The following is a 72,089-nucleotide window of genomic DNA, read 5'->3' as shown; positions in this document are numbered from 1 at the left end:
CTACAGTATTAAAACAGCCTCTTTTCTTTTTCTTTTAGAGGCTATCGCTTCTTTCGTTATAATTTGTGCATTGTTAAAATCTATTCTGTGTCCTGAGTCCCATGAATGCTGACAAATCTTAGATTTTGGAAAGTCGCCCTTTCTTAAATAATCTTCATGTTCTTTAATTCGAACATTTAGGGGTCTAGATATTTCACCAATATAAAATTTATCACATTCACGGGGTATTTTGTATATTACATTTTTTGTTTGTTGTCCAGTGTTGATTGGTTTAGTGTGTGGTAAAATGGATCAAATTGTATTTTGTTTTTTGAAAGATTTTGAAAGTTCATATGTTATATATTGTTTTCCTATCCTTCTTATTTTTTCCGAAACTTCTTGCATGTTTTGTAATATAATATAATTGGAAGTTGTATATATTGTGTAGTATTATCATTGTGTGTATACCATAGATAAGATACTATATAATACATAAAATAGATAGGAAACTCAATACATTTTGTCCGGACCGAGCGGTGGCGCCATCTCGTGGGTCTAGTAACGAAATAAAACATAAATTTAAAACGGATAGTTTCTATTTTATTGGATTTTTCCATTTATTCAAGTAAATTGATTCAAGAAAGAACCAGTTTACTCGAATAAATGGATTTAAGTCAAAATGACAAAGGGGATATATAAAAAACACAAAAAAAACTATAAGAAACCATCTTTATTGAACTGAATATAATAACAAAAACAATACAAAACATTATAACAATAAAATATATCTAGATCTATAACAATTAGGGCAACCTATTTTACAATTAATTAACAATCTTAAAGGAAGGGAAACTATCTTGGTTTATACTATGTAACACGTGTTAACACTTACTATTTGATCCTTCGGAAACATATGCGTTTGGGCATCTTTTTGGCAATTCTTACAGCCAGTAACACAACACTTAAAAACCATTGTCTACAGTTAAAAAATATGAAAAAACACATGAACAGAGCCGTATAAAAACAAAAACAAATTTAAAACACGATCTACGGATAACGGGCAAAATAAAATATAAATTGACAACTGTTGACAGGTTAAATTTTACATTTGACGGTAAAAGCCAGGTAAAAACAGGTAAAATTTTAAATTTTGTAATTTTGTTTGCTAATTGCGCCCCCTCGTGCGTCTGGTACTGGACTATCGGCTACAACCTGTCACTTCCATAAGAGTTTCCTAGGCATGGTGTATACTGTGTATTATTTGGGGTTTGTATTTCGTTTAATATTTTGTCAATAAAAGATGGTAGCTGATAGTCTTTTTTTATTAATTTATTTTTCTATGCGGTTTATATCTCTGTTTAGTCGTCTCTGTGAATTGTCGTCTGGATATATTATTTTTATTTAGTATGGCCTCTGAAATAAAAAAACCTTAAGTTACTCGAAGCTCCAGAAATGAACTTTTGGAGGCGCGCGGCCGGGAAATCGGAACACGATAGAGTAAGAAATGAAAGAATTCAGAACATCATGGGAGGTTAAGCACAGAATAACAGAAGACGTCAAAATTAACCAACTCAGGTGGTACGGGCACGTACAAAGAATGGAACAGAACACCAAAGAAAATAGTCAATTGGACACCGCAAGGTAAAAAAAAGAGAGGGAGACCTAGACGGAGTTGGAGAGAAGGAACAGACGGGGACATCAGAACAAGAGGAATAGAAGGAAACCTCTGGACGGACCTCCGGAGACCAATGCAGACTGGAAATCAGAAGACTCATTGAAATCTCAGAAGAGTGATTTTTATATACCGGGTGCGTCTCAAAAGTGGCTCACCCCTATAACTTTTTTATTTTTTCAGATAAAAAAACGAGATTTGGTATGTCAGTATATGACATAAATAGGGATTGATTGACGCATTCACCTGTTTTTGGTCACTTCCCGTTTCACCGGAAATGATTACAATTTTTGATTTTTAAATGGCAACCCCGGTATATTTTTACTTTATTCGATAGAAAATGATATTTTGAATAGAATGACGTATCATATGTCAACTTTTGACATTCTCAATTGAGACTTTTGACATTCTCAATCTCTATCGAATAAAGTAAAAAAATACCCAGTGTACCATTTAAAAATCAAAAGTTGTAGTCATTTCCGGTGAAACAGGAAGTGACCGAAAACAATTGAATACGTCAATCAATCCTAATTTATGTCATAAACTAACACACCAAATCTCGTGTTTTTTAACTGAAAAAATAAAAAAGTTATATGGGTGAGCTACTTTTGAGATGCACCCAGTATATACATATTATTTTTGCCCTATCATATAAACTATTTATGATTATTTAAACACCTTTTTTACACTTATACTGTGATTAGATGTGAAATTTGAGTATCTGTCTGTATTTGTGGGTTTTCTGTATACATTCTGGTTATACTACCATGTCTTAATTCTTATTTCGAGATTATATCTTCTGAGTTTTGATCTCTTTTTCTTTGGTCAAACATTTTCTAAGTAATTAACCCGAACAAAAACGACAAACATCCTAGTTTTTAGATTATGGCCTTATCGGGACGTGCCCGCAAACCTAAATCCTCCAGATAAACGAAACAATACTAAACTATTTCATATTTTTGGCCGTAAATCTGACACCAGATCGAAGTATTATATGGGTCAGAGGAAGTTTTACGACCGCAAAATAGTTTTGCGAACGCGATGTTTCTTCTCGTGGCAGTTTCCGGCCCCGTCGTAACACTTATCTTCTGTGGCGCCGCATTTTACAACAGGTCGCCGCCAGCGCAGCCCTAAAAGCCACTTCGCCTCTTCCATTATTAAAACCTAATTTTATGATAAGCTCCAAAGAAAAAATTAATTAAGTTTAAATCTCTGCTTCATTATACAAAGTTCTGTTACTCAAATTTATGTCGTGTTCTTTAAAATAGAAAATTTTAGTTATTAGGTATACAGACAGGGTGAGTGCAAATATTTTTCAGGGCTCGATAAAAGAAACATATTTTCTTTTTTCCGTTTTTCAAATAATTTGAAAATAAACGAAAATGATGTTTTATGTTTTTAAGCGAATATATCTTCAATAATTTTCAAACGAGTCGATTAAATGGAAATTCACATCAGACCTTCTTTGAACACCGTTCAATTTCCTATAAGAACGTGTATTGATTTTTACTAAATGCGGATTTGTTCGAATGCAAAAAAATGTTTCCTCCTGTTATTTAAATGGGAATCACGATGAGACGCCTCTTAATATTAATATTAAAAGCTCAAACTTTACCTCAATTTTTTTTTGATCAACCTGAACGATATTTTTAATTTTTTAAAACAAAAAAATTGACGCCGGGAGGCACGTTTAGCCGCCCATACTAAAATATGTTAAAAAAAAGTTGGTAGGCAGTTCTTTTAGTTTCAAAGTAAAGGAATTTTTCCAATTTTGGTTCGCGGTTATTTCCCCTATCCGCCACCTGGAGTCGCGTCCGATAGGAGTTTTGAGTTCTCCACACGGATTTTCTCAAAACTGACTACGGAAACACGGAATATCTCAAAAACTTCGACTTTGACTGATTTTGATTTTATTACAAATTTTGTTGCAAATATTATTCCTAATCTTAAATTGAAAACCGCGTTTCGCTAGCTATTGTAATTTTGGAGTTACGATTTTTTTAAATTTTTAACCCCCTCCCATACCCCCTTACCAACCCCCCACCCCCACCAAAAACTAATGGCCAGATTCTCTGGTGCCACAGTATTTTTGTGCCAAATTTGGTTAAAATCGGTTTAGCGGTTTTTGAGTTATCGTGTTACAGACGGACAGACAAAATCATGAAAATATTTTGTATTTAGGTCATTTATGACCTAAATAACTCATTTTGAGTGAAATTAAAAAAACTCTTTTTTGCCGATCTTAATAGCATTAATCTTAATAACCTGTTGGTATGGTCGGCTAAAAATGAAAACAAAAACGGGAAATTTCAATTTTTTAAGATAAGTTACAATACTAAACGGATTATCACTGGGCTCACTAACAGGCAACTTTGCTACTATTTCCCAGCTATCCCGTATCTGTAACCGTTTCCAAGATCAAAATGGTAAATGCCGAATTTGAAACACCCTGTGAATGGCCATCTTCACTGATGGTTTACAAATACTTTATTGTTAGTTCCTCAACAACAAAGTAAGAAATTTTTTCGAATACACTGATTGTGAATTCTTTCAAGCACTTTCAATTACTAGAGTAAAGCTCTGAGACAAAATTAATTCTAACTTGAAATAAATCAAAAGGTCCAATTTATAAGATTCTTTTAAAGCTGTAACCATCAGTCTTTAAGATATTTTATAATTGGATTTCATAATTAGCCCTTGAATACTCGGGGTATGTTTGAATGAAAGATATCTCAGGTCTTGTCATAAGCATTCATTGAGTTACAAAGCGTTTAAATTGACGCGATCCCTAACAATCGTTGGTGTACAATTAGAAAAATAATAGAAGGTTTTGAACAGTTTATTCTTAGGTAACCAAAAAAGATATTGAAGTAATATAATTTATGAAAAGTTCAAAAAGATTACTGGTTTTGTCATCAATTATCCCTCTGTGCAATGCAAACTAATGGAAATTGAAGTTTTTTAGTTCAATATTAAATAAAAAATCTGTCACTGATTCTTAAAATAGTCCTGAACACTGGGACATATACACTATCGGACAAAAGTAGGGAAACTTTGTAAAATTGTGTCTTTTTTTAATGCAGGGACTGAGACCATTTTATGCATTGTTAGAATTAAAGATACTTAAATAGTTTTTATTTAAATGAAATAATCACATATCTCACAAAAACGAAGACTGGGTGAAAAAGGTAGTGGGTGAGACTGGGAAGAAAAAGGTATCAAAATCTGTGGACAATACTTGAATCACCTAAGATATGCGGATGATATCGCCTTAATAACAGAAATGCTGAAAAAACTGGTAGAAATGCTGTAAGAACTGGATACAGTAGCTAGAAGAATAGGCCTAAATATGAACTACACTAAAACTAAAATCATAACAAACACAGATGAAAACATAACAACCAGAATAAACCAAGAAAAAATAGAACAAGATGAAGAGTATATATATCTGGGACAAATGATTAATCTGAAAAAAGAAAACGAAATAGCTGAAATAAAGAGACGAATAAGACTGGCCTGGGCAGCATTTGGAAAATTAAGTTACATATTAAAAAACAAAAGATATCCACAGTACCTCAAGACCAAAGTATATAATCAATGTGTTCTCCCTGTACTTACTTACGGATCCCAGACCTGGACACTGACAAAATCAAATATGGATAAGGTAACAAAATTTCAAAGATCTATGGAACGACAAATGCTACATGCAAGGCTGGCAGATAGAAAAAGGAATGAGTGGATCAGAGGAAAAACTAAAGTAAGGGATGTTACAAGTGAAGTAGCAAAATTGAAATGGAAGTTTGCCGGTTACAATGTCAGACAGAAGGATGATCGATGGAACAAATGCATCGTAAACTGGAGGCCCTGGGAGAATAGAAGAAGTAGAGGAAGACCTCAGATGAGATGGGCGGACGATCTGAGGAAACATGCAGGCACAAGTACATAGTTGTTGCTAACCTAATAAAATTAATAATGGGTAGAGTAACTGTGATTAGTCCAATAGTTTTCTTATGGTATAGGCTTCAATGGAATTCCAGGCCTCTTTCAAAATTCTTATCAAATCATTCTTATTGCTAATGTGACTTCGTCTTACCCCGCGGTCTTGTTCCTCCCACAGATTTTCAATGGGGTTAAGGTCTGGACTTTGGGCAGGAAAGTCCATAACCCTAATTTGTTCAGACAAAAACCATTCTTGTAAGATTTTCCATTTATGTTTGGGATCATTATCTTGCTGAAAAATCCAGGTTAAAGGCAAATTATCATCAGTAAACGGAATCATCACTTTCTTTAAGGTCCAAATATATAAATCGATCCATTTTTCCTTCTATCACATGCGGTGGTCCCATGCCATAGCCCAAGAAGCATCCCCACACCATGCAAGATCCACCACCATGCTTTACAGTGGCCTTGGTATACTTTGGATCAAATATTTCCCCTTCTGGGCGATGTATCTACGATATGCCATCGGAATCCAAATATATATTCACCTGAAAACAGGACCTTTTTCCAGTCATTCGTCGACCAGTGCAAATATTTTCTTCTTACTGATGAGTTTTTTTGGCTGCTCTTCTGCTAAATAATCCTGCTTCCCTTAGCCTTCTTTGGATGATCTTAGAGCTTATATTGGTAGTTCACCAGGTAGAGCTTATATTGGTAGTTCATCAGGTGGTAACACCAGGTAGTTCACTCAGAATTTGATTTGCCTATTTATGCGATTAGTTTGCGATTTTTTTTTATTTTCATTTCAATTTTTTTCGTTGTTTTCCTTTGCCGATCACTTTTTTTAATTGTTTTAAAATTGAAAATCGTTTTGCTAATGACAGACTTATGCAAATTAAACACTGTGCTGTCCATTTGTCGTACACCATTCCGATGTGCGTTGATTATTTTTTCGCGAAGATCCTCAGACAAATATTCTCTGCGTGGCATATTTAGTAAAAATGTAAATTAGAATAGCAGCAGTTTTCACCTTAAACAAATAACTACTAAGTATGGTCCATTTTTATGTTGGTTTCTTTATTTATGGGCCTTCAGAAACATTTGTGTCCATATTATAAATAAACAGGTTACCAGATAAGATAAATTTGGAATGTGGCGAAAAATGATGGTATTGCTAAAAGAAAATATGTTTGAAACAAACATTTTTTTTAAATATTGGCGGTTTTTAAAATCCGAAGAGTTTTAAAAAGTTTCTCTACTTTTGTCTGATAGTGTAGCTATAAAGTTAGCCGAGGAACATCTTGTCCTCCAAATATATTAATATTTTGAATTTTATTTAATTTGAAATTTGAATTCGACAGAGTAAAGTAATTATGAGCAAAGTTTTAAAACAGATCGCAGAAACCAAGGGCCATTCCGGAATTTCCATTATTAAAATCGAATTTTACGGGAGGTAAAATTTAATTAAGCTTAAGTTGCTGCTCAACATTGTGCAAAAAAAATCCTGTTCGAATTTTCGTTAGTCGGTTTTCAATAAAAATATGTATTTAATAAACTTGCTAAAACTACAGTTGACTGTTATTATAACACGAAATTTTGTTGTACAATCTTTTTATCTTTAGATATTTATTTTCTTCTTAGAGAAATTTGTGATTATTCATCGATTGAGTATAGCAGCACCCTCTGTATTATTAATTAAAAGAACCAAGCTGTGTATGAAACAGTTTAATTTTGAAAATATAAACATTTTTAGACATATTTCACTGGTTTGTGTAATAATGTCGTTTTTAATACATTTATATATGTATGTGTACAGGGTGGGTCAAACTGGACGCTTTTAAAGGGAAACACCCTTTTCTACAGGAGGACGAAAACTAATATCGGTGTTTGGAGCTCAATTTTTATCAAAAACATGATGGTGAAAACCGCACATCGATATCTGCTACCGTATCGGAATTACGGGGTGTTTTTCAAAAATGTGCATTTTTAACAAATCCCTGTAATTTTTTTTCATGGAAAATTTTGTATTTTTATGAAAACATTTCCAAGGCACATATTTACAAAGAATTTAATGGTTTAAGTGATATTTTTTTTTAATTAATAATTTTAATAATTTAAGAATAATTATCAACAGAGAATTTGATTTTTTATATAGGACACCCTGTATATTTTTAATTCATTGAAAAGAATTTAAAGTTACCTTTTCAAAAATATAGCAGACTTGATATTTTGCTTGATTGCTCTTCGAGATATAGATTTTTTACAAATTCGCCACTTTGAATAAGTAGGCTTTGAGCGGCGTTTTTTTAATGCAAAAAAAATCTAGCTGTGAGCAGCAATTAACACGTAAATAATATTTGCAACGAGAGACGCAGAATTTTATAACAATTAATTCAAACTAAATTTAACAACATCAACACATTTAAACTAACACAATAAAAATTAACAGCAAACCAAGACATGAGATTTTGCTACAGATGTTCGACATGTTGACCATGTTTTGTTATGGACAGACGGGACCGTTTTTGAACAGTTCTCGCGGAATTTATTAACTCAGTGGGAGTGAAAGATAACCTTACATAACCGCTAAGTACATCTAATTCGTGTCTAGATTATACGGGAAATTTAAAAAAAGAACCTTTATTCTTCCTCAAAGATAAAAATCCATAGGCACTAAGTCCGGCGGCCTCGGTGGCCAACGGCTGGGATCTTGGTTAGCTATTCAATTATTCTCGAAATTGCCTGCAAAAATTTGCTGATAACTTATTTTTTTTTAAACAGCGTTTTGAGGCGGTGCCTTGTCTTGGTGGAAAATATGTTTTCGAGTTCTATTAGGAGCATTATCATCAATAAGGGGTCCAAAGCCTACTAGTTAAAAGTGGCGAACTTTTAAAAATTCTGTATTTCAATCAAAGATATTATCTTTGATTTCAATGGAGACTATAACAAAATATCAAGTGTGCTAATTTTTTGGAAAGGTAATTTTAAGTTCTTTTCATTAAATCAAAAATATACGAGCCCTAACAACTATATGTTAGGACAAGGTAATATTTTGGAATTATTGCCCTGGTTTTTCAAAATGACTGAAAAATATATGTTTAATTTTTTAAATATAAACATAGCCATATATCCTAAACAACTTGACAATATTTTTATGAATTTGTAAATCAATCCATATTTACAGTAGAGGATGTTGTTCATAAAAGGACAAATTTGCTGAGAACTAAATGTTGGGACAAGTATTTTTAAATAATTAATATCATCATAGGCGGCTTTGCTATAAACGTCACAAATGTCGCAAACTGTTTACTTCAACATTGACAGGTTGTAAGTGACTCGATACTTTAAGTAGTGAGATTTACTGTAAGTAATTTTAATTTTTTAATTTTCAATTTTGTTAATTATTTAATTCAAAGTAATGGTCCATGGAAAAGCTACAAATCAAAAACTACGCGAAATTATCATTCGTCAATATGATGATTTAAGTATTCCAAAAACCACGGTCTTTAATATAATTAAAAAATACGGCGAATCTGCCAATGTAGACGTTAGAGGTAAAAGTTCGGGAAGGCCAAAAGTTGTATCTCAAAGAGATTTACGAAATGTAGTAAAAATTTGCAAGTCTGCTAGAAGAAGTACTCTTCGCGAAGTAACAGTTAAATGGAATACTGTAACTGGTTTAAATATATCAAGAGAATGTTCCCGAAAATATATCCACAAATGCGGTCTGAGGTTTTACAAGGTAAACTTTATTTTGTGTGGATTGATTAACCTGAAGATTATTGATACAAATTCTTATTTAGGCCAAAGAAAAACCGCTACTGACAGAAATTCAAAAGAAAAATCGCTAGAATTGGGCAAAATCTAAATTATCGTGGACACAAAACGGTTGGAATAAGGTCATATTTAGCGATAAGTCTAAATTTGATATTTGCGTTGGAAATCATCGAAAACGAATAATACGAAATAAAGCAGAAGCCTTTCATAAAGATTGCTTAAAGAGGGTTGTTAAATTTCCTAAGGGGATAATGGTTTGGGGTTGCATGTCAGCAAGATGTTTGGGCAAATTAAATTTTATAGATGGCACTGTTAACGCCCAAAGATATCAATATATACTTGAGACCTCACTTTTGCCTAGTGCTCAAGAATTGTTTCCAAACGAAGACTATTCTTTCCAACAAGATGGAGCATCGTGCCATTCAGCAAAATAATCTAAAAATTGGTTCAGTAATAATAATATAAAAGTTCTATCCTATCCTGCAAGTAGTCCGGACCTCAATGTGATAGAAACTGTGTGGCATAAAATGAAGCAATATTTAAGAAACCACCCTCAATGAACAATTTTTGATTTGTGGGTAAAACTGCAGGAAATTTGGGATACTTTTTCTCCTGAAATGTGCCAATTTTTGGTAAATACAATGTCATTAAGAGTTCAGGCAGTTGTTAAGGCGAAAAGTGATGTAACTCCGTATTAAACAAATTTCTTGTTGTGCTGTCCCAATATATAGTTGTCAGCAAATTTGGCTTGATTTTAGCAAAATAAGCTATTATCAAAAGTGATTTGTTTGCAAAGTTATAAAAATATAGTAAAATTGTCTAGATCATATTGTAATGTTTGAATTTAGAACAATAAACAAAATAAATTGAGCCGTTTTAACAAATTACTATTTTTTAGAATTCAATAAGGAAACTCTACGTAGTATAAAATTTTTTCAATAAAGTAGGAGGGTCACTAGAGGATATAGTTTACAGGACGGAAGGTTCTGATAACAAACATGATTTACAGAAAGATATCCCCAAACGCAGGCCTCATAGCCTCAACTGGATCTAAGCTGATTCTATAATATGCGGTCTTTATCATCTATTCAAAATCATTTTCTTCTTTGTCATTGTTTGTAGCAGAGAAAAAAGATTTTCAGATGATATATGATACATATGATCAGTAAAATCGATCAAGAACTCTAGTACTAAGTCCTTAAAGCATTAAATTTATTTATTAATAATAAATTGTCAACATATTTATACATGTTTATAAATAAATACTTATTTAACAATAATATTGATATATTTTGATATTTGCGGTTATGTTACAAATTTCCCAATTATTTGTTTATGAATTTTAATCAGATTATTAAGGTCAATTAATTTTAAAATAAATTTTATAAAATACATAATAATTACTGTACATTATTAAACAATATAAATCTATTTTGCTAGTAGTAATAACTTCGATTTATTATTTAAAAACGGTCATGAATTTTCCACAATGTGGAAAGCTATAAATTTTCATATAATTTCTCTATTAATATTGTATAAGTTAATAATACGGTTATAAACTGGCTAGCAATAATTACGTTCGTTATATATTTTCCTCAAAAAATTAAACATGCCTAAATAATAAATATGTCTCTTCAGGCAAACTCGTTTTTATGGTTTGTTAGACAAACTTTTAAGGGCAAAAAGTTCAACTTTATAAATTCTGTAAACCTTGCGCCATCGCCAGTTTTAAAACCTTTCCGTAAAAAGAAAACTTTTAATTTTTACTATGACAGGAAATTTCTAGTGCAACTTGGAAACTAATTTTTGCTGTAATAATGGATTACAAAGCGGTACAAAAGTTTAAATAAGCCAAATAAGCTTAGTTGCTTAACTAGCTAAAGGTAACTGCAAAAAGATATTCTAAGCATTTTAGTGATTTTAGTCTTTTAGTAAGTTACTTTAAAAATAATTTAAAATTTTATTGAATTTTTTGTTCCTAGTTTGCAGAAAAAAATCACAAGAATTTTCACTTTACTTCAGTTCTCAGTTTACTTCAGTTTACAGTTAGTACAATTATCAGTTTACTTCATAGTAAAATCAACCATTGAATCATTCTCTTTTTATCCAGAGTACTGCTACTGCCTTTTTGCTATTATGCATTTTTGTTGTTCTCTTTTAAATTGTTAATATCATAAACTTTATTAGGTTTTTAACAGTATACTATAAATATAATAATACACATATTATGGTATAATCATCATCATCATCAACCAGCCTGAAGTGTCCACTGCTGGACGTAGGCCTCCCTCAAATATTTCCAGGTCTTCCATTCTTCTCGGTCCTGTGCCACTTGGATCCAGTTTCCTCTTAATCTCGTCAAGCCTCTGTTTCTGAGAGCATCCTGTCTGGGCCGCCATTCTAATATTTGCTTGGTCCATCTATCATCCGTTCATCTGGCAATATTCCCAGCCCAGTTCCATTTGAGATTTTTGAGATATATAGTATCTGTTATTCGTGTACGCTGTTTTTTAACTGTATTTTGTATCTTGTCTCTTAGAGATACACCAAGCATTGCTCTTTCCATAGCTCGTTGGGCAACACGGATTTTTTCTATGGACTTTTTACTTTTTCGTCAGTGTAAGTGTCTCTGCGCCATATTTAAGTACTGGCATGACGCACTGATGGAACACCTTCCTCTTTAAGCACATTGGTAGATCTGATTTTAACACATATCTTAGTTTGCCGAATGCTGCCCATGTTAGTCCTATTCTTCTTTGTATCTCGTGTGGCTGGTTATCGCGACTAATTGTTATTTCGTGGCCCAGATATTTATATGAATATACTTGTTCTATAGTTTCTCCGTCCACCGAGACATTTCCACTAATAACAAGATTGGTCATTAGTTTTGTTTTTGAATAATTTATGCATAGTCCAATTTGATCTGACGCCCGTTTAAGTGTTTCTAGCATATTTTGTGCTTCGTGTATTTTGTCTGTAATCAGCACTAAGTCATCAGCAAAACGCAGGTTATTGAGCATTTCCCCGTTAACATTAATGCCCATTTCCTCCCAGTTTAGTCTTTTGAACATACATACTAATAGTGCTATGAACAATTTGGAGGAAATGGTATCGCCTTGCCGTTCTCCTCTTTTAATACGGAATTTATTTGTGTTTTCATGTAGTGATACAGATGCTGTTGCATGGTCGTATATATATTTTAAAAAGTTAGTATAACGGGTGTCTATACGACATTCGGCTAGGGCCCTTATGGTATGAGTCTCTATTATTCCTTGTAATGATAATAACATGTGTCTTTATTGACAAGTGTGTAAAAAAATGTGTAGTAGATGTGAAAATACACAATGTTTTGTGACATTTATAAATTGAAGTTTGCTAATTATGTTTTAAACGTAATACAGGGGCACAGACTAAAGACATTAGAAGTTTCTAGAGAATTACAATATCTAGATCGAAGATTTTTTGCCCATCATTGTTTTACAATGAGATATATCAATTAAAAATATTTTCAATATGGCGGCACTTCCGGAAATACAGGAAGATAGCAGCAACTTTTTTATTAAATAAGGTAAATAAGTACCCATATTTTTAATTACATATTTAAATTTTCTATATAATTTTATGAAGTTTTTGTAATATCAAACACTCTATACATAATATATACCGTTTTTGAAAAAAATGCCTGTCAAAATAAAATTTTATAGCCTAAACCTCAAATTTAGTGATTACCCCAGCTACTGTGACATAAAGAAAAGTCATATGGCTATTTATTTAAAAAACTAAATTGTTTCAATGTTATATAATATTGGCCGTAGCTATCATAGAATTGAGAGATTAAAAAATTATCATAAATATTTTTTTTACAAATGTATACCCATTTTTTTCTTCTGCTAATGAATCTGCGTTTCTATGATAATATAATTTTGATTTCATTCTTTAATAGATAGTTATAATTAATTTTGATTAACGTCATAAATTTTGCTATTGTTAAAGTATCACATTTTCTGATAACTCCTTATGGCCCTTTCCATAGCATTAAACTAAATAAATTTTGTGCTTCCTAAAAATTACAGTAAACAAAAAAATATGACGTTAATTAAAATTCTATCAATAACAATCATGATCTATGATCATGATAAAAAAAACTAGGATGATATTGCGCATGTTGGTCACTACGTCACAGGTGATAACGGCACCATTGGTCGGCAAGCTCCGCGCGCCAATTTCAAATCGTCAAACTGATGACACATAAAAATGTAAAAATTATTTTTCAAATGTCAAGCTCAATGGTTTGATATAACTTTTGAGGCTATGGCCTAATTCTTCCCTATTTTAGGGGTCTTTTTTATTAGTGGCAATTGAACAATATGGATATTTTTTTGTATGGCGTATACAGGGTTGTTCACCACATACGACACGGAGTATTGTAGCTAAACGATTAGATTTTTACAAATTTTAAGTTTTGGGTTCGTTGAAGGACCATTAGAGCTACAATTTAGAAATAATTGTACAAGATACAGAGTGTCCCAAATAAGTAAAAAATATTAAAGTTGTATTTCTTTAAATAGAACACCCTGTATATTATTCTATTTTTAGATTCTACGATTGAAATAAAGGTAAATTTTATTAAAGTTTATCACACTTAAACCTTACCGTTTTTGAAATATTTTCAATTTTGTGAAATTGCAATAACAATTTTAAGGCTTTATTTCTCCAAGGGTATCAAAGTTTTTAATACTAAATATTTACTGAGGTTTATTTATTGATCAGTTATTGTGTTGCAATAATAAAAATTATACTACCTTATACAGAGTGTCTAAAATTTTATTTTAAATAATTACTAGCTTTAAACAGCAATAACCTGTTTAATTTAAATGGAACGCCCTATATATTTTAGGAGAATCAGATGCATAATTTAATTGTCTATCAAATTGTATTATACCACTTTTTACCTATCCCTTCAAGTTTTCGTAGAAAATGCATTTTCTTATAATTTAGACCTCATTTATCAATATACCCATGGAATATTGACATTTTAGATTGTTTTTAAAGCAACAAATGTACAAAATGTACAGGCTAGTAATATTATCGTTTTTAACAAAATGATAATATTACTAGCCCATTTGTATGCAAAAAGAAAACTATTTAAATCTTTATAAAAGAGTACACCATTAATTAAACATACCACCATTATTTCCGCCCAAATACTAATTAATTACATACTTAATTATGTTCGTGAATAAATTGTTCTAAATAAATGTGGATTTGAATCAGAAATCAATATAATAATAAGTTATAAAAAATGTCTCTGTTGTTACAAATAACCATTTGTCAAAAAATGAAATATCATTATTAAGGTGTTACTTTAGAAGAAAATTATTTTTTTTAGTTTTTGGAGCAATTATTATTAATCAACGCAAACAGTCAATTAATGTAGTTTGAATACTGGAATCATATTAATTGGTCCTCTTTAACAAATATTTAAACAGTTTTTTTATTTTTTAATGAAATAAACAAACTATATCGACAATATTAGTATCTGTACTCTTTAAAAATTTGGTACATTTTTAAAAATAATCTAAAATGTCAGTATTCCATGGGTATACTGATAAATGAATTTAAAATTACAAGAAAATGCATTTTCTACGGAAACTTGAAGCTATAGGTAAAAAATGGTATAACACAATTTGATAGACAATTAAATTGTGCATCTGATTCTCATAAAATATACAGGGTGTTCCATTTAAATTAAACAAGTTATTGCCGTTTAAAGCTAGTAATTATTTAAAATAAAATTTTAGACACTCTGTATAAGGTAGTATAATTTTTATTATTGCAACACAATAATTGATCAATAAATAAACCTCAGTAAATATTTAGTATTAAAAACTTCGATAGCCTTGGAGAAATGAAGCCTTAACATTTTGACTGCAATTTCACAAAGTTGAAAATATTTCAAAAACGGTAAGGTTTAAGTGTAATAAACCTTTATCAAATTTACCTTTATTTTAATGATAGAAACTAAAAATGTAATAATATGCAGGGTGTTCCATTTAAAAAAATACAACTTTGATATTTTTTATTTATTTGGGACACTCTGTATCTTGTAAAATTATTTTTAAATTGTAGCTCTAATAGTCCTTCAACGAACCCAAAACTTACAATTTGTAAAAATCTAATCGTTTAGCTACAATACTCCGTGTCGTATGTGGTGAACAACCCTGTATATGATATGCGCAAACTGAACGAAATTGGAGCCGCTATCGATCATACGTTGTTTTCTTTGTATCATGTATAACAATCTATCAAGGAATGAAAATGAAATTATATTACCATAGAAACGCCTTTTGATTTCTAGGACTTCTGGAAAAAATTCAACTGTATTTTCATGTTTTTTTCTTCAAAATGTCAATAATAAAAATGTTTTTCCCCTAGTAGAAATTGCAGTTAAAATTTTATAAAAAATATGCGTGCAGGCATAACTGGTACGTCAGGTTTAAGTTCCTTTTAAGCTGTTATAGAAAAATATATTTTTGCCCAGTATACAGTATTGTTCATGATTCATTGTTCATATTCAGTATTGTTCATTCGGCTATTATTTAAGCCTTCGGTCAAAATTGGACTTCGGCAAAGGTTAAGCCAAAGTTTCTGCCGAAGATGAAAGTTTGAATATTGAGCTTCTAGCTTTTATTTATATATATATATTATATATATATATATATATATATATATATATATATATATATATATATATATATATATATATATATATATATATATATATATATATATATATATATATATATATATATATATATATATATATTTTAGAATATTACTTATTTTTATTATTAGCATTTGAAATATCTTGTTTTTTTTAAATTATATTACATAATATTCAATAAAAACCTTAAGTTGTCAATCTATGATTTTAGCATTGTCAAATGTAATTTGTTGTGCTATCTACACTATTACGTTATAGTACCTATGCTTAGGGTCTTAGGTTTTGCATTGTTGCCTGTTGCCTGTTCAGTTTTAATCTAAAAATAGATGCAGTTTTTCATAAATTACTTAAAATCGGCTTGTCCAAAATTGTTCACCCGAGGGTAGACCTTTAAAAAAACTGTTTTCGACTTAGCTGTAAACTTTATAGAGGAGCCAATATTTAGACAAAATTTGCATGATATTTCCTATGTTTCCAACGACAATGCACCACCCGGTATATGTAAGCTTATTATATGTTCAGTAAACCTCATTTAATTTTATTCTGCAGTTAATGCAGTTAAAATAACGCGTGCACGAATCAGTGCTCCGTCAGATTCAAGTGTATCAAATATATTTTTTTATTATACAGTATTGTTCATAATAATTTACTACACGCTACTGATAAATTCATATTTCTATCTACATTCTATATATAGTACAGAGTCAATGATGCCTGTCTCCGTTGCACAATGGCCCAAGTGTACGACCGCCGACGGTTACATCTCCAACAGATCCTCGATAAGAACTCGATTTTTATCGCCACTTTTATTACGAAGAATTACATCACTATTATAAGAGAAGAAGATTGTTCAAAATGGATATTAGTCATTTTTATGGGTCGTCGCACCAGATTTAATATTAGAATGTTGTTTTTCTGGCTGTTGAAAGATTAGAGATTGCGACACTATTTTAATGCTATTATTATACAAAGACATTGAAATATTATTTGTGTTTTTAACCCATTTCTGTGCACAATATCTCTTTAATTTATTTAAGAACTTTGTTTTTTCTGGTCCGAACAAAATAAGTTTTATTGTTCTTGTTGTGTAATTTTGGTAATATAAAAAGCATGTACATCTACACGAAATTTTTGTTTCATAAGACTTTTTAAGAATTTCGTTTTAATAATGACAGAGCCTTGTTTTTAATTATTTTTTTTTTGTGTGTGTAGTTATTTTAAAAGGATTATCAGGAAAAACTGTAATATGGTCAGGAATAAACCAGCAGAATCTTAATCTAACATATCTTATTTATTATCTATTACGAAGTCCACTGATGTCTTTTCAATCATGTTTATTAAGCAAATTGTTCGCATGCACTACATCAGCATTTTGACTTCTTTTGTACCACTACATATTCATTGTACATCACCCTAAAGATACCTAGGTTTCTTCTTCTGAACCTTTTGTTAATGGAACTGTTATCAATAATTTTGTTATCAAAAGGTAATTGCTTCAGAATTCACATGATGGTAAAGTTTCTGTTCATGTCTAATTGCAAACTTTAAAATTTCTGTTGAAACTAATAATTCAATCCATCACCTCATGAAGTTTCTTGTTTTTATGGTAGGTACCAAGAAGGCATGAACTAGGGAATATTCTTCGGGCACGTTATTTTTAAATATCTATATTAGACTATGTAGCTTCTGGCGGTGTAGTATCCACAAAGTTTTGGTCTATATATCCACATTGGTTTTAATATATCTGTATTTCAAAGTATCTTATTTTGTATAGATATATTTTGAATTAATAAAATAGTACCACAGATAACATATAATCCAGATGGCCATTGGCCAGATGGATGAGACAGTTCCCTATTAATGACACAGAGGGCGCCTATAGCCAAATCTAATAATATTTTTAAAACGAACGAATTTGGAGCCACACCACGGCCACGCGATGTGAAGCGACGTAGCCGGTTGTTCACATTTATAAGCAAATTCCCGGTCAAACCCAGGGAAAATGTATATTCGGACTTTAATACTAGACAATTGGATATGAAAATACTAGTCGCAGTGGATGTTTGAAAGTCAGAATTTCTAGATGCATATATATTCTATTTATAGCCATGAAATTTATAATTTAGATTTTATTTTTATTATTTGTCTCTTAATATTCATTAGCTGAAAATAAGGGTAAAGGTTATCTATATAGTAATAAATAAAATTTGGCACATAGGTTCCTTAAGTGATGTAAATGAGCACTAAGAAGGGATTTTTTGAAAATTCGACCGCTAAGGGGGTGAAATTAGGGATGAAAAGCTGCATAAAAATTTGTTAAAATCTGGTTTAAGAGTATGAAATTTTTCACGAGTGCTCCTTGACTGACGTAATTGAACACTAAGGGGCAATTTTTGGAAATTCGCTCGTTAAGGGGGTGATATGGGGGGTACTTTTGTATACAAAAAAAAGCATGTCCTAGGACTACGAAATTTTGCACAGAGGTGCCTTAAGTAGCGTAACTTAACAGTTCGATTATACAAAGCGATTTTAGGAAATTCTTCTACTAAGGGGTGAAACTGGGGGTGAAATTTTGCATACTTTTTTAAAATTAGTCCGAGGAGTTTGAAATTTGGAAATTGTTAATTAAGTGACGAAAGTGAGTACTCAGAAGCAAATTTTGGACATTCATCCCCTAAGAAATAAGGGATGAAAATTGGTATAAAAATTTGTTAAAATCGGTTTAAGAAGTATGAAATTCTGCGTAGACGTTCCTTATGTAACTTAATTTAGCACTAAGAGGCAATTTTAGGAAATTTTCCCTCTAAGGGGGTGAAATGAAGGGTGAACGTTCTGAAAAAAAATCTGTCCTAGAAGTATGAAAATTTGCACAGAGGTTCATCAAGTGATGAAAGTGAGTACTCAGAAGCGAATTTTGGGCATTCATCCCTTAAAAATTAAGGGATGAAAATATGTACAAAAATTTGTTAAAATCGGTTTTAGAAGTATAAAATTGTTCGCAGACGTTCCTTATATAAGGTAATTTAGCACTAAGAAGCAATTTTTCGAAATTTTCCCTCTAAGGGGGTGAAATGAGGGGTGAACTTTCTGAAAAAAATCTGTCCTAGAAGTATGAAAATTTGCACAGAGGTTCCTCAAGTGATGAAAGTGAGTACTCAGAAGCGAATTTTAGGCATTCGCCCCATAAGAATTAAGGGATGAAAATTTGTACAAAAATTCATTAAAATCGGTTTTGGAAGTATGAAATTTTGCGCAGACGTTCCTTATGTAACGTAATTTAGCACTCAGGAACAATTTTTGGAAATTCGCCCTCTAACGGGGTGAAATGAGGTGTGGACGTTCTGAAAAAAAAATTGCTTGTTATTGCTAAATTACGTTACATAAGGAACAAACCGAATTTCATACTTCTAAACCCGATTTTAACAAATGTTTGTACAAATTTTCATCCCTTATTTCACTCTCTTAGGAGATAAATGTCCAAAATCCACCTGTACAAAATTCCACACTCGTAGGACTGTTAGTTTTAACTAACAATTTATTAAAGTGCAACTATATAAAAATTATACAGGGTGGCGCCTCTCATACGACTCGGAGGCTCCAAGGAGAACGACCAGTTCGTATTAAAATGAAATTTTGTGAGCATATGTAAGTTAATTCTGCGCACGTTTTAAAAATATAGAGCGTTCTACAGGGTGTCCCCAAAAAAAGTTACACATCAAATTTGTGTTTTTTTGTAACGGAATACCCCCTTTATTAATTAATTTTTAGATTCTAAGAGAAAAATAAAGGTGTATTTTATTAGGGAAGTATATGACTGAAATGTAAGGTTTTAGACTTACTTAAGATTTTGAAGAACAATTTTTAAATTTCAAGAAAAACTACCTAAATTGGAATTTACTCTATTGCACTTTAAATCAAATTAAACCCTGACCCATAAAGTTATACAGGGTGGGGCAAAATTAATGCTGAACATTGGTATAACCTGTATAACTCCTTTATTACCCACCCTGTATAACTCCTTTAGTTTAATTGAATCACCCAGAATATTATTCCGATATTCAATGGGAAATTCATGTCACTTCCAAATACTATTAAAGTTGCCGGCCTACCCCTCAAACAAAGATTTTCCTAGATATTTTCATTTCTATGATTTAGTGTGAATAGATCTTTATTATTTGATAAAATCTAGGGTGGCTGTGATATGTCTGACGTTACTTCAACATAGCTGTCAAATTAGTTAACTTTAGCGACTAGTTATCATTTTGTGTCAGTTCGTCAGTTGAAAAACAAAAAAAAAATCTAAGAAATTTTCCGAAAATAGAAACTTATCCTACATCAGAGAGAATTGATATGATTCTATTAGTTAGCTCCTGATTTTATCTAGTCTGGGCTTTTTTTGGGATTAACATATATCAAATAAAAAAGCCCAGACTAGACAGTGTTAACAAAACTCGACCAAACCAAACCAAACTATTGTCTGAAACTGCATTTTTTTACTTACTAAATATGAATTTTACTTTGTTTTGTTGATCTTTGAAAGGTGTATAAAGTCGAATCATTTTAGATTGGACATTTAAATTTTATGGGATTTTCGGGATCCCGGAATTTAATATCGGGATTTCGGAGATAAACATACACGCCGCCGGGATCCTGGGAGTTCGGGATTTCAGGAAACTCTAGTCGTGAGATTAATGATGTACAGATGCATGTCATGTTGATTTGGAAGTGACAATCGATAAGATTTATCATATAATTTTACATACCTATTAAACGACAGCGATCTTCATTTCCAAGCCCACTCCCATGCCTTTTTTTTCTATCGTACGGTATATTCACTAACTGCATTACCTACTTATAATTTATAACAGTTTATATTCACTGATTCATTTATAATTTGTATCCACTTAATATTACTTGATTTATCCATCGTAAACTTTGCATAGATATAGAAATATAACGATGGACAACTCTTAATGTGTTAAATTATACCCTACGATCGAAAAAAAAACGGCGTCCGATTGGTTTGGAAATGACGATCGATGACATTCCCCATATAATTTTACATATCAAATGACAGCGATCTTCATTTCATAGCCATCGCTGACGCCGTTTTTTTTTCGATCATACGGTATATGGTAAAAGCCATCGATCACCATTTCTAAGGTAACTTAACGCCGTATTTTTACATACAAAATGTGCAAAAAAATTCTATATGAATGAACTCACAATTTTCTATCCACTTTGTACATAAATTAGGATCTCTTGACGCATGAAACTTAAACACATGTACACCTGATTTCCGAGAAATCTCACAATTGTAAAATTGACACTTATTACCAGATATTTTAATAATAATTATCACTAATCACACAGTTGTAATCAAAGACAGTCAAAGGTATATAGTATATTACCATCACAGATTACCATATATTACCCGGCTTTTAAAATATCCATTAAAAACAAAAAACAGTAACGACATATCTAAATATTCTATCCTTGTCGCATATGGTTCGTTCCTGTATTATTCTGTGATAAGGGAAGGAATAGAGATTTTCTGTGATAAGTGGTAAAGCTAGGTTTTCATATGTACAAATTTGGCAAACTTTCCAGGAAATTCGGTCATATTTTTATTATAAAATTATTTATCATAAACAAATTTATTGTAAAAAAAAAATTTGAACGTATATTCAAATTTTAAACGTTTCAATTAATAAATAACGTAAATCACTTTTAAATTAAATTTAAGAAAAAAAAATCAAAATTAATAAAACGTAAATCACTATAACAAATCATTATTTTAATTTCAAATTTATATTTCGAAGTTATATTACAAGTTATTTACTGTTGTCTTATACAGAGTATATCAAGACAAATGCGAAACTTTAAGGGGTGTATTCTTTGTTATTTGTCAACATTTTTAAAATAAGCTGAAGAGGTTGAAATAAACTATTTCTAATATTCGTTAATTTGACAAAAAACTGGAGCAACGGTATGGAAAAAATGGTTAGATTTGTATATTTAGAACGTTTTTATGACTTGCAATTTTTCCATTAAATTCATTATTTGAAGTTAAAAATAAAATGTAAATCATTATGTATTGGGACCAAAAAAATATTTTAGCAAAGAAGCTGTTCGCCTTAAAAACAGTTTTATTTTCTACTACTGTAAAATATTTTTACAAACGACATATAAAGATAATTGATCGACAAACATGTTTTAAGCTACCCTTCCTAAATCTTCCTTAAAATAAAAAGATTAACAGATGGGAATACATATTATACCGTATGATCAAAAAAAAACGGCGTCCAGTTGGCTGGGAAATGGCAATCGATGACATTTCCCATATAAATTTACATTTAAAATGACAGCGATCTTCATTTCATAGCCATCGCTGACGCCGTTTTTTCGATCATATGGTATATCAAATAAAGTATTATTAGAAAAGCTCACTAGATTGTTTTCTAGTAAAAAAGACCTTATTTTGTCACAACAGGTGACATTTTTTTGTTTTAAATCAAGTAGGTTTTAAAAAAACTACAATAGGTAAAAAAGTTTCTAAACAAATAGAATATCCAAATTAATTTATTTCCAATGACAATAATGTGTAAGTTTGTAATTAAAGTTAGTTAATAAGAATAATAGGTGTAGTATATTTCAACATCATTCACTGGTTTTAAAAACATCAAAAAATATGCATGTGTTTTCATAGTATAAATATGAATTGTTCCTTACGTTAGTTCTTATTGATATAAAAGCAAAAAAGTATAAAAATTAAAAGCTGCAATTTTATTAAAAATATGTTATTCTAACACATATTTTTTTAACTGTAATGTTCTAAATTGATCAAAATATAAATGTTATTTTTTTCCTAGGAAAAATAAAACTTCATAACTTAATTTTCATAAATAAATTTATTTCTATTAAATTTTATAGAGCAATTTGTATTACAGTTTTATTTCACATATTTTGTAATACTGCTTCGGTGCAGTGCCCCATTGCTATCTGTGAGTTCATTTAAATTATGACGACATTACTGATCTAGAAGATAAAAATGTACCTAAGTACCTTAATATTATAATCAAAAATGGCTAATTTTGTAAATGATTACCTATTATTATAATGGTTAGATGAGTTATGAATGTAAACTTCTTTACGTTGGTTTCTTGAAGTTAGGTGATATTAATTATCTTCGCATCATCATGGGCTCTAATCAACTGTAGAGTATTCGTCAATCAACCTGAAATATGTAATATTATTTACTTTATATTTACGAAAAATTATCATTTTCTTTTTATGAAAATTTTGAGTTTAAATTTAAATGTGATTAGAATAAATATACATCAGTATTTAACATTTTATCATAGGTAATATTCTAGATATTACCTGTGATTTTATGCTAAAATGTTTAGTTTTGTGAAAATATTACTTACCTATAATATTTAAACGAGTTCCTGAATGTACAATTTGTTTATCACGATGTCAAGTTCTAAATCTTGTATTAGTTGTCTAAAACTGTTTGATTTTGCTTAGTTATATTGTATCCTATATTTTATTAAACAAACTCAAAATAATGTTTATAATTACCTTCATCAGCCTTCATATCATTAAAGTTATTATTATCACTTATCATTATCAGTCATTATGTAGTTATTTGTTCATTTGTTGCTCTGTTTCTTGTTGTTTGTTTTCAAAGATCATTTTTGAGGTTAATGTCATATGAAACTTTTCGTAATTAGGCAACTGGTAAATGACGTGTGACGATAAATTAATAAAATAATAATGAACGTATTAAGTTAAATATTTATATATTAATTTAACATATCTATTTCATGTTTATAAATTACATAATTTTTAATTTGGTATATCTTTAATTTTATATATTCATAATGAATTGAAATATATTTCGATATAACGTTTGGCAACCACGCAACTGAAGTGCAAGCGACATCTGTGCAAGAGAAGCAAAACCTCCCAAAAAAGTGAGAAAAGATATCTAAAAATTTCAGATTATTGAAATGTCACTCCAATATTTTTCCAAATTGGAGTGAAATTAGGGTGACAATTTTTAACACGTAAGGAGCCATCTGGATTATGTGTTATCTGTGATAGTACTAACAATATCTTGTATTATTCAAATATTAAATAATATTAACTTTGTACATTTATCACCAACCATCAGTTCATAAAACAGTTTTTAGTAATGTTTATTTCTTTGGGTATGAACTACAATAATTACCTTCATACCTACAATAAGTACCTTTAAATACCGAATAATATAAAACACAAACAATTAAAAATTGCAGTATCTTGGTATCTATAAGCTGAACTGGGACCAACTAAAGACATTTAGAGGCTTTACTTGAACAATTTAGATGATACCGACACAGATACCGACGACACTTAAAATTTTATGCTTCTAATAGCTTCTCAGTATATGTATACCGATGATTGATTCTAAATACAATTAATTAACAAAAGGCGCATTTAGTATTACCACAAACTTAAAGATAAATAATTAATTAACCCTAAAGCCAATAAAATAGAATATAATATGTTTATTTATATTTTACATTACTATAATTTATTTTTGTTGTTTAAAAAATATGTGTTTATTTTTACAAAGCGAACTACGTAAATTAGTTTAATTCTTTATATCCAACTTTTCTTCAAATTTAGTTCAATTCAATTTTATCTGTTAAAAAGTAATTAAAATGTTCTCGAATTGATTTATATTTTTCTATTTTTTCTTCTCTTTGTTTGCGGCGACGCACAGTGGTTCCAAATGGTGAAAAAGTGCCGCATGTGATTTTATTGACGTAATTTTTTGGTTAAGGGATACATTTTGTAATTGATTTTGTGGAGCACAAAGTTAAGGTTTCAAGGTATTAAAAAACGTCAATTGTGAAGTCCTTAACATCCGCAAAACCAGGACGACTGCTCTACATCCACGCGTCAGCTGCACTCGTCTATTTATAACTGCCCTCTCTAGGCCACAGCCGCCGGCATTTATACCTACAGCTAAAGATTTTAGAATAGTCCATAGATCGTTAGGTGCATAGAGAAGGTTTCGAATGTTCTCGTATGTACTACTCCATTCCAGTGGGACTCGATTCTTCTCGAATCTTCGAATGAATCATTACGGTGTCTATTCTTTAATGCGATGTTAAGGTCATCCGAGGGCGGGTCATATAGTTAGGTTAGGTCGAGTCCACACCGGTCCGCAACAATATGAATCGCTAGTTAAAAAACGCCATCTTCAAACTCATTAGTAATTTCGTCATCTTCATCATTACTTGTAGAATTGTCCTCGTCAGAACTCATATCGTACCCCACACCCATCATGGCATTGTTAACAGAAGTTTCCTCATTGAGAAAATCTAGAGGTAGGTGTACATTTTCATCCTTTTTTGTTGTCTTTGATGACAACTGAAATTTCTTGAATAAGAAAAAAAATAGAGGATCAGATGTTAACATAAATCTGTTAAAAATATCTTCTAAAGTGTCTTTCCGAGAAATCTTTCTTGAGAAGTCTGTACGATATCTTTTAAAATCTTTGTTGCGGGCTTCTTGTGGTTCTTCACTCAATGCTCCTAAATTAAAAAAATAATTATTGTTTGGTATTAAAGTTTTATAAGAAATATTACCTACTGGAATGAAAGGAAATTGTTTCATGTACTCATGTCCATGGTAAAGAATTTTATGAACTGTTGGTGAAAACGTGAATTGAGGGTAGGTTTTGTGAAAAAGTTCAGCAGTTTCACGTGCATAATTTTCATAAGATCAGGTGAAATAATTCTGTTGCATGATATCGCAGCTAGGACATTCGAGAACCTTTCAATAATAGGTAACTCTATCCCTATAATTTCAGATGTAACTTTCGAGTTCTGAAAAAATCTCCTAGCTGTATTTCCGTCATGGGAAATACCAAACCCTGGTTTTGGTTTACCTATGTTTAAACCAGTTTTCTCTTTAAACTGCTTTTGTATTATTTTCTTTTTAGTTTCTTGTTCTTCCTTCGTAGAGGCCAGTCTAAAAATAAATTAAATATAGATGGATAATGCTTGCTGACATGACAGCAACTTCTCATCTAACTAACAATGTTTAATTCTCTCATCTAATATACATACTTGTATGAACATCTCAGTAAAAATTCCATGGAGTTAATTTTTGCATGCAAAGGGGATATTCCAAATTTCAAAACATCTGCATTGGTTTGGCTCGGCAAATTATTCAAAGTTTTTGGTCCAGCTAGACAAACAGGGCATCTCTAAAAGTACAATAGGTTTAAACATTATGCAGAACGTTTAAAATATTATATTTAACAAAAACTCATTTACCGAAGTTGCAGCATTTTTGCACACCGCATTTATTATTTTTCCATCTACCATTGTACAGTAGAATCTATGTCTTACAATGACTTCTACGCTATTATTAATTTTTATTTTACTGTCCTGTATTTCCACAATTTCCTTCATCACTCTAGAATACTCTGTTAGAATTGTGTTACAGTCTTCCTTGCAGAAAGCCATTCTCATTGGTCGACATAAGCTAAAATTTGAAAATGTAATTTATCAAAAATATAGATTAGGCTCCTCCAAATTTTAGTCTAAGTCTAATAACTCGACGAAATTTAGATAAAATTTGATATGTAGTAACATATTGATGTAGTTGGTAGGAAAAAAGGCTCATAAATTTCAGGTTTCCAATCTTCATACCCTTTTTCTTCAGTATTTTTAATCATACCTTGAAGAATTTGGATTTTTATTTCTCCAAATAACATCTTTCTGAGAATCATCTCTATATGTTAATGAAATAGGCACCAAGTTAGTACAAAATACAGTAGAATCGGAATTTTTTGGATCCATAAATCGTTGCTTAAATTCCGAATGACCACTGCTTCCATCCATACCCCATTTATGTGTGGCAATAATATCACATGTACTATTCAGATCAGCAATATTAATTAAAATTCGTTCTACTGTGGTATCAACTAAATTCTGAAGAGTCACTTTGGCTTCAGTTTCAGTAAAATCATCAGGATTTAAAACAGGATAGCTCAACTTTTTATATTTAAGTATCTCCTGGTATGAAGGGTACAGATCCGTACCTGATGAAAAACATAATGAAAAAAAAATATTTATACAAATTGCGAATTAATGAAATTACCTTTCCAAAGTGTAGCTGACCGCATGTTTTGGTACTGTGCCTTTGTTTGCTTGCTGTTGATTATAAATAAAGCGATGGATTCATTAGGCGTAAATTTTTTGGGAATATTTTTTTCAAAGCAGCCAACACTTCATCCGGAGAAGAAATAGCGGCTGAAACTGCTTTAGCAACATCATGTTTATGTTCTTTTTTAAGAACAGAAACGGTTGCGTAAGCAAGGATGTCTGAAGTATAATTATCTCTGACGTCTATAATGAAGTAATTAATATATGGTAAATACAGTGCACAAAATTGAAATAAAAAAATCACCTTTCGTAGTTCTGTCTTTTTGAGATTTGGATAAATCGGAAAAACATTTTCTTTTTGATGGACCGGGTTCCGATTCCCCAGTGCATTGCGAATTTTCGTCTATAGCTACGTCACTGAATACATTTTTTTCTAACCAATCAGCATTTTTCAAACTAAATTTTTGCCAAGAATAAGATGAATCTCTCCATCTTTTGGTCCATTTTTGAATGAATGATTTGAGTATTTTCTTAGCGGATTCTTGCTCCGTGTTCTAAATATCACAATAATTTGTTAGATATAGGGTAATTTCTTCCAAAATTTCAGCTTCCGATTTTCCATTGAATCCATTCTTAAGAAAACGTTTACATAAATTCATACGACTGATGTTACCTAAAATGTCAGGTGTTTTTCAATTGATGAATAGACGCCAGAAGAAATCACCAAATGGTTTTTTTTCTATCTGGCATCAAAAAATTTAGTTTAGTGTAAATTGGGAGTCGCCAGTTCGTATTTTTTTTTAAAACGAAAACAATATTAGGGAAAATTCTATTTCGGCGGGTCATGGTGGGTCTAGATATTGAACTAAAAAGTAGGAGGGGTTCTACAAAGACTTTAAAAATAAAAACTAGCGTGGTGTTCGGTGGTGCTTTTAAGATATTTGAACTCGAAAAACAAATACAGATTATTAAAAAAATACTTACCTGAATGGCCTTCCTCCATGGTTGTATTACTTTTCACACGTATTATTGTTGATTTAATAAAACACCAAAATTTATCTTAATGCTGACCTCCGTTCGATTTACAAAGTGTACAAATGATAAAAATCTTAAAAATGCTCGCCATCAAAAAATAATCAACAAAAAACATAGACGAGATAGTGATAAATGGTTTATCGGGTGCGTATTTGAAATATGTTATTAAAAGTGAGATTTATCAGATATGAATTTTAACCGATATGCGTCACTTTTTGCCATATCGGAACCACTGTGCGACGTTGGCGACGGAATCTGAGTCTATTTGAATATCTTTTCACAACGTGCAATCTTTCATTTCCTTTAAATACTTTAAAGTTTCTTGTTTTTAATTGTTCTATTTTTCTATATCTTTGGTGAGAGAATATTTGAGTTCATTAATGGTTCTTATAAAATTGTTATCAATAATATATGTGTTTAAGTATGTACTGTAAACTTTTTTAAAAGTTTATAATTGTGTACATCTAATTAGATAAGTTGTTACAATTTTTTACGTTTACGATTTTTGTCACAGCTCTGCAAAATTAGTACCATCGGTGTCTCCAATACTAGCAATGTATTCTGTTATCACATTCAATATACTAGTCATAATAAATATAATAGTACGCACATTAAAAATAATCTGCGTCAAATTTGTAGTTGAATCGATGACAATTTTTAACGTGGTGAACCTGATATGTCATTCCTGTCAAAAATTAATGTTTGAAGAGATAAAAATTGAAAAAATTCCAGAAACGCCAATCGTTCAACACAAATGTATAATATATCTAGTTATTGACAACTACCTGTTGAAAATAGGTTTGTCTCTGGGAAATGTTAATTTTTGACAACATTTTATGTCAAAATTTTGAATAAATGAGATAAATGTTAGCTTGCCAGAAATTATCATTATGAGCGAGAGTGCTCTTGATTTTGGTTTTGCTTTTTGTGCAAAACCTACGGTAAAATCTACCATTGCAAGACTTATGCAAGACTCTTCCAAAAGTCATATATGTTCATTTAACAACTTCTATAGTCTGATATCCAAATAGGTACCAGAAACCTATCATAATACCTATCTAAAATTAATTAGGTGATTGGAAAACTGATGACATTTCCATGATTTTTCTGCCATGCCCTTCACATTGAGGAATATAACAATATTAAATTACCTCTGTTTCTTTTCTAGAAATACCCCTGGACCATAGGGGATTGAGGCTTTAGTGATTGATGTTATTATACGACTTTTTTAAACTAGTTTGATAATAAATTATTCACATGAAGGCCGACGATCCATTGATATAATTGGAATGTTCTTGAAAACTTTGAATCTGTCTAGACCATATACATTATTTAGTTATTTTTACTAACTCAGTCTCTAAAACAGTTTCTGTAAAATCATACAGAAAATGTCAATGTATATTGTTAGTTTGAAAAGGTTTAAAATATATAACATCAAACAATCTTGAATGATGAATCATCGAAAGAAATAAAAAAGTGCTAGGCGATTAGGCAGAGGTTACCCTTATAAAAATATTTTGCATGGGGATTGAAACATTTATTGATTGATGCATATATCTATACATGTTTAAACAACTTTCACGATCAATTATTTACATAATGGAAAATCCATTTATGTAATTGAAGTTTTTAAAAATTTAGAAGCTTTCATCGCATTATTATGTTTTTTATCTTGGTAATCTAAAAAGTGTTTTCCGAACAGGTAGGTAATTCAGTATAATATTGATTTTGTCAACTGGGCTCTTAAGGGAAGGAAGAACATAATATAATACAATTTTAAAATTTTCATGGATAATATAAATGACACTTTTGAATTTTTATTTTGCAAATGAAAAGGTAGAATGGAAGAGGGGTTTAATATATTGTGTGTCCCCTTTCTTTGGTTATAATGAGTTATAACTCATCATACAGTCTCAGGGTTTTGACAAAAGTCAGTACCTGAGACGGTTTTACAGAGGCTAGTTCTCCATCTTCGATATCAGTCGTACCAAACTTCACAACACGAATGCTTATCGTCCCGGCGCACTCAGTGACGAGGTGTTCTAGCGTTCCTCCTTTTTCCCCTTGCATTCGCCATTCTTTCTTAGTTTTAATCTGCTGAGGTGTTCGTTGGAGAAACATTGTCCGGTTAAAAAAGCTCGTGACAATCCAATGATTGTTCTTAAGTAGTAGGTACTTAAATCAAGGAAAATCTTGATTTTTTCGGTCGTAAGTTCTGAGACATTTTTTCGAGTTTCTTAGACCGTTGGATGATTCCCGTTCCAGGGTACAGTTTAGTCTTCAAGATCCTTGAGTTCCGCTTTAAGTTGGTTACCACTTGGAAAGCAGAACGGTTCTAGTCCAGTTAGTGGAGTGTTTGCTCCTTTTCTAGCTAGATCGTTTGCTTTTTCATTGTCTTCTATCCCTTGGTAGGCCGGGACCCAGAGTAGGAACTTCGAAATGATGGTTACTGAGTTGATCCCTTTTAATGCTGCTTGAATATCGGATAAGATGGACATCAACTATGCATTAGTTTTTTTTAATTTTAATTTAAAGCATTAGATTCATTGCTGGTTTTGCTTTCTTTACATAAAGCAGTTTTCAACCCCATGATATAAATATTTCCAATTTTTTGTTGTAATAATCGTGAGTGATTTACTATGATTAGGTATTAGTTTATTTTAAAATTTAGAAGCTTTTAGTAGGCATGTTCGGTTCTCCGGTATACCGGTGTCAGCGCCGGCATTACTGAAATATTTCTGTACAGATATATTCACTTATACCCCGCTGGCAAGCAAACATTTAGGTCAGCGTTACATGTATAGGAGTGAGTCGTTATGGCAATCTAGTAAGTTGGAGTGAGCAAAAATACGAAGTATTTATTACATAACGTTAGATTCCATGCGCTGGGAAAATACTCGCCTTCTGTCTTTATTCAGTACATCTTATTTTACTAAGCGTGTTGACCGTACTCTTCGTACACATGAAAACCGGTACCCAAGACCAAAAATGCCGACCCTTAGTATATCCAGAAACTATGGTTACGGGGCTCGTTGAATTTGACACTTTAATAATATATTTTCGGATTTTTGCGCTTAGGCGTAAAAGTGCTTTACTTTTATGCCTAGGCGTTAAAACGACTTTTTTATATTGTCAATTACGTCGCAATAATTAATAGTTTTGTGCCGTTGGAAAAAAATAAATTTATCTTGATGAATTTTATCATAAGTATTTTCTCACAGAGCGAAATACGTGTATTTTCTTCATGTACAGTTAAACCACACAAAAAAGTAAATGTTCCTCTTCATAAAAGATTTTTCCTCATAAAAGCTACAAATCTGTTAAGTGCTGCAGCGTACCTCGTCAGTTATTCTTCCCGTAAACGAACAGCAAGCTTATTGAGTCACTGAACAATTTCCTTGCCCTCGCTCTAACGAAGGCGTTCATTTCCTTTAAATCTTCGGATACAGTCCTTTATTTCGCAATAAAATAACCATCCCACGTGTAAAGGTTTGCTGCCCCTGCGACACTTTTCCATCAAAGGGTCTTGCATCCCCCATAACTAAGAAGCGGACGCTTCCAAACTTGTCCGCTCCAAGAGTCATAATTTTGCAAAATAGTTCCGTTTCAAATGATGCCTGTCATACGTTACAGATAATAGAATATATAGATTTTTATATTATTTATTTATTTTTGGTGCCGTCTAACGGACAAACGAAGCACTTTTGTATAGAGGTAAATTATGCTCAATGGACTTATTTTATATTCCAAAAAAACGTAGTATAGTCCGGCCAACGACAAGATCCTTGACAGAGATAGATTTGTCTATCATTTTAATTTCAAATTAGTTTATTTTATTTTACAAAGAAATAAGTTGGTACAACTGGAACACATAACAGGAGATTAATATATTTAAAATTTGACTGATAAAAGTGAATAATTCAAAATATTGTGAAAAAAAACTGTATAAAACTAAAAAAATGTAATTGAGTTATTTTATTTAAAAGAAAACGGTAGGTATGTGTTAATACAAAACAAACAAGAACAAAACACCACATAAAAACATCAAAAAAATATAAAAAAAATATTTCTTACTTTCAAGCTTCAAGAAACTTCCCGCATTTGTTATTATATTTATCAATATAACTTATGTACGAATACAAATTTGTAATATTCCACAGGAATAAATAAAACATACTATTTTATTAATAATAATACTTACCAAATTTTATACCTTAAAGGTTGATTAACTAACTTTAATCTTAATTTTTTTAAACCAGTACCTTTTGACATTATTTTTCTGCACTACTAAAATCCATTATTTACCTATCGTGTAATGTCGATATTTTACAGCTACTCCAGTTTTTAGTACCTATATGTTTAATACGATAATCCTTGTACCATATACGAGATACACTTATCTACGATGAAATGGTATACAAACCTTATTGATGGTAACTTTATTGGTATAAGACTTTCTGCCTGGGCAGCAAATATTAACTATAAACTGTGCTTCTGGGTCTACAGTTAATTTTCCTTCGATTTTTCCTCCACTTGACTTCAAAAGAAACAAAACACACATAATAACACGAATCAAAATGCATCATCTTCCAAAACGCAGATATTTGACATAAGTTGACACGACATTATAACCTATAATTTGGCAAGACTTTGACAAGCCTTAAAAATCTAAAGGCGAGTTCATACGCATCGACGTCCGTTTGTCGTTCGTCGTTCCGTCAAACCAATAAAATTGAAATATGATCTGTCATTTTTGAAATAAACTAATAAAACTTGTTAAAAACAACAAGAGACGACGCATGACGGATTTATATTTAAACCCATCCATAGTTCACACAATACATCCAAAAACACAACACATTTGAGAAAATACATCCAAAAAATTACAGAAAATGGTATTCATTTGAGAATTTATATAACAGGCGCAACTGTCACAGTCATGCACCCTCTCTTTGGACAAACCTTATATTATATTACGTGCGATTTAAATACGACAATGTTTCTTGCAATTTTCAATTTGTATTTGAGAAAAAAAAACAAGTTTAATTACATTTATTGCCTCGTGATAAAACACAGTAAATTAAAGAAAAATAAAAACTGTACACGGAAAATATTTCCCGGCATTTTAGATGTTACATGTTCCTTTACACACCTTCTATTTATGCAGAAAGTCTATAAAATTTTATATTTCTTTTATTACAGGCATATATTACCATTTAATTGTATTATATTAAGTTTCTGATAAAATTTTATTTCCAAGAACTAAAAACATGGGGAATTTAATTAACGCTTAGAAATACAGAAAATGAATATTAAAGTTGTTTTTAAAGAAATACGCTTGGAACTATCTGTGCTTTACGCCTTTATTACCAAATAAATGAAATTACGGTTCTCTACTTCCTATTTAAGTCGAGTATTAAATTAATGAACTATAAAGCAAAAGTACGAGCCCTAACAACTATATGTTGGGACAAGGCCTTTTTTTGCAATAAAAATAGTAATTTGTTAAAACGACTCAATTTATTTTGTTTATTATTCTAAATTCAAACATTACAATATGATCTAGACAATTTTACTATATTTTTATAACTTTGCAAACAAATCACTTTTGATAATAGCTTATTTTGCCAAAATCAAGCCAAATTTGCTGGCAACTATATTGAGACAGCACAACAAGAAATTGATTTAATACGGAATTACATCACCTTTCGCCTTAACAACTGCTTGAACTCTTAATGGCATTGTATTTACCAAAGATTGGCACATTTGAGGAGAAAAATTATCCCAAATTTCCTGCAGTTTTGTACGCAAATCAAAAATTGTTCGTTGAAGGTGGTTTCTTAAATATTGCTTCATTTTATACCACACAGTTTCTATAACATTGAGGTCGGGACTACTTGCAGGTTGGGATAGAACTTTATATTATTATTACCGAACCAATTTTTAGTTGATTTTGATGAATGGCACGATGCTCCATCTTGTTGAAAAATATAGTCTTCGTTTGGAAACAATTCTTGAGCACTAGGCAAAAGAGAGGTCTCAAGTATATGTTGATAATTTTGGGCGTTAACAGTGCCATCTATAAAATTTAAGTTGCCCAAACCTCTTGCTGACATGCAACCCCAAACCATAATCCCCTTAGGAAATTTAACAACCCTCTTTAAGCAATCTTTATGAAAGGCTTCTGCTTTATTTCGTATTATTCTTTTTCGATGATCTCCAACGCAAACATCAAATTTAGACTCATCGCTAAATATGACCTTATTCCAATCATTTTGTGTCCACGGTAATTTAGATTTTGCCTAATTGTAGCGATTTTTCTTTTGAATTTCTGTCAGTAGCGGTTTTTCTTTGGCCTAAATAAGAATTTGTATCAATAATCTTTAGGTAGTTGATTATCCACACGAAAGAAAGTTTACCTTGTAAAACCCCAGAGCGCATTTATGGATATATTTTCGGCAACATTCTCTTGATATATTTAATCCAGTGACAGTATTCCATTTAACTGTTACTTCGTAAAGAGTACTTCTTCTCGCAGACTTGCAAATGTTTACTAAATTTCGTAAATCTCTCTGAGATACAACTTTTGGCCTTCCCGAACTTTTACCTCTAATGCCTACATTGGCAAATTCGCCGTATTTTTTTTATTATATTAAAGACCGTGGTTTTTGGAATACTTAAATCATCAGAAATTTTTCGAATTGTTTTTCCCGTACTGTATTGAGGAATGATTGTATTGTAGCTTTTCCACGGACCATTACTTTGGATTAAATTAACAAAATTGAAAATTAAAAAAATTAAAATTACTTACAGTAAGTCTCACTACTCAAAGTATCGAGTCACTTACAAGCTGTCAATGCTGAAGTAAACAGTTTGCGACATTTGTGACGTTTATAGCAAAGCCGCCTATGATGATATTAATTATTTAAAAATACTTGTCCCAACATTTAGTTGTCAGGCAAATTTGTCCTTTTATGAACAAAATCCACTACTGTAGATATGGATTGATTTACAAATTCATAAAAATATTGTCAAGTTGTGTAGGATATATGGCTACATTTATATTTAAAAAATTAAACATATATTTTTCAGTCATTTTGAAAAACCAGGGCAATAATTCCAAAATGTGACCTTGTCCCAACATATAGTTGTTAGGGCTCGTAGGAAAATTCTATATTATTTTAAAATTTTCTGTTATCTAAATAAATATAAAGAATGTAATTATTATTTATTTAAAACAAAAAAAACACGTAAAAATGCTTATAAATTTATAGTTGGATAGTCGAATAAATCCTATTAATATATAAAAACAAATTAATTAATTATGTTTATTATTGATAGAATTTATTAATCAGTGTACGTATATTTCTTCTACCAAGTTGGAAAATATTATATACAATATATTTATTTAGGTATAGAAAATTTGATAAAGATTTTAATTAATTTTAACTCTCAAAATACAATAAAAAATGAAAATTTACATTTTTTATTGTTCATATTTATAATTATTTTTTAATGTAATTTTTATCACGAACACCCTATACAAGCTTAGTCTTAAATAAGTGCAAACATTTATAGAGGTGTTATATTTCGACCCCAGAAACACGAATGTGAGTTTTTTTTTCATATAAACTAAAAATTTGGAATGTTTTAAAAAAATTATTTGGATTTTTTTGTTCTAAAAGCAGTTTCTTGATAATATGGCAGTATAGGTAGTAGATTAAATTTATAAGAAAGAAAATCCAGAAAAGATTCAGTAGTTCTAATAATTTAAGCAAAAGATAATTGTTTTTGAAAATTTTCCAAGTAAAATAAGTCGGATATTTTGAACTTATTTGAAAAACGGTAAAGAGAAAATATGTTTATTTTATCGAGATCTGTCAGCCCTGAAGATCTACCAGCACTTATTTAAGACTCATCCTGTATAAGGTTTATTCAAAAACAATAAATAATTAATAATCTCTCTCTCTCTCTCTCTCTCTCTGTCTTTATTCCTACAAGAGGAATGTGTGTCTCCATAATTCGATATACCACGCTGGTACATAAAGCACAAGAGTTTCATATAGCAGCGTGTGCAGTAGCTTGTAGGTGAGCTTTGATAGCTGGTCTATGCATCGGGTGGGCGAGTGGCCTCTTGATCTTTTTTCTAGAAACTTGCCATGTATAATGAGTCTTTCCATACAATCAGTATGCCTCTTCATAAAGTGACCGAAATATTTAAGTATACGTGACTGTATAGAAGGTGAGAAACGTTCTGTGATGTTCAGTTCTTGGATTATAAATTCATTAGTACGTCGGACAGTCCAGCAAATTCTGAGCATTCGTCGCCAGCAGACATCTCAGTGGCATGATTTTTTAGTCAGCACAGTTTTGCCAGTCAGCAATAATGCTGACTGTCTCATCGCCCAAGAGACGGAGTCATACATTAGTACAGGCGTACAGGAAATACTAGGCTGTGAACAAGCCTATTTTCTAAATGTTTTGATATGTTTTTGTTTCGCCATATCTTTGAGAGTTTTCATACATTATAATTCTACACTTACACAAATACACAAATTTTGTTGAACATTAAATTATGAAGCCTTTATTTTTTCTTCATTTCCTTACTTCTTACCACATAAAAAAATCGTGGTACTCAGAATTTTGTCCCAAAGTAGGGTACAAAGTAGTGTACAAAGTGTCCCTAAAATCACCCTTTATTGATTTTGTGGAACAAATTTATGTAAATTTTGTTCAGAGTACGAGTAGATAGGGGATACTTGAAAAGAGATGTTCAAAACCTAGACTAAATCACTAACATTAAAAATATTTCTCGTCCCAAGACCACATGACTTTTATTATATCGATGTTCTGATACTTTGGTTCAAGTAACTAATTTCTCTAACAGATATAACGCTTACTTAATTTTAAAAAAATACTCTTAAATGGAGGATAAATAATATTGTTCCAAGGTCATAGAGTTAAAGACCCATACTCTTGGAATTAAAGAGAGTATTTCTATCCGTGTAGACACAATGCTTTGTTAGCTTTAAGATCTAGGTACTTTGATGTACAGAAAGCGTTGACAAATATCATATTGACATCCAATAAGAAAACAGAAGTAGATGAAGCTAAATCCAGAGGCTGAATCTATTGAACAATATTACAGATATGAGAAATAGTATTTTTATGTATCTTTAGTATACCTTTAGAAAGTGCGATTTTAATCCCTCAGATGTTGTTCCAAAGGGTTAAGTTGTAACTATTTAACTATTTTAAAGTATCTCGAAATTCACTGATATCTATGTTTCAATCCCTTATTAAAAGAGTAAAACAAAGCAGCAAAGTTTTAAATGAAAAAAAAACAAACAAAAAAGATGCCTTCTTAAAAAATAAACTCCTCTTTTTGCCAGACCAGTTCGTCCGTATCGTAAGAGGGGAATAATAATATATTTCAATCCGATTGCACAGATAGATTTCTATTTTATCGACATGTGTCCCTCCAATGCCAATAGGGACTAATCACCGGCTAGGGCGAGGCCAAATTACACAGGATTAAAAGAAATAATAGTCGGCTGACGAATAATTCGATTTTTTCCTGTCACGATGGGAACGTCTGAGTTTGATTCGCACCAGTATAAAATTATACTTGTCGCCGTGGTTGAGACGATATTTTCGATATGGATTTTGATTAGGTTGTCTTCTGGAGATTATATGTTGTTAGATCGGAATGATTCTTCAGGTTGATATGGGAATTTCTGACGTAGACATTCATATTAGATTCGGAAGTATCGTGTGGAAAAAGAACAATACAAATAAAAGTCAGTTAGTCCAACTTTTATTTTTTCCTTGTCTTTATCTTCCATGTAGTAAAATAGGTAATATTAGCTGTGTCTTCGTCCATTTTGGAACTCAGATCATCGCACCATCTTTTTCTGGCGCATTATATTTTTTTTGAATGGATTTGTTTGTAGATTTTATGGGAGGGGGACTTTAATCACAGCGTCCTTATAGATCTATTGTGTCTCCCTTCGTTGAGTTATAACTAATCATACAGTTTCAGGACTTTGACAAATGCCAGTATCTGAGACAGTTTTACAGAGGTTAGTTCTCAATCCCCGATTTTAGTCGTACCAAAGTTTATGGCACGAATGGTTATCGTCTCGGCGCACTCAGTGATGAGGTGTTCTGGCGTTTCCCGATTTTCCCCACACAATCTGCATTCGTCGTTGTTTCTTAATTTCAATCTTTATACTAAGGGCTGGCAAAGGATAGTCTTGGTTCGAGATTTCCGTATGTAAGAAGAGTACAATGCGCTTATAATGTACTGAACAAAGAGAGGACAGTAAACACGTTGCCAAACGTATGAAATAAACCAAGAAACTGTGCACATCGCTAAGAGACGTGGAAGGGGATATAGCAGATTTGTCGCAGTTGACCGGTCGATCCAACCTCTGTCAGTACTTGAAGTTCTAGGGAAAGGTGTACGTCATGCGTTCAGCTTCACGATTTAATTACGTCTCGTCATACTTAATTTGTTTATTTATTAACGAGTCGTTGTAATTTTCACTATAGCATAATTTTTTTTAAGTGCAAGCTAGAAGCACTTGCATTTTTGGTAAAAATAAGTGGAATTGAGTGGGTGTTCGATAGTGGTCGCGCTATTAGAACTCTGAATTCAAAAATCGATATCTCGAAATCTATTAGAAATAATAGATTGTAGTTTTTTCAAGAACTTTGTTAATATTTCTGCTGTATTTTCTTTGTAGACAGTATGTGAAAATCTTTATCAATAAAAAATTACACGATTGCTGAAAATTGCTATGCTGTAAAAGTAAATGGATGGATTGTTTACAATTTTTGAATAAAAACTAACTCCGCCATTGTCTAACTCCGCCATTGTCTGGTCCCAAGTACAGAATGAGAAAGGAGGAGGGTTTATAAGTCAGGCTAGCTCCCTACCTATTGTAAAAAAAAAACACAAGGCTCACAGAACTACAAGTTTGCCTCGGAACAGGATTGATTTAACGGTAACGACAAGCGCGAGAAATAGGACTAAGATTTGGAAAAAGAACAAAATAAGGATAGCCACTTGGAATACTATGTCCTGGAACAACAAGGACCAAGAGATCATCAACGAACTCAAAAGCAACAACATCGATATATGCTCCATCAGCGAAACCAAGAAGAAAGGAAAGGGTAAATACGAAATCGATGACTACACTCTAATATACAGCGGTGTTTCACGAGACAAAGGGACATTCGGGAGTAGGTCTATTGATCGACCGAAAATATAAAGACCATATTGAAAAAGAGGAATACATAAGCGATAGAATATTGCTGGTTATACTGAATGTCAACAAAGAAAACATCCATCTAATTAGCGTATACGCCCCGGACATAAGTAAAGACAGAGCCGAAAGGGAAAGCTTCTACGAGGAGCTACAAGAAGCTGTTGACAGAATACAGGCCAAAGATAAAATAGTGATCATGGGAGACCTGAATGCGAGAGTGGGAAATGAGCCACTAGGTGGGGTTACTCAGAGATTTAATGAAGAGGTGATGAACGATAACGGTGACTTACTTAAAGCATTCTGTGCAGTTAACGCGCTGAGAATTAACAACACTTTTTTGGACACGACATGAAGTACAAGTACACATGGCAGAACACAAGGGGCCAGCAATCAGTGATTGACTATATTATCACTAATAGATCAATAACACCACAGACAATATTAGACGTAAGAACACTGAATGCGGCTAACATAGGCAGCGACCATAAATTACTACTATGTAAGCTAAGATTGAGTATACCCGCATCCTGGAAGACAACAACACAAAACTACTCTTTGAAAATAGACTAACAAACAAAATAAACGAAAACCCAACAAACAGAGAACATGACATAGATGAACAATGGAAGACAATAAAAGACAATATACTTGGTGCCGCCGAAGAAGCCATAGGAAAAGAGAAATTAACATCAACAAGGTTAACAACACGCCATGGTTCACGCCAGAAATAAAGGAATTGTCCAGCCAAAAGAAAGAATTTTATATACGGTATCTACGAAACAAAACTCCAGAGAATTGGAACAGCTACAAAAATGAACGAAACAGAGTAAACGCGACGATAAGAGCGATTAAAGAAGACTATTGGGAAAGATTCACGAAAGGAATGGAAAGGGACATGTATGGAAGCCAGAGAAGAATTTGGGGAATGTTAAGGAGAAACAAACAAGAAATAAAAGATACAGTACAAACAAACAAAATTACTATAGATCAGTGGGAAACGTACTTTAAAAATCTATATAGGGAAACAGAACAAATCGAGCAGCCTATAATAGACACGGAAGACGACAACAATATAGAACTAACGATTGAGATGATAGAAGATAATTTTAAATCCCTCAAAATCGAAAGAGCCCAGGTCCTAATGAAATCACGAACGAAATGCTCAAATACGGCGGACCCAACCTGCAGAAAGAAATATTAGCATTTTTTCAGAACATAATTAGTAAACAGAAAATACCCGCCGAATGGAAGAACAGCACAACGATACCCATATTTAAAAAAGGTCAAAAACAGTCCCAGAAAACTATCGCGGAATAACATTATTAGACAGCACCTTAAAAGCATTCACTAAGACAATACTACAGGAAATCAGTAAAACTATACAAATTAGAGACGAACAACAAGGATTCCGCAAAAACCGCTCGACTATTGACGCACTATTCATTATTAGAAAATCGTTGAAAAGTCCCTGGAACTTAATAAGCCAGCGTATATGTGTTTTGTAGATATGACAAAAGCTTTCGATAGAGTACGCCTGACAGATATATTGCAGATTCTAGAAACAAAAGGACTAAACCCGAGACTAATCAACTTAATATATGACATCAACACCAACTGCAAAACAGCAATAAAAGTTCAACATCTGTTTACTAACGAGATACTCATCCAAACAGGAATAAGACAAGGTGACTCCCTCAGCCCATTTATATTTAACTTAATCATGGATCAAATAATAGAAAATCTACCAAAAACGGCAGGTTACAAAATGGGAAACACCTTCTTCCACGTTGTATGCTACGCTGATGATGCAGTACTCATTGCAGATACAGAGGACAATCTTCAGAGACTACTACATGCGTTTAATCTAAAGGCCAAACAATTAAACATGATAATCAACACCGAAAAAACAAAATGCCTGGTAACATCCAAGGAGGCGGTAAGGTGCAAACTGGAAGTGGACTCAAAACTGATCGAACAAGTGAATCACTTTCAGTATCTAGGGGTTGGAATATCAAGTTATGGCAACCTGCAGAAAGAAGTTAGAGAACACACTATGAAGGCGTCTCGCATTTCGGGCTGTTTAAATGACATCGTCTGGAGGAACAAGTATCTCAACACAGAGAGCAAGATTAGAATATATAAAGCCGCGATAAGACCAGTCATCACGTACGCAGCCGAAACAAGACCAGACACGGCCAAAACAATGCAAATGATGAGAACAACAGAAATGAAGGTGCTGAGAAGCATACACGGAAAAACACTACATGATAGAGCGAGAAACGAAGATATTAGAGAGTGGAGCAAAATCCAGGATATAGGAAGATGGGTTAGACAAAGGAGAAGGCACTGGAACAAACACGTAAGAAGAATGGACGACAACAGACTAGCAAAAAAAGCGCAACAAAACAACCCAATTGGAAAAAGGTCGCAAGGAAGGCCGCCAAAACGGTGGAGAGAATGCTGGACGTCGTCCTCCGGGGAAGACTTGTTAGGATTGAACAGGCGATAGCCTACCTATATGGGCAACCATAATAGAAAGAAAGAAGAAGAAGAAGAAGAATAAAAAACAACCTTATCGAATTTTTCTTAAGTAAACATATTGTAAAATGTCCGATCTTGAAAATAAAAAAAAGTTTCAATATCTAAAGTGGTTCTTGAGTTATGGCCTGTTATGTGTTAAAATGTTGAGTATTTAAATTATCGCGATTACTGACATTTTCTCGTTATAAAAAAATAACACCCTAACGATATCCTTATATATCCATTTCAGATGCTCAGAAACATGTCTAATGATTTTATCTAGTTATCTCTTGAAAAGAAGTCTTTTAAAAATAAGCGGTTTGCGATCGTGATTTTACTTTACTCGATAGGGAAAGGTGTACCGGCAACGCCGCAACAGCACACACCAGCACACCGTCGCATTTCTCTCATTCCGACTTAATAAGATCCCTATGCCATTTACTTCCACACATGTAAATGCCGACCCAAAAGTAACAGTTGCCAGCACGGTATATCTCTGGATAAAATGATATCAAACTGTAAACCTCACAGATTAATAGCTAATTCATCAAATTAAGGAAGATATAAAAGGAACCTAAGAACAAATCCGGCAAATAGCCAAACTATATTATTAAATCTGTCTTCAAATCTGGAAAGATTCAAAAATGTATTTCAACAAGAACTAGACTAGAAATATCGAAACACTTGTGAATGCGCTGAGTCAATATTGGAGAGACATCTTCTAGATGTATGATTCAATAAGCTCAAAAAATATGTACTAAAAATAGGTGAGACAAAAAAGTCAGGTATTGCAGACCATGTGTTGTCCAAGGGGCACAATATAAAGTGATCGGAAGCTCAGTTTGTTCACAAGGAGTCTTATTGGAGAAAGCATTTTTATTTAAAGAAGCTTCTCTATATCAAATAATATCGTCTTTACTAATCCAAAGATGGAAATTTGAACAATTTAGCAATAACTTATCAAACGAACCAGTGGATATTATATCAGCGGATATCATGACTTAACATCTTCGGCGGACAACCAAGCGAATCACTGCGCATAACTTTTTCAGCTTCAAGATATCTCGGCTTTCTTCCATATAAGATTTTTTTTCATCTCTTGGACAATTTTATTTTGTATAACAATATAGGAAAATTACACTAATAAGCTATTTGTTTTTGACATAATTTTCTACGGTTAAAATACAAAACTCTACTCCGATGATAGTAATTTTGGTTCTGTCGGTTCTATTTAGCACTATTTTAGAATCCACTGGGCTGTAGTAACAACCTTTACTACACTAGTTCGAATGGTTTTATTTTTTTCAGTCTTCTTATTAAGCCAAGACTATCGAGGAGCTGGTGGGCCTCGATGTTCATGTGCTCATGATGCCTCTGTTCATGTCTTAAGGCATATTGATGAGGTTGTGGAGATCATCCATTTCTAAATTCTTATGTAGATTGTCATTGTGCATGTACTAGGATTGAAGGAACGGTCACAATACACTTCCTTGCGGTACACCTACTTGATTTTTTCTCAGGTTAAAGTAGGCATCATCTTGCTTGATCCTGAAGTAGCGTTCGGATATGTATGATTTTAAGGTTTCTGAATACTGGGCGGGAAGTAGTATATTAAGTTTGTAGTTCAAGCCTTCCTGCCAAACTTTATCGAACGCTTGTATGGCACCTAGGAACATTACCGGACATACCTTCTTATCTTCTAATAATTTCTGAATCAGACTGGTGATCCTGTGAACCTGGTCAATTATGGAAACTTTTCAGTAATAGTTTTTCGAACAATTTTGATAGTGTCGGCAATAGTGATATTGATCGATACTATGTTGCTCCCTTTCCACGCTCCCACTTTCCAAAGTTGAGGTACATGTTTCAATCCAAACAAAGCATTAATTAAGTTAGAGATTTTGAACAATGCTTTTCTCGGTAGCTCTTTTAAAATTTATCCAGTAATAAGGTCATAACCTGGAGCTTTTTTTGGATTAATATTGGTTTTTATTTATGGTTTAATTTCAGCTGTACTGACAAGCGGAATTGGGTTACTGTCCTGTCCGCTAACGTGGGAAAATATAGTATCTTCCTATGCTGTATTAGGTTGGAATACTTCCTCAAGTTATAATGTATATGATTAATATAATTAACATAATATAAATGATTATGATTCCTTTAATTTGATCTTAAATTTCATATATCGTATTTAATATGAAATGCGGTAAAAACAGCTAAAGAAAATCCTCTAAAATAAAGGTCTTATTTCAAAATAGATCATATTTTTATTGCGCAGACAGAGAAATTGTAAAAAGTAGGTAAGTATAAGTCGTCATATAATTCTCTACTGATTATTCAATGTAAACTGAAGGAGAAAATGACCATAAACTCAACTCACTCTAAAGGATAAAATGGGGATAAGTTATATGCCCTTGATGCTATTTTATGACTGAGGCGTCATTTTAACGGGCCATTTCATTTCAAGTGTTCTCCAGATATTCCGAAACAGTGAAAATCTTAGAAATTCCGTATAATGGTCCACGTATATAAAGTATATCGTCGTCGTAGATTTTCACTGGGATACTCATATTTTATATGGTAATAAAGATATTATACAATAAAATAAAATTAAAAATAATAGTTTTACGACAACATTACCTTTTTGATATTAAGTTTTATATTGGATTATTTATATATGTAAAGTGTATGTAAGAGGGTCTAAGCGCTGAGTTGAAGTGAGTTTGGAATCTAAAACCGTAAAAACTTTGCCAATAATTATTACTGTCAACGGTTTATACATAAAAACTTACCTGAAATTTTAAGGCGTCTGGAATTGCAAAGATCCTTGAATCCTTGTTCTATTACAAAAAGCAGCAATTTTGGGCACTACAGCAATTGTGAAACGATTTCTAGCCAGGTGATGTAGAAACGTGGTAGTCTTGGTTAAACCCCGTCTAGCTCATATGAAAAACCGGTGAAAAATAAAGTAAAAGGCTTTATTTTTAGCTCAGCGAAAAGCCAGCAATGCTTCTATTTTCTCTTCCTTCTATTCTTTTTCTTTTTTATATTCCTTCTTTCTTTTCTATTCCTTTGCAAACTAGTTATTGTGATTTACTGTAACTAGCATGAGGCTGGGATTAAAATTTTCCAACACTAATGCGGGACTTTTAATTTTAATAAAAAAATGTTTTGTGCTGTGATGTTTAAGTCTCTAGCTTACCCAAAAGCTAGCCTAGCTTACTCAACTAAAGGATCATGAGGATCCACTGAGGACCAACTGAGAACCCACATCATGGATCACTGAGCGATTTCTTCCTGACAAATACAGGAGTTAGGCAGGGATGCGTCTCAGCTCCTCTCCTATTCAACATATTTATATATTGCGCTCTATTATAGTGGATAGCAAACTGCAGGAAAGAGCCTTGTGAGAGAGAAGTGTTAAATACAGGTATGACGGCTGTCTGTTCCAAATTCATCACAGAACTACAATACGCTGATGACTGCGCTCTAGTTGCAAAAACGTTACAGCAATTACAAGAAATGCTGAACACATCTACTTGGGTATACGATGATTTGGGCCCTAAGCTGAACATCGATAAAACTAAAATCATGTGTAAATCATAACAGTGCTATAAAAATCAGAGAACTATTGGAATATGTAGCTCAATTCAATTACCTCGGAAGTTTGATTTCGGAAAAGGTCAATATCAATTCTGATATTCAGCACATCAAGAGTATTCTGGAAATTAAAAAAGGGGTTTTCTACAATCATGACTTGGAGCACAAAAACTGGAACACTGGATGCCGCACCGCCAGCCCACGAACGCATTAAACAAGTTGCAACTCTTAAGAATAAAATGGTACCGTCATGTTTCAAACGTATCAGTCCTTGAAAAACCTAGCTGTGAGAGCACTGAAGTCAGGATAACTAAATCCCGCTTAAGACGGGCTGGTCGCGTATGCAGGATGCAAGAAAACCGCCTATCGTAATATCTTCTTTACGTTGAACTTGTAGACGGTAAGCAGAAACCAGGTGGACAACTCAAAAGATACAAGGATATCTTCAATGAGAACTTACAGGGAATAAAGTGCAGAATCAGCGGGAAGAAGCAGGCGCACAATAGAACGCAATGGAGAAGAATTGCAAACTCAGTTAACAACGACAACCAAAAAATAAAGAGAAAACAAAGCAATGAGATTTTTGAATGTCTGGAGTGCGGAAGAGAGATAACATCACGAATTGGGATTTTCAGTCCTAGAAAAGCTCATGAAAGAAAACGCCGTACGAAACCATCTTCTGGTGCGTGTTAAACACTCGTCAGGGAGTAATGGCAGTAAGTAAGTAAGTTAAGAGTCTATTACGCTGTACTGTTCGGGTCGCTCTCAGCGGTCGGTTAAAGCGGGTGTGTGGCCGAAGAAAATATATATTATATTTCAGAAATTTGTCTAAGGCTTGGCTCGATCCTGTCGTGTTAAGCCATACCCAAAATTCTAAACACACGTGCTTTGATTAAGGCTTGATTAAAGTATGCAGAGTTTCAGTATTTTCCATAAAATAGCGACCAATTTGTTACAAAACCATATAAATTATAAATCACTGTAATCACCAAAACTTCAATCTATTTCCGTACCGTAACGGAATTTTAAATTATGTTTTTATTTTCGAGAAAATTTAGTCCAAACATAAGGAATATTTTGTTGATGTTTGATCATCAACAAATCTTTCAAGGCAAGGATCATGAGAAGTTGTCTAAAAATGTGCTACACGACGGATATAGTATAATCCTTTATCTTTAATTTCCTTCTTCATTTGTGTAAAAATACCTAACCAGTTTTACATAAAACGTTAAATGCCGAACACTTATTTTGCTACTTTTTCGGACTAGTGAAATGGACTCTTCAATCTCTGATTTGTTTATTGGGTATACATTTATTAAAAGCTCATATGGACCAAACTTTGTAAAGTATATAACAATAAGGTTCAATAGAATGGTTAAGGTCACCTCAACCAAAAAAATACCAAGTTAAGATTGAAATTTCCGCATCGTCATCTTCATCATATCCGTGTCAAGTCGATCGCGTGCCGACGCCTTTGAGATAAAATCGATCAGGATCATTGTTATCGATTGATCGGCCATTAAAACCTCTATCATGTATCGCTTCTTCTCAGAACTGAGGCCGTACAAAAATGGACCGGAAAATCAGCGTTTCGAATGTTGAAAAGTGTTAAATTAAACTTCGTCAGTTCATTTTTTCAACTTTATTTTGTTTATTTCCCGTAAAAAGTTAATTGACGCGCGAAAATGTGACCTAATTTAAAACATATTTTTGGCGCTTTTTTCCGCCGATATTGAGTGACGGACTTTACAGGTAATTCCATTTTAATCAACTCACTTGTTGTTTTTGTTGTCATTCAATCTGATTGGTTTGGACAACGAAAGCTACATAGCAGGCGGTAGCTTAAATTTAAATTTAGATGACATTAGGTTCCATAAATTCAAATGATAAAAAAAATGGAAAACTGCGTCTAGGGATTATAAAAAATTGAAAAGTAATATCAGTTATTTTAACAATGATCTCCGATTTGTTAAATTCGTCTCAGCTCAAAATACCACATACTACTACTGCCATTACTCGCTGACGAGTATATGACACGCATCAGAAGATGGTCACGCAAGGCGTTTTCTTTCATGAGCTTTTCTGTGACTGAAAAGCCCGATACGTGATGTTATCTGCTTACCGCAGTCCGGACATTCAAAAATCTCATTCCTTTGTTGTCTCTTTACTTTTTGGTCTTTTTGTCGCTGTTAACTGAGCTTAGAATTCTTCTCCATTGAGTTCTGTTGTGAGCTGTTTCTTCTCACTCATTCTGCATGTTAATCCCCTTTAAGTTTTCGTGGAAAATGTCCTTGTATCTTTTGAGTTGTCCACCCGGCCTCCTCTTACCGTCTACAAGCTCACCGTAAAAAAGATTGAAGAGTAAGATCCAAAGAATGGAGATGTTATATCTACGAAGAGTACTTGGGGTAACAAGGAAAGATAGACTAAGGAACAGCTTTATAAGAGAGGAACTAAAAGTTAAGGTTTATCACCCTTAAACGTCACCGTTTTTGAAATATTTTCAATTTTGTGAAATTGCAGTAAAAATGTTAAGGCTTCATTTCTTCAAGGGTATCAAAGTTATTAATACTAAATATTTACTGAAGTTTAATTATTTATCAGTTATTGTGTTGCAATAATAAAAATAATAGTACCTCATACAGAGTGTCTAAAATTTATTTTAAATAATTTCTAGATTTAAACGGCAATAACTTGTTTAATTTTAATGGAACACCCTGTATATTTTAAAAGAATCAGATGCATAATTTATTTGTCCATCAAATTGTATTAAACCATTTTATACCTATCTCTTCAAGCTTTCGTAGAAAACGCATTTTCTTATAATTTAGACCTTATTTTTATCAATATACCTATGGAAGATTGACATTTTAGATTGTTTTTAAAGCAACAAATGTACAACATGTACAAGTGCTAAAAACGATAATATTACCAGCCTATTTGTATACAAAAATAAAACTATTTTAATCTTTATAAAAGAGAGTAACATTAATTAAATATACCATCATTGTTTCCGCCCAAATATTAATTAATATCATATTTAATTGTGTTAGTTAATAAATTATTCTAAATAAATGTGGATTTGTAATCAGAAATCAATATAATAATAAGTTATGAAAATGAACGTCTCTGTTGTTATAAATAAGCATTCGTCAAAAAACGAAATAAAATTTTTAAGGTGTTACTTTTTACCACACTGTCTAATACACATACAAAATTCAGTTTTTTAGTGTTTGGAGCAATTATTATTAATCAACGCAAACAGTCAATGCAGTTTGAATACTGGATTGGTAAACAATTTTGTTATTTTTAATGACATAAACGAACTGTATCGACAATATTAGTATCTGTACCCTTTAAAAATGTGTTACATATTTAAAAATAATTTAGAATGTCAATATTCCATGGGTATATTGATAATTGAGGTCTAAATTATAAGAAAATGCATTTTCTATGAAAACCTGAAGACATAGGTAAAAAACGATATAACACAATTTGATAGACAATTAAATTGTGCATCTGATTCTCATAAAATATACAGGGTGTTCCATTTAAATTAAAGAAGTTATTGTTGTCTAAAGCTAGTTATTATTTAAAATAAATATTCAGACACTCTGTATAAGGTAGTAAAATTTTTATTATTGCAACACAAAATTTAGTAAATAGAAATACTTTAGCACAATATTTGGTTTTAAAAACTTAAATACGCCTAGAGAAATAAAGCATTAAAATTATTACTGTATTTTGACTAAAAACTAACTATTTCAAAACCGGTAAGATTAAAATGCGGTAAACCTTAATCAAATTTACCTTTATTTTAATCGTAGAAACTAAAAATGTAATAATATACAGGTTGTTCCATTTAAAAAAAATACAACTTTGATATTTTATATTTATTTGGGACTATATTTACAATTTAAAAATATTTGGGAAATATTTTTAAATTGTAGCTCTAATAGTCCTTCACCAAACCCAAAAGTTACAATTTGCAAAAATCTAATAGTTTAGCTACAATACTCCGCATCGTATGTGGTGAACAACCCTGTATAATATAATGAAAGTCTGCTTTTTATGTGTATAACTTGGGAAAGCTACTGTCATAAAAAAGATGTCAAAAATTTCTTAATTAAAATGTTTCAATATGGTGGGATTTAAAAAATATTTGTTTTATTTTCCGTTTTATTATGGAGTTCCACCAAGTAACGGCAGAGTCAATTCAGTTAATAATAATAAATTAAATACATTTTCCCGACTGTAATAAAAAAATCAGATATTGTTATATTATACATTTACTAATAAATATTCATAAAGTATATTTTATTGCGTTTATTTATGAGATGTCAAGCATAAAAAAGAAAAAAGAAAACAACGTTGATAACTGCCAATTAGTTCTCAAACATTTTACATAAAATAATTTACACAGCACAATATGCATTTTGATGAAGGCTAAAATGGTTATTTAAGACAAACATATAACAGGCTGTTTCGTAAATGTATATAAACTGAGAAATAATTTTAAGGTTGTAAAATAGACGCGCGTCTCATTTTTAATTTAATGCCGGCTTGCAGTTTTATTATTCTAAATTTACATTTCTGAGCAAATTCTAGGAATTTCGTTAAGGCAAACTACGTGTTTTAAACTCAGTGAATATTACAGGTAGCTGCAAATTGCGAATTTTAAAGTTGTTGGGAAAATTTAGAGTATTAAGAAAGTAATAAAAATATAACCAAAAATGCAACAAAACTTATAAAGAAAAGACATACTTCCCGAAATGTTAAGAATTTTTTGTCTATTATAAAAATTTGTTTATTAGTAAATCACTGCTGAGAATTAGTGTTCGTTGGATTAACGCACCAGTGTTTAAAAAAAATTACTATTTTATTTTGTAGATTTTCTTACAGTGGCGAAATACCTATAGGTCTTTTTTTTTTGAAGAGATGAATACGCCGCAGAGGTATAGTCATTTTTAACAAAACTTATGTTAGATCTTTATAATGGAAATTCTTGTATTACGATACACTTTGTTCAAACCAATAATGTTTTCTTTATTGGGATTTGACATAAAATACATTTCTTTTTTTACCCTATATACAGGGTTGTTCACCACATACGACTCGGAGTATTGTAGCTAAACGATTAGATTTTTACAAATTGTAAGTTTTGGGTTCGTTGAAGGTCTATTAGAGCTACAATTTAAAAATAACTTTACAAAATACAGAGAGAGAGTGTCCCAAATAAGTAAAAAATATTATAGTTGTATTTTTTTAAATGAAACACCCTGTACATTATTCTATTTTTAGATTCTACGATTGAAATAAAGGTAAATTTGATTAAAGTTTATCACACTTAAACCTTACTGTTTTTGAAATATTTTCAATTTTGTGAAATTACAGTAAAAAATTTAAGGCTTGATTTCTCCAAGGTTGTCGAATTTTTTAATACTAAATATTTACTGAAGTTTAATTAGTGATTAGATATTGTGTTGCAATAATAAAAATTATACTACCTTATACAGAGTGTCCATAAATTTATATTAAATAATTACTAGCTTTAAACGGCAATAACTTGTTTAATTTAAATAGAACACCCTGTATGTTTTACCGGAATCAGATGCATAATTTAATTGTCTATGAAATTGTATTAAACCATTTTTACCTATCTCTTGAAGTTTTCGTAGAAAATGCATTTTCTTATAATTTAGACCTCATTTATGGAATACCATGGAATATTGACATTTTAGATGTTTTTAAAGCAACATAATATGTACAAAATATACAGGTGGTAAAAATTATAATATTGTAAGCCTATTTGTTTAAAAAAAGAAAACTATTTAAATATTTGTAAAAGAGGATACCAATTATTATTAATTATTAATATACCACCATTATTTCCGCCCAAAAATTAGTTAATTACATACTTAATTGTTTTAATTAATTAATAATTACTCATGAAATAAAATAAATAAATGTACATTTGATTCAGAAATCAATACAATAATAAGTTATGAAAATGAATGTCTCTGTTGTTATAAATAAGCATTTGTCAAGAAATTAAATAAAATTTATAAGGTGTTACTTTTTACCACACTGTCTAATACACACACAAAATTCACTTGTTTAGTATTTGGAGCAATTATTGTTAATCAACGTAAACAGTCAATTAATGTAGTTTGAATAATGGGATCATATTAATTGGTCCTCTTTAATAAAAAATATATAAACAATTTTTTTATCTTTTAATGAAATAAGCGAAATATATCGACAATATTAGTATCTGTACTCTTTCAAAATTTCTTACATCTTTAAAAATAATCTAAAATGTCAGTATTCCATGGATATAGTGATAAATGAAGTCTAAATTATAAGAAAATGCATTTTCTACAAAAACTTGAAGAAATAGGTAAAAAATGGTATAATACAATTTGATAGACAATTAAATTGTGCATCTGATTATCGTAGAATATACAGGGTGTTCTATTTAAATTAAACAAGTTATTGTCGTTTAAAGCTAGTAATTATTTAATATAAATTTTTAGACACTCTGTATAAGATAGTAGCTTGTTTATTATTGCAACATAATATCTGATCAATAAATAAACTTCAGTAAATATTTAGTATTAAAAACTTCGATACCCTTGGAGAAATAAAGCCTTAAAATTTTTACTGCAATTTCATAGAATTGAAAATATTTCAAAAACGGTAAGGTTTAAGTATGGTAAACCCAAATCAAATTTACCTTTATTTCAATCGTAGAATCTAAAAATAGAATAATATACAGGGTGTTTCATTTAAAAAAAAAACACAACTATAATATTTTTTACTTATTTGGGACACTCTGTATCTTGTAAAAATATTTTGAAATTGTAGCTATAATAGTCCTTCAACGAACCTAAAATTTACAATTTGTAAAAATCTAATCGTTTAACTACAATACTCCGTGTCGTATGTGGTGAACAACCCTGTATATATTTATTTTCCTTTTTTTACTTCTATACTGGTTTTTGGAATTCTTTCTGGATAATGTTGATAATAAAGAATGAGTTTAAGTTACATAAACAATTAATAAAAAAACCTATGGTTACAAAGGTGATCACCAGCAGATAATATGATCTTGATGAGATTTATTCTTCTCCTTCGCACATTGTCCAAATCACAAGCCAACCCAATTTAAAAGAGAAGTTTACAATCTCACCCAAGAACGTCTTCGGTATGAGCCCAAAGGTATCATCTGGAAATGCCTGGGTGAACTAGGAGTTCTCGCACCAAGGAACATAATTAAACTATTCTGGATGCCGGGCCACTGCGGCATCCAAGGCAACGAAAAAGCCGATGGACGAGCTAGGCAAGGATCATCGACATCCTATATTGGTCCAGAGCCAGTGCCAGCTGGAAATACCCAACTGGAACAAAATAGCCAACTGGAAATACCCAAATGATGGCTCGTAGTGCACTAAAACTCTGGATGATGAAAAAGCAGAATGTCCACAGGAGAAACAGACAGAGGCACAGGCATGGCAAGGCATTTATTCAAGGACCTAGCTCTAAAACCCCAAAGGAACTGCTAATGCCTAGCAGGAATAAAGTGCGGATTACAATAGGTCTCTTGATAGGACATATGGCTGTCAAGTGTTACCTGAACAAGCTCAACCTGTATCAAGGAATTCTTTCCTGCTGACTCGATAAAGATCCTGAAACAGTGAAGCAAATAATATATCACTGAGGGGCTCTGGATCGCTAGCGACACTTTTTATTTGGGAAAGCAAGGCTAGAACCGGAGGAACTATGCTCCCATCCTATCAAGGAGCTGCATAAGTTCGCGCAGGGTACATGGATATAAGAAAGGGTGCAGACATAGACTTATTACTATAGGGGACAAACACAATAGGCCTTACAGGGGGTCTTATAGTGATGAGTGATGAGCAAATGCAAGATCAATGCCAAGACAGAAAAATAGTGTAGGCCTTGGTCTTGCTGGGCTTCTTCTGGGCACTTTCTACATAGAAAATATTTAAATAAATACTATTTCAAGTAATTTAATAAAAATGAAACTTTAAAGAAAGAAATAATATCAGAGAGTCGTATTTTTTTTTTCCAAAAGTCTAATAACTTTAAACATTAAACATTTCGCATATAGACCTATTTCTTTCAAATGAATTCGTTGCCTTGTTTAAGGAACTGCACATTTTACAGTCTATCGCACTGACAGAATATATTCTGTCGTTTTTTTTCTTGTAGCAGTCAAAACTTGCACGTGACTTCGTCTGTGAATTTTATCATCTGCCTACTGGGCTTGTAATATACTAATTAAGTTTCTTAGCTAGTAAGTATACTGTTAGTATATACTAAAGAAGAAACCATTCGACCAATGTGTACTACCAGTCATGACCTATGCATGCAAAACCTGGATACTCAAAACGAATATAATAAGGACACTGCATATCGCACAATGCTCAATGGAACGAAATATGCTGGGAATAACCAAGAAAGACTGTAAAAGTATAGAGTGGATACGACAAAAGATCTAGGTAATAGATGTCATCCACAAAGTCAAATCCCTCAAATGGCAATGGGCAGGATACCTGACAAGAAGAACGTACAACAGATGGGCCACAAAAATGACAGCACGGTATCCACGAGGAATTAAGAGACCTAGTGGAAGACAGAACCTGAGATGGGACCATGATATTAGGAACTAAGCAGGGATAACTTGGGCCTCCATAGCCAACAATACACAACAATGGGCCCAACTACAAAGAGAGTATGTGAGGGAGGCTACACCATAATTGGAAATGGTTGAATAACCTGAAAATGATGATGATTATGATATATTAATAGCCCACTAAGATTCTGATTGGATTCAAAAATACTTATTTTAATTTTTTTTATAGTTTTTTTCCTTTTAATGGTAAAATACCCATCTCCTGAGATACTTCAAACGATATCGACCAATTGGCACTATCCATAAAATACTTTTTCGTTATCATTTCCGCTTAATTTTCCGAACGCTTTTATCTTTTCTAATATTCAATCTCTAAGAGATAATCCGGATAGACTAATTTATTTAAAAAGCTCTCCGGCAGAGCTTAAATTAGTTTTGTCGCATCCGAAGACAAGAATAGGGTTATGGAAGCGAGGTCTGGAAGACGACGGCAACGGCTACGTGACCAGTTCGGTGCGCCGTCAATTTTTAATCGACTTACAGTTCGTTTGGAACGGCCCGAAATAGGAAAAGGGAAGTAAAATTTTAGTTATCTTAAAATAAAAGTTATCGTCTTTTTATTAGACTTAGTAAACTATGAGAGAAAATGTAATTCCGAAGTTTTATACACAAGGCATCAGCATGTTTTGGTAACGACATAATTACTTTTTGATGATCCTGTTATGTAGATACTAAAATAAACTAAAAAAATATATATTATATTGAAAAAAAATATTAACAAATAATGGATGGAAGATACTTGAATATTAAAAAAATGCAGCGGTTATAAAACAGTGTAAAAGGTTCCTAACAAATGAAGAAAACAATAGCATCATCTCGTTAGAAACAACAAATCTGTAAAGTGGTGGTAAATTCTGACAGGAAATCTGTCAAAACTTTACTGAATGGTTTACTGGATGAGATGTAGAATGTAGAATGTTTGGGACAGCGACCTTACTTATTGTATGTCCCTCTTTCTCGTTAACTCATCATACAGTCTCAGGACTTTGACAAAAACCAGTATCTGTGACGGCTTCAGAGAGGCTAGTTCTCCACATCTCCAGTATCATTCGTACCAAAGTCGTATTCGTCATCACTCAGTGATGAGGTGTTCTGGTGTTTCCCCATTTGCTCTACAGAATCTGCATTCGCCGTTGTTTCTTAGCTTCAAACTACTGTTAAAACCCCCGTGATAACCCGAAGATTGTTCTTACTTAACTCAAGGAAAATCTTAGTGAGTGTCCCAGACCGTTGGATGAAGACTGGATGGGATTGACGGATAAAGCCACTGGCACTGTGCTGATTTTGGCAAACAGAAGAAGAAACTGCAGAGCACATTTTATGTCAGAGTTATAGCCTGGAAAATGCGCGGTTCTTGGTATTTGGCAATGATAAGTAAGCAATTGCCAAACAGTTACTTGCATGCATGGAGAGTTCAGTCTCCAAGTAATTAAACTTTTTGAAAACGATCGGTCCAAAGAATGTTACCTAGAGATCAGAAGAGGGCCAGAATAGATATGTAAAGTTCGCACTAGAATAGGCCAATAACTGACTTAAAAAATCTAGTCAACTCTATAACCACACTTTTTGCAAAAATAATTCTGTAAAATGACTTTCTTTGATATGCCAAGATCAGATGAGATGGTGAAACAAGGCTCATCGATACCATTTATTAGTCCAAAACTTCAAAACCCTTCGGTAGGACTGCAAAAGCAGTCACTAGAATTACCACAAAATAGTAGATGACCAACAAATCTCTAGAATGCTGGAGAAATTCACCAGGGCAGAGACAAACGAAAAAGCTCATAGTAGAACATTCGCAAAAATTCATATGGCAGCCCATGTAAACAAAAACAGGAAGACTGTCAAAGCTATAGTAAGTCTTCTAACAGAGCATCGTAAGCTTAATAAGCATCTAAAGTTGATAGGATTGACGAATGTAGGCATGTGCAGATTTTGTTGATCTGAAGAAGAAATGACAGGACACATTTTATGACAGTGGGACAGCTTGGCAAATGTGCGATTCTTTTTACCAAACTTAAAAAAGTAGGTCATTGAGCTATATGGATGGTTCAGTCTCCAAGTTACTAGACTTTTTGAAAAGGATAAGACTGTAGAAGAATGTAACGAGAGCAGACCACAATAATTGAAGTGAAAAGTTAGCAGAGGTACAAGCCGATATCCGTGCCATACAACTAATCTAACATATGATAGTTGACGCCTTAGGTTAAGCTGAGTTTTTTTTGATCTTGTGCATTTTGAATTGATTCCGTGTATACTTCCTTCATTTTATTTTTTAATTTGTAACAAATTCCTTCCCACACGCTATATCATTTAGACTACTATTATCTACCTATAGCGGGTGCGTCTCAAAAGTGGCTAACCCCTATAACTTTTTTTTTCAGATTAAAAAAACGACATTTGGTATGTTAGAATATGACATGAATTAGTATTGATTGATGTATTCAATTGTTTTTGGTCACTTCCTGTTTCATTGGAAACGACTACAAGTTTTGATTCTTAAAGGACACCTTCGATATTTTTTTACTTTATTCGATAGAAAATGACTGATCAAAATGAATAGAATGACATATCATATGTCAACTTTTTACATTATCGCATATGGTTTTGTTTGAAATTGTATCATGCGGTTCATACCGACAATTTGACTCGAAATACCAAGTGTGTGATACCAAATTATTCGTTAAATTTTCGTTTCGATACCAAGTTATTCGTTAAATGCTTTTTCCAAATATGCTAATGACCCACCTTTGTTCCATTTGAAAAATTTGAGATATAATTAAAAATAAGATTTGGGCATTTTTTAACCCGCCAGGACAAGACACGAAAAACATTAGACGATCAAGTATATTTTTCCAAGGTTCCTTGATTAAAAATTAGTGTTTTTAAGACAGCCATGTTACTCTAGATTGAAATTTAAATGACGATTTTTTTTAATAAAAGTATCAAATGTTGGCATATGATTTGTGATTCTATTCAGTCACTTTCTATCGAATAAAGTAAAAAATACAGAGTGCCATTTAAAAATCAAAATTTGTAGTTATTTCCGGTGAAACAGGAAGTGACCAAAAAAATTGAATATTTCAATCAATTGTAATTTATGTTATATACTAACATACCAAATCTCGTTTTTTTATCTGAAGAAATAAAAAAAATTATAAAGGTGGACCACTTTTGAGACGCACCGTGTATCGTGATCACAATAGAGAATGAGTGATTAAAATAGAGATCAGAATATTTTAATGGGTTCAATCACAACTGGACTGAAAGAAGTGCATTTCGAGTACGAAAATATCAATGTCGAGTAATTATATTTACAGAAACTGTATAAATATTAAGGAAATTAAAAAAAAAAACATTGCAAATAGTGTAATTAGAATACCCATTATTATCTTAAAAATTATATATACTTTACAGAATGAAATAGTAGGTCTTTCGGAGTTCTTCTTAACCATTAGAAAGCATAATACCATAAAGTTCTCAAAGGCTGACTGAGTGTCACGGTACGAAAAATATGATACAATACGTGTAATTTTACCATACAATGGTGACCGGTTCTTAGCCGAACCGATGTTTTGTCGCCGTGTAACATTAAAAATGCGAGCCACTACATTGTATTCATAATTTTACACGACTTTTTTGAATATATGATTGACCATGAATAATGATCCAAACGAACTACCAAGATCAAGATAAACCTTCATATAACGGTACAGGACATTAAATGTTTTACTTTGAGATTATAGTCTTTTTCTAACGACATTTAATTATTATGTGTTTTTATATATTTTAATCAATTCCTCCCCAATCATCCTCCCCATTACTAAGTGTTGATACTAATTTTGTTTTTTATTTCAGACTATGCCGGTTGATAACCCTTGAAACGTTAACGGTTGTTTGATACTTATAGAAATGTATGTAGAGATAAAGAGCGATAGATAAATCTGGTTAAATCTGTGGATTCTAAATCCAAAATTACTTTAATGGGATATATAACTAAACTACCACCAGAATCGAATTAATAATACTTATGGCAGAATAAAACACTAATACACCTCAAATTTTAGCATCATCCGTTACCAGATGACTAAACTAAAAATTGTTTCTTAGTTTTAATCATCTGCTGATGATGCTAACTTTGTTAGCGAAACATTGTGGTAAATTAGTTTTTTATTTTGTAACAACAAGGTTTCTAGCCCCAACTCTATTCTATTAATGGAACAAGCACAGAAATACTTACCCAGCTCTATAAAACCTTGGTACATTCGAAGATCGATTATGGCTCGGTAGTACACTCTGCTACTTGCAAATCGACCCTTCAGCTCCTGGACCGCGTACAAAATGCATGTTCCTTGTCTATGTTAGGCAAATCCTAGCCACATAGTGAGAAAAAAATACTATCTCGTCATATGGAAGAACATCTGCCTATGATAATCAAGGAAATCCCTTATGAAAATCCTCCATGGCTAATACCTGAAACGGAAGAAATATTACAGCTGAATAACCTCTAACGTTAAGACACGTTACCTGAAATATACCAACGACAGTTCCAGAAAATACTAGATTAGTACAATGAAAAAATTGTCATTTATACTGATGGCTCCAAAACACAAACTGATGCTGGATGTGCAATTATAATCAACGGGTCAGCTTTCCAATGGACTTTGGAATACGAAGCATTATATTAAGATATTTTGGCAATCTATCATTCATGAATTAATAAATTAGGTTAACAAGAACTTAAATATCAACACATTTGTTACTCAGATCAGTACGATTATTATATTTATGAAATTCTAATAGTTTTATGCCAGTTTCATGTCGGAGAGATAAATATTCCTCTATAAAGTTTCTATCAAATTTAGTTGTTTACAGTTTGTTGAAGTTTAGAATATAAATTCACCTTATTACCCTTTCATATAGAATTGCTTCAAAATGAAATTTTACATAGCTCTCTTCCGAATAAATTAAAACAATTAAATTAGATGTAATTTCGAATGGAATCTCCTTTTTAATACACACCAGTGGAAGCTATGCGCATATAGGATATAATTAAATGTATATGGAAATGTGCATATTCATATTTTAATATTGTAGAAAATATTCTAGCTTATTGTGATTCCATATATATATATATATATATATATATATATATATATATATATATATATATATATATATATATATATATATATATATATATATATATATATATATATATATATATATATATATTAGTTTTTATTTTGTAACACCAAGGTTTCTAGCCCCAACTCTATTCTATTAATGGAACAGGCACAGAAATACTTACCCAGCTCTATAAAACCTTGGTACATTCGATATATATATATATATATATATATATATATATATATATATATATATATATATATATATATATATATATATATATATATATATATATATATATATATATATATATATATATATATATATATATATATATATATATATATATATATATATATATATATATATATATATATATATATATATATATATATATATATATATATAGAGGGCAATTAAGAATGATGTTAATTTATATCAATTAGTCGTGCTGTTTTGTCTTGTCTGGTCCAGGAAGTGCATTCTAAAAGGACTACAGAAGTTATGCCTATAGTAGATCTTTTGTACTTCCTCCCGCACACTGTCTATACCGGGTGTTGCATTGTCGGACAGGACATAGGAAATCCCATGTAAATTTTAATGGGATCAATTATTGGCTTCCCTAATTATTTTAGAGAATAATTCTATTTAGGTTTATTGAAGAGCACTAAAACCCATATTCAAAAGAATAACTTTAGATATTTTTGATTAGCTCGTTTACGAGTTATCGCCGTTTTCTTTTTAAATATTTCTCCTTTCTTATGGCCCTGTATTTACTTATGAGCACCAGTCAAGGTAAAAGATAACTGTCATATATGAAAAGCACCAAGAGCTACGAGATGGGGAAGAAATACGGCGGCAGGTGTTTAGTTTTCATATGATAGAAAGAGATAGGGAACGGATAATACATATGTCATTCTATTCAGAGTGTCTTTTTTTTGTCAAATTAAGTAAAAAAATACTGAGGTACCATTTAAAAATCAAAAATTGTAGGTATTTCCGGTGAAACAAGAGTCAGTGAAAATAATTGAATACGTCAATCAATCCTAATTTATTTCATATACGAACATACCAAATCTCGTTTTTTTGGTACTCTCGGTGAGTAACTTTTGAGACGCATCCGGCATAAACTTAACTTTATATGTTATGTTTTTGCATTGTATCCGTTTTTATTTGAATTTTAATTAAAAGTTTAGGTTTTTGTTGCATAGAATGTCGCAAAGAAAATCAATTATACCCGTAGCATTATTTTCAGAAAAAAATCCTTAGAAGAAACCAATCAAAACTTCATTGAATATTTCTTAGTAAACAAAATAGAATATATTATAAGTTGTTTGTTATACTTCCCACATACTTTTTCCATTTAATTTTTATCAAGATACAATTATAACTGTGTTATTGAAATGCATTTTTATAATGCATCTGACACATGAGATCCCAAGCCATCGCGTTAAAAGGAACGCGACCCAGTTAATTATTATAATTATTGTCATGTAAAACTCACATCAACTAGTTTCCTCGCCTACATTAGTTCAATTATTGTCATATCAATTACTTTATACTATATTGAATAAAACTTATCTTGTTATGAGAATAATAATTTTAATCAGTTAGTATTTCAACTTGGAACAATAAAACAAAGAAGTAATATAATAAAAAACAAAAATATTTTTAAAACGCATGTTTATGATTTATTCAAAGAAATCTAGAAAGAACCGCTAGCTTAATAGCCGTAAAAAACTCATCGCAATTTTATTAGAATATTTTGAACGGGAATGCCGTAGCAGTGGTCCTTTATGTCCCTTAAATACTGTTAAGAAGGTGAGTTTTGTTGATGTAAATAATAACTGTTTATATATTTATAATTAATTTATTTTTGTTTCCTAAAATATTTTGATAAAAAATATATAAAAGAAAATATGTAAAAGATGGCAACACTGTGTCGGACTAAAACGTGGTTCATGTAACTGAAATTTGATTTGATATGAACTATACCAACCCTGGTTTGGTTCATATGATTGAACGCCGTAAAGGAATAAATATGCATAGGTAATTTTTTTATCAGTAAAAAATTTTAGCAAGCTAACTACATATTATGGAAATACTAAGATACAAAAAATGTATCTAAATACAAGATACAAGTTGACTAAATATTAGATAACTTACTATTGACGTCGTGGACTCTTCTTAGGACCTGTTGTAGACAACTCGTTAAAATGGGACTTGCACATCGAAGCTTTATCAAAGAAACTAAGCGCTGCCTGTTTTGCGCTAAGGAGCTTAACTTATCAACCTCTAGAATAGTCTATTATGATCTTTTTGATGTTTTTTATTATTTTTTATTATGCCCATCTTTGTTATGCCCTTCCATTCTGGGGTACTTGCTGCGCGACAAAATTTGATCGTATTTTCAAACTTCAAAAGAGAGCAGTTCGATATTTATTTGGGCTGAACAGTAGAACTCACTGCCAGAATTTCTTTAAAAATTTCAAAATACTGACTCTTTCTTCTTTATTCATTTTTGAATCCGTTTGCTTAATCCCCATGCAAGCACATATCTGCTATTCCCGAAAGGCAATCTCACAACTATCCACTTAGGAATGCGGAGCACGATCTTTATCTGCCAACCCAACTAGTTAAAGGCTCAATACTGTACAATGCCAAAAAAATGTACAATCATCTGCCTTTGAATATCAAGTCGCTTTCATTCTTTCCCGCATTTGGTAGAGCTCTGAAATCATACTTACTGGAGAGAGCCCTATATGCGGTAAACGACTTTTTTGTTGATATTCAATCATGAACAATTTTGAATCTTAAAACTTTGATCATCTCACACACTGGTTGAAAGTCTAGTTGTCTAGTATTTAATATTTTATGACTCTTAAATAATTATATCCATTTACATTTTCCTATTGTAAAATTTTATTTATACGCCTTTTTTGTGTTTTTTACTGTCCATGTATTAATGTAGTAATTTTAATGGCGTAATTTTTTTTGAACTGTATGATTTGTATTGTATGATATTTTTTATTATTATAAAAAGGTATTTCAAGTATAAGAAAATACGCACTTTGTATGTTATATCTATATTTCAAATACTTGTATCTGAAATACGAGTAAGAAGTCAAATCTCTGGATTTAAGATATCTTACTGTTGTAAATCATTTCTTTACCCTTGATTATTTAATCACATGAGGAAATGATCTACATAAAATAATTGTTTACGTTCATTATAACAGTACTATTAAAATGTTCCTCTTGTCTAGCTTTTTAGATGATTTTCCATCGCGAAAGTTAAGTACATCTTCACCGTCGTGGTTACTTGGCCATTTCTAATGACATCGCCGCTTATTTTTTATGCTCTGGTAAAATTTTAAATTAATGTCACAGACTGGATAATAATACGTTGCACGACTAAAAGAAATTCGAATTAAATTGTACAGTTGGAAGGGAAACAGTAACAGAAACTACGAATTTTGGAATTTCTCTTCTAAATAATGAATAGTAATTAGTAAAAAAAGATTTATTGTTGTTTAATAGTTTATTGTATTCTCAAAGAAGATTAGTGTCCCATTTTTCGCAGAGTCTCACTTAGACCTGAAAAATAAGCAACTACCTACAACTCTAAAGTTAATAATTTTATAGTTAAAATAAGTTCACACGTTTATCTAAATTATATATACAGGGTGGCGCACTTCATTCGCCTCGGTTGATTATACGAAAATGGGAAGATGTAGAAATAAAATATTTTATGGATATATGCGGGAAGGCAATGTGCATAATTTAAAATTATTTTGAAATGTACAGGGTGTGTCAGAACTAAGATCCATACTACAGTTATATTTTTTCTAATGGAACACACCCGGTATTTTGCGCTGGCCATTATACTGCTTTACCATTTCGAATCCATATTCCGAGGAAATGGATTGATTTTCCGTATTCAATATTTTAGCCCACGTCATTGTTAATTTTGAAAACAAAAAAATATTATTAAGCTCGTTATTAAGTATATTTTCCTGAAATATGTCCAAATGTAAATATCGAAGGTACTAATTTTATTATTTAGCTGAACTTAAACTTTCAACTAAAGAACATAGTGCCTGTTACTTTACAAAGGAATATTCCTTCCACGTCAACTTCGTGCTTCTCAAATATAGACTTTAAATAGAACTTAGATGCTACGACTCCGATCCCTGCTCAAAATCTTAATTCTGTCTTATCTAAAAATGCGAGACGGTAGGTATTTTACAGAAAGAGCAACGACTACGTCCCATAAAAGTATATCTTAACTTTTTGAATATATGTGACTAAATTTTTCAAATACATAAACCTATCTCAGAGAAGCAAGTAAATATAATGTAAACTGGGGAAAATGTTTCATTAAGTTTCTGAAAATGTAATTATAATATTTTTGCTGTGCACATTGCTAAGAGACGTGGAAGAGGATAGAGCAGATTTGTCGCAGTTGACGGGTCGACGCAATCAATAGCTTTTTTCGTTTTCCTGTTATTACCGATTCTGAACCGTCCTAGAACTGTGATGCGTATGCGCAGCAGAAAATAGGAAGACATTATTTCATTTGGGCATGCGCTGCAGAGTCCTAGGACGGTTCAGAATCAGTAATAACAGGAAAACGAAAAAATATAATACCTCTGTCAGTACTTAAAGTTCTAGGGAAAGGTGTACGTCATGCGTTCAGCTTCACGATTTAATTACGTCTCGTGATACTTAATTTATTTATTTTTTAGGAGTCGTTGTAATTTTCCCTACAGCTTTAATTTTTTTAAGTGCAAGTTAGAAACACTTGCATTTTTGGTAAAAATAAGTGGAATTGAGTGGGTGTTCGATAGTGGTCGCGCTATTAGAACTCCTCCTAAAACATCCTAAGCTACAAATCCTAAGCTACACAATTTATTCATGAGCTGTAGTTATTAAAGCGTGAATAATTCATTCACACATGAGATTGTGACTACTATATTGGTATTCTCTTGTATCAAAATCGTTGATAGTTCAATGTTTGGTTGGTTGAAAATACTTAGGTATTATCATTGTGCTGAAGTAAAACAGCTTTAAATTTTCATTTTTTAATGCGGCTCCCAACTATAACTCAGACTTAATTCAAAAATCGATATCTCGAAATCTATTAGAAATAATAGATTGTAGTTTTTTCAAGAACTTTGTTAATATTTGTGCTGTATTTTCATGTCCTCAAATGTAATGCCGGGTCCAGAACAAGCAGACAAAACAGTGACAAGACAGAAACATGTTAGTTCATGTTTTACGACAAAGTTGTGACAAATCCAATACATTTCTGCGACATTTTTGTCTCATTTTTGTTTTGTTTCAAAATTCGGAGACTTTTCAATGTCCCGTCTCGAGTCGGTAAAGATCAAAGTGTCCATGTTTTGTTGGTATATTTTGCGACAAGTTGTCGGCGCAGTGTAGATGGCGTGTGCTGCCAACAGTAGGAGACCGAGTGAAATCACACATGGCTAATAAAACTCTTGACTAAACTTTTGACTTTTTTCTACTTTTGTCGTTGCGGTGTGGAAAATTTGTCTCAAGTTTGTCTTGTCAGAAGTCTCCATTTTTCGTGACAAATTTGTCTTGTTTTTGTCTCAAAATCGTGTTTATTTTTTGTCACCTTGGTCTGGACCCGGCATAAGAGAATAATTTGCCGATACAATACTATAATACAACACGAACACTTATTAAAGACTAAATATAAAACAAAAATATTATTGATGCATATCATGGAGAAATAATAAATGAAAATGAATTAAATATTCTGTTACAAGTGGAATATGGAAACCAAGTAAGTACCAGAGTAGAAATAGTCGAAAAACATTATCAAGCATAATTTTAAGTCATTTAAATATTCCAAACACCAAATATTATTGGACGGGGTGAAGAACACAGGGCAAAATGTCTTCTTTTTATAATTAACAAGTTATATTATTTTTTGAATTGTTTAGTGATTATTAAAGAAATTTTCACTTATAGCTAAAAACTTAAACTTAAAGCTATTTTCACTTACTTTTTAAGTGTGTTTACTTATCTACGAAATATATTTGATTTTTAAAAGATTCTCGTATGTTTACAGTGTACTCTTTGTAACTTTTCATAGAGAATATAACTGATACTATTTTTGACAGATCTCGGTACAAGAAAATCATAATATATTTGTCATATTCCTTATGCCCAGTTCGACGATGTAACACACGGTATAGTATATTATTGGTTAGCTTAAAGTTAAATTATTGTATTTACACTGATTTTTTATTACATTTAATATTAGGTGAAAAGGGACTATATATAGACTTTCTCATATATGCTTTTAAAAACTTTATGCGCTTCATATAGATAAACTTTAAATAGAACTTAGACGCAACGTTCTCCGATCCCTGCTCTAAATCTTAATTCCCCCATATCTAAAAATGCAAGAAAGTACTTTAAAGAAAGAGCAACGAGTACATCCCACTTCCTAAAAATATAAAACTATCTGGTTACTTGAGGCGTTTCCGGTAAATAGACGCCACTTCGTTTCAGATTGAAATTCAATATTTGTATTCAGCATAGTGTGGAGCTGACCTGTTCTCGGTAACATCAGGTCGCCAGTGATAAAGACAAGATGTTACCAAAATAAATAGAATATACAGTACAGTCTAAAATTATGGCGTATTTATACAGGATAAAAGTAAAAATAAGTTTTTACGGTAACAAAAAATTAAATTTGTTTATTTGTTTTTGTCGATAATAAAATTAAGATACTTATAATCACGAATTTTTATTCAGTTGAAAGAGTCTTCAAATTATTTTTTACCAGCATAAATCAAAGATATCTGTAAATAAAGTTACTTTGAAATTATTACCTACGTAAAAAGTTTGGTAAACAGTAAGTAAAACAAGGTTTTATATAGACTTTTAATTCTAAATTCTTCTCCATCAAATACTCACTGTTTCAGATACTGAAACTATAAGCTTGCTGCATTCTTCGCCGGTGCTGCCACCATGGGAGAATATCGTAAACATTTAGTATATACAAATACACGGGTTTAAACAGCGAGTATACGGAAAATGTATTATATAATTATTCTAAAAGTATTAGGAAGTATAATTTGCGAAAATTCTAAAAATAAAAAGTAAATATTTTCATATCTTTAGAAAGTATAACTTTTATTATAATTTATTATTCCAGCTAAAAAAACTTTTTAGATGAGTTTAACTACGGTAGCGAGCATAGTTTAATCACCGGTTTTGCTAGTGGGATCATAACTGGGGCTATTTAGGCTATAACGAATTTTTTTAGAGGTACATAATTATAATTTCAGAAGATGTTCATAAAACATTTAATCACTGGTCGATTAAAAAAAGTATATCATCACTCATAACGTTAGTATATGTCTATTTAGTTTTTTGATTGTGAAACGAGCACTTTGTTTACTCACCTGTTTCGTCGAATTGCTGGGTTCCATTTTTGTTTCTGATTAGTTCGGTGTGAGAAACTATGAAGCTATAAAAATGTTATTTCGGAAGAGTTGAATATCTGGGAAAGTTGAGTTATTGAATGTTATTGCACCCAACAACGCCCTAACTACGCTCTCCTGTACGCGTAACATTTTTTTGGCAATTTTATTAACATCTGAAATTGTCACAACACAACACGGTGCCTAGTTCGAATTCTGCTTCATTTATTTGTTAATACCCGAAACAGCATTACATCACACAAACTTCGTACCTGAGTGTTTTATAGTCTCAATAACTGCACTAGCAAAAAACTAAAATACTTAAATATTATGACAAAGCCACTACTTCAAGATTATTTTAATGCGATCAACATGAATTGTAACCGGGACCGCGCCGGCGCCGGCGCGTTGCGGCGGCATGAAATGCATACTGGTAATTTCTGATTTCTGCCGTTGAAGCGCTGCGGTCGGAATTTGTTGAAATCACCTGAAATGCAGCAAGCCTATACGTTAGAATAAAGCTTTTACAGAGGTCTGAAAATAAAATATATTTTAGAAAAATAATATTGTGTTTTAAAATATTTGTGTTAAGGTACATTCAGGCTGAGAGCGTCGAGCGTCGCGTTTGCGTCACGTCCGCGTGTCGAAATGGAATCAATTCACTTAACTTAAATTAGACCGTTCAGGCAGACAGCGTCGCGTTTGGCGTTGTGCTAGCGTCCGCTGACCGTCGGGGTTCGAGTTCAATGGGGCGGACGCGACGCAAACGCGACGCGACGCTCGACGCTCTCAGCCTGAATGTACCTTTAGAGTTCTTATATTAACCTTGATTCTAATAGATCTCTAAACTGTAGTGATAATTGTTTTAAGAACCGTATTTTTATTACCCAACAATTTTTTTTTAAATATTATTTATATTAAATATACAATACAAAAGAAATCTCTCATGAAATGCTTAAAAAAATATAAAACAACCTGTAACACCTTTGTTGGGGTTATTGATTGATTTTCAGAAAGAATATAAGGTAAAGCAAAATAAACAAGATAAAAAACCGAAACCAATAAGAGCTTTATATTTTTAATTAAATCTTTTATGAAACTTGGTTTGACGTTGACTTTTATTATCGGAATTGCAAAGGCGATGTTTACAGCGTCGACATGACATTATGAGGTTTTTTCCTCTAAACTTTTCTGTTATAGATTATATATACAGGGGTCTAAATTTTCCACTGTACCTAAAGATATTTTTAAACAATAAGAATATAATCAATTCGCATTTGTAATTTTTAATCTGTATTGTAACAGATTAAAAATATAACAAAAAAATAGTAATACTGCATTTTAAAATAAAATATTTTATTTGAAAATTGTTTCTTGAGATAATGGTCCGTAGTAAAATGTTTTTTTTTTATTTTTTTTTAAAGCAAACATATTATCATAATCAACGTTTCGATCTTTATTCGATTTTTATCAAAACCTTTTTTTTATAAACTTGGACGTCAGAATAACAAAATTTTAAATTTACACTTTAACACAGTAATAGTCACATTACTACATCTATTTAATATCAAACAAACATATAGACACAGAGTCTATATCAGTTATGTCGCTTTATTAAAAAGGTATGAAGTATAGTGTATGTGAATTGATATTAATTAAACTTTTAGTTACACAATCGAGGGCGCGATTTTTAAATTCATTGTTGCCAACCATGGATATATTCGGCGCCGGGCTGACTAACTGGAATTTAAATTTCCCGCTGGGAATTCAAGTGGTAGCTTTGCTGTAAAAATTGTCACGTTGCCACATTTATTTATTTATTTCCTGACATTTGTCATTCGTTTTGACACTTTAGTTTTGTATTACAAGTTTTTAGTTTAAATAAATATTGTTATGATACTTTAAGCTCACTAGCTTTACGTTTTACTAGCAGACCTTGCAGTCGGCCATTGTTCTTTTTAGAACCTCTTTCAGTACGTAGTGAGATAGCTTTATAGCGTTAAAAAGCTATGAGTTTTGTTGATGTAAATAATAACTGTTTATATTTTTAAAATTAATTTATTTCTGTTTCCTAAAATATTTTGATCAAAAGAAAATATGTAAAAGAGGACAATGCTGTGCGGTCAAGCTTAATAATGTGACTAAAAGTTTATTTGATATGATCTATAAATATTTTATACCACTTGTCACAGTAATTACTAAGGTTTTTTTCCAAACAGGCACATTGAAAAATGAAAAGAATATTGGCTTTATCACCCAATTCCATACAACTTCGTCTAAACTGTTATTTTCTTCTATACAGGGTTGTTTAAATTGTAAAGGATAAAAATCAATACAAGTCATATTTTTAAATAAATTACTTGATCAAAAGAACTGACCTATATCCAGGCCATAAGTATGAGAAATCAGAGGGTTTTATAAAGAGCTGTAAAATGAAATATAGATATTGGAAAGAAATTAGTGTCGTTCACGGCTAATAAGCAAAGACAGTAAGACATTTAAAGTTGTAGTAGGTTTACTAACAGGACATTATAAGCTGAATAGGCATCTAAAGCTAATGGGATTGACAGACAAAATGCGCAGGTTCTGTCAATCTGAAAAAGAAACGACGGAACACCTTTTATGTCGGTGGGACAGTTTGGCAAATGAGCGATTCTCAGTAATAGGCAATGATAGGTCATTGACAGAGGCCTATATTCAGTCTCCAAGTTGATAGACTTTTTGAAAAGTGTAAAGCTGGATTTATAAACTCGGGAGTTGAGGTTCAGTTGCCGTTCAAAATGTTCAACGCTATGAAATGAACGCGCGCATTTATAAAGTCAGTTGGTCGAAAAGTTGGCAGTTCGTTTTACGTTCAGCGGAGTTCAAAGACGGTCAATGTTTATGTCGGCAGTTGCGGGCAGTTGGCGACCGCTGGCGACGTTCGGCGACAGCCAATGAATAAGCGCCTGTCGATCACGTGAAGCACAGTGCGCCGATGCATTGGAAAATGACCCTTATTGTTGTTTCATTATTTCTGTTAATGTAATGTTTATATTTTGCGTAATCGTGGATTACTGTGTTTGAACTTTGACAAATATCAAAATTATTTTTAAATCGAAAGAAAAACGTTCCAAATTTTCACAATTCCAAACCTAACCTACAACCGAAACTGACAGTTTATAAATGCAAAAATATTGAACCTCAACTGCCGCGAACATCCAACTGCAACTGAACCTCAACTGAACGCCAACTTCCGAGTTTATAAAACCAGCTTAAAACTAGAGAATGTAACCTAAGGATCAAAGGAGGACAAAACAATAGATCTGAGGTCGCAGTGGATCAGACTGATAACCACCTCGAAGAATCTAATCTAGTTTGTCTTTAAATGTTTGACAGTTTGTAATAAGAAACCTGTTAGAAATCTATAGACGACTAAATGATAAAATAATTATGTGTTTTATAAAAATAAGAATTTTACATTTTTTAATATTTTGGTAAAAAATAATATGAAATTACCAAATAAAGGCAGACGCGGCTATAATAAAAAAAACTAAAAAAAATCCAGCGGATAGCAGAGACAGCGGCGCGCTGTAGTGTTTAATTAAATCTTTGTTGTTAAGTTTTTTCAAGTTGACTGCTTTACGACAACGATAAATTAAAGCGAGAGAGCATAGAAAAAACGGACGCGAACCGTCATTAACTCAGCCAGTCAGTCGTCGTAGGTAGAAAGAAGTTTATTTCGCTGAAAGTAGCAGCTATATAACGTTGCGAATTGTTATCTCGTTAGCGGGACGTGATTTAATAGATAATTTAATTTCCCGGAGACTGAACTTGTTCCGAACAAAAATTTTGATTAAATTAACTTTAGTTGTTTCCAATTTAGAGAAAATACGATCTATGTAACGAGAAGTGTGAGTTCTAATTAAAGGCTGCTATAAAAAATAACTTATAAAATATAATCAGATATAATTTCGTTACTAAAGTTAAGGTAGTAGGCCTGGATTAAAACAAAACTGTTTTAGACAAAAACGTTTTTGTCTTTTATAGAAACATTATATTCGAGGAGAAGCACCTGGAAACTCTGTCGTGCTGTTGTTCCATGGCAACACACTGCTAATTCATGCCGCTTTGAAGAAAAAAAAGTGAACAATCTAATCCAGACAGAGCAAAAAAAGATATAGCCGGTGCATCGGAACACGGGACATCCCATATAAATTTTGAAAAAGTCAAATATCTCCCCAGATGATTTTATGCAAAACTTTTTTGAAGAGGCGTTTAGGTTAGGTCATTTAAAAAGTTATTTGCAAAAATCTACCTACAAAATACTAAAATTTTATAATACGGCCCAGAGAAAGCTACAATTAAACTACCAACAAAAATGTTATTGTGCCATTTCCAAGCAGAATTTGGACGTCGGGACAACGTTGTGTCACGCGACCTAACGTCGGGGCGCAACTTTGGCACAACAAATAATTTTTGGGTCGAAACGACGTTGGCTAGCAGCCTAATTTAGTACAAACTGCAACATTGTTTAAAATCCTATAATTCACAGAAATACAAAACTATAATAATATGGCGTCTAAGTCGCGTTTTATTCTAAATTGGGATAATTATAGTAAAAATATAATTATTATATTATGATTTAGTTAGAGACATATGCGAGATGGCAGTAAAGGAAAACAAAACAAAAGTATTTAAGTGTGGAGGATGTTTGAAGATCATAATTATTGAAACACTTTAACCGACTCTGTAACTTGTTACCCAAGGCAAAAAAGTTAAACGCAAACAACTTTATTGATAAATGTATTGTTTCTACTTTGAAAAACACTAATGGGCCTTAAAATTAAAGAAGTTTTAAAAAATTTCTTAACATTTTTTTTTTAGTAAAATAAGAATAATTTATTCGTAGTCGAAAAAATTGTTTCCGCGTGTTGTTTAGGGTCAAATATTTCAAATTAATGTATTCAAAAAGCAGGAATTGCTATTTTAGGAACGAAACATTTTCTTATACGACAACATGGCGGCTTTCACTTTGTTGTTTTGGAGATTAAGATGGAGTAGTTCGAGTAGTCGCATACTGGACTAACAAAGTCGCAGTTCAG

General features: G+C 31.8%; 3 protein-coding genes and 2 long non-coding RNA genes across 5 annotated transcripts; 1 reads left to right on the top strand and 4 right to left on the bottom strand.

Moving 5' to 3' along the window:
• Nucleotides 1-23,284: 23,284 nt before the first annotated feature.
• Nucleotides 23,285-23,925, bottom strand: LOC115887800. The gene is made up of 3 exons (XR_004051152.1): nucleotides 23,676-23,925; nucleotides 23,522-23,603; nucleotides 23,285-23,328 (listed from the first exon to the last, which is right to left on the bottom strand). It is a non-coding gene; the product is annotated as an uncharacterized LOC115887800 (long non-coding RNA).
• A 1,393-nt stretch (nucleotides 23,926-25,318) lies between these two features.
• Nucleotides 25,319-25,857, bottom strand: LOC115887799. The gene is made up of 2 exons (XM_030907297.1): nucleotides 25,736-25,857; nucleotides 25,319-25,681 (listed from the first exon to the last, which is right to left on the bottom strand). Exons 1-2 carry the CDS (start codon nucleotides 25,761-25,763, stop codon nucleotides 25,332-25,334), a joined length of 378 nt encoding a protein of 125 aa, XP_030763157.1. The 5' UTR covers nucleotides 25,764-25,857; the 3' UTR covers nucleotides 25,319-25,331.
• On the bottom strand, nucleotides 25,789-26,664 carry LOC115887777. The gene is made up of 4 exons (XM_030907275.1): nucleotides 26,429-26,664; nucleotides 26,219-26,358; nucleotides 25,857-26,120; nucleotides 25,789-25,795 (listed from the first exon to the last, which is right to left on the bottom strand). Exons 1-4 carry the CDS (start codon nucleotides 26,624-26,626, stop codon nucleotides 25,789-25,791), a joined length of 609 nt encoding a protein of 202 aa, XP_030763135.1. The 5' UTR covers nucleotides 26,627-26,664.
• Nucleotides 26,665-26,860: 196 nt separating this feature from the next.
• On the bottom strand, nucleotides 26,861-28,530 carry LOC115887801. Its single transcript, XR_004051153.1, has 4 exons — nucleotides 28,247-28,530; nucleotides 27,567-27,935; nucleotides 27,258-27,505; nucleotides 26,861-27,198 (listed from the first exon to the last, which is right to left on the bottom strand). It is a non-coding gene; the product is annotated as an uncharacterized LOC115887801 (long non-coding RNA).
• Nucleotides 28,531-39,378: 10,848 nt separating this feature from the next.
• On the top strand, nucleotides 39,379-39,922 carry LOC115887776 (craniofacial development protein 2-like). Its single transcript, XM_030907274.1, has 2 exons — nucleotides 39,379-39,544; nucleotides 39,591-39,922. Exons 1-2 carry the CDS (start codon nucleotides 39,379-39,381, stop codon nucleotides 39,920-39,922), a joined length of 498 nt encoding a protein of 165 aa, XP_030763134.1.
• The last annotated feature ends 32,167 nt before the right edge of the window (nucleotides 39,923-72,089 follow it).

Source organism: Sitophilus oryzae, unplaced genomic scaffold, assembly GCF_002938485.1.
Source record: "Sitophilus oryzae breed Bouriz unplaced genomic scaffold, Soryzae_2.0 scaffold_637_pilon_pilon, whole genome shotgun sequence".
Lineage (NCBI taxonomy): Eukaryota > Metazoa > Arthropoda > Insecta > Coleoptera > Curculionidae > Sitophilus > Sitophilus oryzae.
This window is presented reverse-complemented; position numbering and strand designations above follow the sequence as displayed.

Bases quoted from the DNA above. Each gene is read 5' to 3' on its own strand.
- LOC115887799 (XM_030907297.1), bottom strand. From the start codon at position 25,763: ATGAAACAATTTCCTTTCATTCCAGTAG. The intron at 25,682-25,735 runs GTAATATTTCTT...TTTTTAATTTAG, and splicing joins ATTTCCTTTCATTCCAGTAG to GAGCATTGAGTGAAGAACCA.
- LOC115887777 (XM_030907275.1), bottom strand. From the start codon at position 26,626: ATGAGAATGGCTTTCTGCAAGGAAGACTGTAACACAATTCTAACAGAG. The intron at 26,359-26,428 runs GTAAATGAGTTT...TTGTACTTTTAG, and splicing joins GCAAAAATGCTGCAACTTCG to AGATGCCCTGTTTGTCTAGC. The intron at 26,121-26,218 runs GTATGTATATTA...ATTTATTTTTAG, and splicing joins TTACTGAGATGTTCATACAA to ACTGGCCTCTACGAAGGAAG.
- LOC115887776 (XM_030907274.1), top strand. From the start codon at position 39,379: ATGTCCTGGAACAACAAGGACCAAGAGATCATCAACGAACTCAAAAGC. The intron at 39,545-39,590 runs GTAGGTCTATTG...ATATTGAAAAAG, and splicing joins AGACAAAGGGACATTCGGGA to AGGAATACATAAGCGATAGA.